Source organism: Triticum urartu, chromosome 5A, assembly GCF_056163025.1.
Source record: "Triticum urartu cultivar PI428250 chromosome 5A, HENAU_Tu73, whole genome shotgun sequence".
Taxonomy (NCBI): Eukaryota; Viridiplantae; Streptophyta; class Magnoliopsida; order Poales; family Poaceae; genus Triticum; species Triticum urartu.
The window spans coordinates 680,555,769-680,627,857 of NC_141877.1; the positions used below are offsets into that span (position 1 = coordinate 680,555,769).

The following is a 72,089-nucleotide window of genomic DNA, read 5'->3' on the forward strand; positions in this document are numbered from 1 at the left end:
ATCCCCAACACCTCCCCCCTGTCCCCCTCCACTCCATTCGCTCCGCCAAAGCCTCCCTCCCCGCTGCGCCGATACGTCGGCGCCGCGGTTCGGCGATCCTCTTGCTCCCACAGTACACTCTCGTAGACTGTCGTCCTCTAGCCGCGCCGCCACCTCTGGCTACGTTCTTGTGGAGGCGCACGGCGGTCAGATTTACACACGCAATACACTTAGGCTAAGTTGACGAGCCTAGCATGTACAGACATGGCCTCGGAACACGGAAGACCGAAAGGTCGAACATGAGTCATATAGTGGATACGATCAACATGAAGATGTTCACCGATGATGACTAGTCCGTCTCACGTGATGATTGGACACGGCCTAGTTGACTCGGATCATGTATCACTTAGATGACTAGAGGGATGTCTATCTAAGTGGGAGTTCATTGAATAATTTGATTAGATGAACTTAATTATCATGAACATAGTCAAAAGGTCTTTGCAAATTATGTCGTAGCTCACGCTTTGGTTCTACTGTTTTAGATATGTTCCTAGAGAAAATTTAGTTGAGAGTTGATAGTAGCAATTATGCGGACTGGGTCCGTAAACTGAGGATTGTCCTCATTGCTGCACAGAAGGATTATGTCCTTAATGCACCGCTCAGTGTGCTGAACCTCGAGCGTCGTCTGTAGATGTTGGGAAACATTTGACATACACATTTTGATGACTACGTGATAGTTCAGTGCGTAATACTAACGGTTTAGAATTGTGGAACCAAAGACGTTTTTTAAACGTCAGAGAACATATGAGATGTTCCAAATATTGAAATTGGAATTTCAGACTAGTGCCCACGTCAAGAGGTATGAGACCTCTGACAAGTTTCTTAAGCCTGCAAACTAAGGGATAAAAACTCAATCGTTGAGCATGTGCTCAGATTGTCTGAGTACTGCAATCGCTTGAATCGAGTGGGAGTTAATCTTCCAGATGAGATAGTGATGGTTCTTCATAGTCACTGCCACCAAGCTATTGGAGCTTCGTGATGAACTATAACATATCAGGGATAGACATGATGATCCTTGAGCAACTCGCGATGTTTGACACCGCGAAAGTAGAAATCAAGTAGGAACATCAATTGTTGATGGTTAAACCACTAGTTTCAAGAAGGGCAAGGGAAAGAAGGGATACTTCATGAAACGGCAAATCAGTTGCTACTCTAGTGAAGAAACCCAAGGTTGAACCCAAACCCGAGACTAAGTGCTTCTGTAATGAGGGGAACGGTCACTGAAGCAGAACTACCCTAGATACTTGGTAGATGAGAAAGGCTGGCAAGGTCAACAGAAGTATTTTGAATATACGTCATATTATTGTGTACTTTACTAGTACTCCTAGTAGCACCAGGGTAATAAATACCGGTTCGGTTGCTAAGCGTTAGTAACTCGAAATAAAAGGCTGCGGAGACTAGCTAAAGGTGAGATGACGATATGTGTTGGAAGTATTTCCAAGGTTGATGTGATCAAACATCGCACGCTCCCTCTACCATCGGGATTGGTGTTAAACCGAAATAATTGTTATTTGGTGTTTGCGTTGAGCATAGACATGATTGAATTATGTTTATCGCCACATGGTTATTCATTTAAGGAGAATAATGGTTACTCTGTTTATTTGAATAATACCTTCAATGGTCTTGCACCTAAAATGAATGATTTATTGAATCTCGATCGTAGTGATACACATGTTCATGCCAAAAGATATAAGATAGTAATGATAGTACCACATACTTGTGGCACTGCCATTTGAGTCATGTTGGTATAAAACGCATGAAGAAGCTCCATATTGATGGATCTTTGGACTCACTCGTTTTTGAAAAGATTGAGACACGCGAACCATGTCTATTGGTAGATATGCATGAAGAAACTCCATACAGATGGATCGTTTGGACTCACTTGATTTTGAATCACTTGAGACATGCAAATCATACCACATGGGCAAGATGACTAAAAGGCCTCGTTTTTTAGTAAGATGGAACAAGAAAGCAACTTGTTGGAAGTAATACATTTTGATGTGTGCAGTCCAATGAGTGCTGAGGCACGCAGTGGATAATGTTATGTTCTTACTTCACAGATGATTTGAGTAGATGCTGAGTATATTTACTTGATGAAACACAAGTCTGAATTATTGAAAGGTTTAAGTAATTTCAGTGTGAAGTTGAAGATCTTCGTGACAATATGATAAAATGTCTATGATATGATCATAGAGATGAATATCTGAGTTACGAGTTTGGCACACAATTAAGACATTGTGGAAATTGTTTCACAACTAATACCGCCTGGACCACCATAGTGTGATGGTGTGTCCGAACATCACAACTACACCCTATTGGATATGGTGCATACCATGATGTCTCTTGTCGAATTACCACTATCGTTTATGGGTTAGGCATTAGAGACAACCACATTCACTTTAAATAGGGCACTACGCAATTCCGTTGAGACGACACCGTATGAACTATGGTTTAGAGAAACCTAAGTTGTTGTTTCTTAAAAGTTTGGGGCTGCGACGCTTATGTGAAAAAGTTTCAGGCTGATAAGCTCGAACCCAAAGAGGATAAATGCATCTTCATAGAATACCCAAAACAGTTGGCTATACCTCCTATTTCAGATTTGGAAGCAAAAGTAATTGTTTCTAGAAACGGGTCCTTTCTCGAGGAAAAGTTTCTCTCGAAAGAATTGAGTGGGAGGATGGTGGAGACTTGATGAGGTAATTGAACCGTCACTTCAACTAGTGTGTAGCAGGGCACAGGAAGTTGTTCCTGTGGCACCTACACCAATTGAAGTGGAAGCTTATGATAGTGATCATGAAACTTCGGATCAAGTCACTACCAAACCTCATAGGTCGACAAGGATGTGTACTACTTCAGAGTGGTACGTAATCCTGTCTTGGAAGTCATCTTGCTAGATAACAATGAACCTACGAGCTATGGAGAAGCGATGGTGGGCCCGGATTCCGACGAATGGCTCGAGGTCATAAAATCCGAGAGAGGATCCATGTATAAAACAAAGTATAGACTTTGAAAGAACTACTTGATGGTCGTAAGGCTATTGGGTGCAGATGGATTTTAAAAGGAAGACGGACAATGATGGTAAGTGTCACCATTAAGAAAGCTCGACTTGTCGTTAAGATGTTTCCCGACAAGTTCAAGGAGTTGACTACGATGAGACTTTCTCACTCGTAGCGATGCTAAGAGTCTGTTGGAATTATCTTAGCGGTTACTACATTATTTATGAAATCTTGCAGATAGGATGTCAAAACATTGTTTCCTCGACGATTTTCTTGAGGAAAGGTTGTATGTGATACAACCAGAAGGTTTTGTCAATCCTGAAAGATGCTGACAAGTATGCAAAGCTCCAGCAATCCTTCTAAGGACTGGAGTAAGCATCTCGGAGTTGGAATGTACACTTTGATGAGATGATCAAAGATTTTGGGTTTATACAAAGTTTATGAGAAACTTGTATTTCCAAAGAAGTGAGTGGGAGCACTATAGAATTTTTGATGAGTATATGTTGTTAACATATTGTTGATCAGAAATGATGTAGAATTTCTGGAAAGCATGCAGGGTTATTTGAAAAGTGTTTTTCAATGGAAAACCTGGATTAAGCTACTTGAACATTGAGCATCAAGATCTATAAGGATAGATCAAAAACGCTTAATATTACTTTCAAATGAATACATACCGTGACAAGATTTTGAAGGAATTCAAAATAGATCAGCAAAGAAGGAGTTCTTGGCTGTGTTACAAGGTGTGAGTATTGAGTAAGACTCAAGACCTGACCACGGCAGAAGAGAGAGAAAGGACGAAGGTCGTCCCCTATGCTTTAGACATAGGCTCTACAACATGCTATGATGTGTACTGCACCTGAAGTGTGCCTTGCCATGAGTTAGTCAAGGGGTACAAGAGTGATCCAGGAATGGATCACATGACAGTGGTCAAACTTATCCTTAGTAACTAGTGGACTAAGGAATTTTCTCGATTATGGAGGTGGTAAAAGAGTACATCGTAAAGGGTTACATCGATGCAAACTTTGACACTAATCCGGATGACTCTGAGTAGTAAACCGGATTCGTATAGTAGAACAGTTATTTGGAATAGCTCCAAGTAGCTCGTGGTAGCTGCATCTACAAGATGACATAGAGATTTGTAAAGCACACATGGATCTGAAAGGTTCAGACTCATTGACTAATAAACCTCTCTCACAAGCAAGATATGAACAAACCCCACGGGTGTTGGATTCATTGCAATCACATAGTGATGTGAACTAGATTATTGACTCTAGTGCAAGTGGGAGACTGTTGGAAATATGCCCTAGAGGCAATAATAAAATGGTTAATATTGTATTTCCTTGTTCATGATAATTGTCTATTGTTCATGCTATAATTGTATTAACTGGAAACCATGATACATGTGTGAATACATAGACCACAACATGTCCCTAGTAAGTCTCTAGTTGACTAGCTCGTTGATCAATACATGGTCATGGTTTCCTGACCATGGACATTGGATGTCATTAATAACGGGATCACATCATTAGGAGAATGATGTGATGGACAAGACTCAATCCTAAGCCTAGCACAAGATCGTATAGTTTGTCTGCTAAAGCTTTTCTAATGTCAAGTATCATTTCCTTAGACCATGAGATTGTGCAACTCCCGGATACCGTAGGAATGCTTTGGGTGTACCAAACGTCACAACGTAACTGGGTGGCTATAAAGGTGCACTACCAGTATCTCGGAATGTGTCTGTTGGGTTGGCACGAATCGAGACTGGGATTTGTCACTCCGTGTAAATGGAGAGGTATCTCTGGGCCCACTCGGTAGGACATCATCATAATGTGCACAATGTGACCAAGGAGTTGATCACGGGATGATGTGTTACGGAACGAGTAAATGGACTTGCCGGTAACGAGATTGAACAAGGTATCGGGATACCGACGATCGAATCTCGGGCAAGTACTATACCGCTAGACAAAGGGAATTGAATACGGGATTGATTGAATCCTCGACATCGTGGTTCATCCGGTGAGATCATCGTGGAACATGTGGGAGCCAACATGGGTATCCAGATCCCGCTGTTGGTTATTGGCCGTGTTGGGGAACGTAGTAATTTCAAAAAAATTCATACGCACACGCAAGATCATGGTGATGCATAGCAACGAGAGGGGAGAGTGTGATCTACGTACCCTTGTAGACCGACAGCGGAAGCGTTAGCACAATGCGGTTGATGTAGTCGTACATCTTCACAGCCCGACCGATCAAGCACCGAAACTACGGCACCTCCGAGTTTTAGCACACGTTCAACTCGATGACGATCCCCGGACTCCGATCCAGCAAAGTGTCGGGGAAGAGTTCCGTCAGCACGACGGCGTGGTGACGATCTTGATGTACTACCGTCGCAGGGCTTCGCCTAAGCTCCGCTACAATATTATCGAGGATTATAGTGGAAGGGGGCACCACACACGGCTAAGAATATGATCACGTGGATCAACTTGTGTGTCTAGGGGTGCCCCCTGCCCCTGTATATAAAGGAGCAAGGGGAGGAGGCCGGCCGGCCCTATAGGCGCGCCAAGGAGGAGTCTATAGGCGCGCCAAGGAGGAGTCCCCAAGGAGCAAGGGGAGGAGGGGGAAGGAAGTGGGGAAGGAGAAGGAAAGGGGGGCGCCGCCCCCCCTCTCCTAGTCCAATTCGGACCAAGGGGGGAGGAGGCGCGCGGCCCACCTTTGGCTGCCCCTCTCTTTCTCCACTAAGGCCCATATGGCCCATTACTTCTCCCGGGGTGGTTCCGGTAACCCTCCGGCTCTCCGGTTTTCTCCAAAATCACCCGGAACACTTCCGGTGTCCAAATATAGCCGTCCAATATATCAATCTTTATGTCTCGACCATTTCGAGACTCCTCGTCATGTCCGTGATCACATCCGGGACTCCGAACTAACTTCGGTACATCAAAACTCATAAACTCATAATATAACTATCATCGAAACCTTAAGCGTGCGGACCCTACGGGTTCGAGAACAATGTAGACATGACCGAGACACGTCTCCGGTCAATAACCAATAGCGGAACCTGGATGCTCATATTGGCTCCTACATATTCTACGAAGATCTTTATCGGCCAGACCGCATAACAACATACGTTGTTCCCTTTGTCATCGGTATGTTACTTGCCCGAGATTCGATCGTCGGTATCTCAATACCTAGTTCAATATCGTTACCGGCAATTCTCTTTACTCGTTTCGTAATACATCATCTTGCAACTAACTCATTAGTTGTAATGCTTGCAAGGCTTATGTGATGTGCATTACCGAGAGGGCCCAGAGATACCTCTCCGACAATCAGAGTGACAAATCCTAATCTCGAAATACGCCAACCCAACATTCACCTTTGGAGACACCTGTAGAGCTCCTTTATAATCACCCAGTTACGTTGTGACGTTTGGTAGCACACAAAGTGTTCCTCCGGTAAACGCGAGTTGCATAATCTCATAGTCATAGGAACATGTATAAGTCATGAAGAAAGCAATAGCAACATACTAAACGATCGGGTGCTAAGCTAATGGAATGGGTCATGTCAATCACATTATTCTCCTAATGATGTGATCCAATTAATCAAATGACAACACATGTCTATGGTTAGGAAACATAACCATCTTCGATTAACGAGCTAGTCAAGTAGAGGCATACTAGTGACGTTTGGTTTGTCTATGTATTCACACAAGTATTATGTTTCCGGATAATACAATTCTAGCATGAATAATAAACATTTATCATGATATAAGGAAATAAAATAATAACATTATTATTGCCTCTAGGGCGTATTTCCTTCAGGCCGGAGAGTTGTCTCGGTCATGTCTGCATGGTTCCCGAACCCGTAGGGTCTACACACTTAAGGTTCGATGACGCTAGGGTTATTAGGAAGACTTGTATGTGATTATCGAATGTTGTTCGGAGTCCCGGATGAGATCCCGGACTTCACGAGGAGTTCCGGAATGGTCCGGAGGTAAAGATTTATATATGGAAAGTTGTCGTTCGGGTTCCAGGAAAAGTTCGGTTTTTTCCGGTATTGTACCGGGAAGCTTCTGGAAGGTTCTGGAGGATTCCGGAGGGGTCCGGAGGTCCGGAAAATGTTCCACCACGTCCAATACAGCAACATGGGCTGTAGGGGGGCGCCCTAACCTTAATGGGCCAAGGGCACCAGCCCCCCCAAGGCCCATGCGCATGGGAGAGGGGAAACCCTAAGGGAGAGGGCCTCCACTTGACTTGGGAGGCACTCCTCCCCCCCTTGGCCGCCGCCCCCAACCCTAGATGGGATCTAGGGGGGCCGGCCCCCTCTCTCCCCACCTATAAATAGTGGAGGGGTGGGAGGGCGGCCACACCCTTGAACCTGGCGCAGTCCCTCCCCTCCAATACCTCTCCTCCTCCGCGTGAGCTTGGCGAAGCCCTGCCGAAGAACTGCCACTCCATCACCACCACGCCGTCATGCTGCTGTTGGACTCTCTTCCTCAACCTCTTCCTCCTCCTTGCTGGATCAAGGCGTGGGAGACGTCTCCGTTCCATACGTGTGTTGAACACGGATGTGCCGTCCATTCGGCGCTAGGATCATCTGTGATTTATCACGACGAGTACGACTCCATCAACCCCGTTCACTTGAACGCTTCCGCTTAGCGATCTACAAGGGTATGTAGATGCACTCCCCTTCCCCTCGTTGCTAGAGTACTCCATAGATTGATCTTGATGATGCGTAGAAAATTTTAAATTTCCGCTACGATCCCCATCAGTTGCTTCTGACCAAACCACTTGCTCATTGGTCTTCGCCGACTGAGGGTTTTATGGAGGTTCATGTTGATCAAGTTTTGAGCAGTATACATATCACAAAGCCACGAGAGCTGGGGGTGCGAGGACACGACGAAGTGCTGGTTTGGGCTTAAGCCTTTTGTTATGAGCATGCATCAAATCCTTTGATGATGGAAGCTTTTATTGTGAGGGATGGTAGTAGGTTAGCATGTGATACGACCATGATACTCTGAAACATAACTATTGAAACCGACGCCTAAGAAGTTGTCAATATCTGGAAACAAAAAGGAGGGGGAGATAAAAAAAACTACTAGCATCCTTCATGAAGTTGATGAAATTGGTAAAGGTTTTCATAGCTTCCAGCTGGTTTACGTTGGAAGGGAAGCTAATGAACGTGCACATATTTTGTGCTATGAGAGCTAGAAGTTAAGCTATCAGATGAACGAAGGCATGCACTCTTCTTTTAGCAAAAATTAATCGTCATGTTAAGCTATCAGATGGACGCCAGCATGACAGTCCATGTAGTTATGCCGTCCTACTCCGGTCCAAGACGTGTCCGATGTACACGAGGCTAGTGAGACAGTAGCTACAAATGTGCTCTTTTTAAAAAAAATAGGGCAACCCGACAAATCCTATTCGCCACCAGCCGGTGGCAAACAGAGGCCGCGACATTCACTGAACATTTTTTTTGACATACAATGCATATACGCTGAACTTAATAAAAACACACATACGGAACAATTTTCTACATATATATGTATATACATATTATTTCCAGTGGTTTTTTTAGCTCCGTAGAAAGCAACATCAGTTTCTTTTTAGGAAAACCGACTAAAGGCCAAAGAGAAAAAAAAACATAAAAAGCGCTCAAGGCAAAGTGGGCTGACGCATTCAAAATTTTCCAAGCCCCAAATGAAAAAAGGAAGGAAGAGAAAGCAAAGCCCAGACATCTCCCTCCCGTATTTCTTTGGGGCCACACTAGCAACGGCCCACAAGCCCAACCGCTTCAGCGCGCACACCCGAGACCATCGACGCCCCGGTAGATCCAGACCGGCGGCGGCGCTTCCACGACTCCGGCGAGGCTGCCACCCCCTGTCTCGCTCTCCCTCCCGCCTCTCCGCTGCCGCTCCGGGGTAGGGCTGCAAACGAGTCGAGCTCGAGCGAGTTGGAGTTGGCTCAACTCAACTTATATGAAAATTCGAGCGAGCTCAAACTAAGTGAAGCTCGTGATCGAGCTATAGAACATGATTCGTGCTCAGCTTGTAATGATCTCGAGTCGATCTCGAGCTAGTTTCGAGCTAAATGAGATGGTAAAAATTATAAACCTATGGATGAAAAACAAAAATATTAAGGTGAATATGTTGGGAACCTTTGCCACAAATATAGGATATTTAACACATAGTCAACCACGTGCCATAATTAGGCCTAAATCTTCTCTGCACTTATTTAAGTTTCCTTGTTCCTTGGTAAATAAAATGGAGAAAAATTATGGACAACATATGTATATGGCATGATTATTTAACATAATGATATTCTGTCGAGCTATCGAGCTAAAATCGAGCGAGGCTCAAGATCGGCTCGTTTCTCCGCCGAGCTACATAAAGTGTTCAAACTCAGCTTATTTCTTTTCGAGTCGATCTCGAGTCGAGTCAAAAAACGAGTCGATCTCGAGCGGTTCACGAGCCTCGAGCTTTTCTTGCAGCCCTACTCCGGGGTGAGGCCACCCCCCTGTCTCGCTCTCCCTCCCGCCTCTCCGCTGCCGCTCCGGGGTGAGGCCACCCCTCCCCCCCCCCCCTCTCTCCCTCTCTATCTTCCGGTAGAAGTTTCATAATAACCTACCGGTTAAAATTCCTGTCTAATGGTGAGTGGTGTGCCTGTTAGGGTTAAGAAACCGGACCATGAGCGTGCCCCCCCCCCCCTCGAATTCTCAGCATTGGACGTTGACTACCGAGCTGGTAGTATTGTATTGCTCCTCTAGCTGTTTTGGGGTGTTTTTGAGGGAGCTTTTTTAGGGTACCCTGTAGTGAATAAGGACCGTCCATCTGCAAAAATCAAACGGCCATGACCGACCTGTACTGCTGTAATCAGGCCAACAACATGGCGAGCAGTATTAGTAGCACTGGTCGTTCTCGACCAACCAGTATACATGTTCTGAGGGCATTCTGAGACTTCTACGATTCACCTCGCACCGACCCACCCCGCCCGTTGTTCTCATCTATGGACTCTGGTAGAGTTCCGGTGGCCACCACCGTGCCTCCTCTTTCTTCTCCAGCCCGCCTTCCCTCGCTCAAGAAGCCCGAGTCTTGTTCCTTCCCCGTGCATGGATCCGGCGCTCGACTGCATGGCGTAGGCCTCGGCCCAGACCGTGCTCTTCTTCTCCAATAGGTCCGACAAGACGGCCATGAGGCGTTGGCTTGCCCTCCTCCCATGGCTAGCTGAGCGCTCGTTTTATCTTGGTTCACAACGGCAGCGAGGAAACCACTTGGCGCCGTTGTCCGTCAATGCGGAGGCTTGCCATGTGCAGAAGTTCGTCGTCCCGTCCATGACGACCAGGCAGGATGGAGGAGGGCGTTGAGGTAGCCGTGGTCGCCAAGTGTTGGTTCCATGTATGTATGTATGTGAGGACAGCATGGCGGCGATGGGAGCAAGCAGGCGATGCCGATTACAAGCTATTACTACGAAATAGGCTGGCATCTTGGCCCATCAACAATCCCGTTTCAACGGTGAGATTTAATTATACTGGTCCGCTCACGCCAAGCAGTATAGGGTATCATAAAAGAGCTCTTTTGAGGTGTAGATTTTTCCTCATCGTTGATTACTTTGGAGCGGATATATATTGGGGTATCTATCCTTGGCAATGGACCAGTGAGTTGTGAGGTGCACATTTTCTGTTCCTGGGGTCTCACTTTTTGGGGTGGCAGGTAGGCTTCGGCCTGCACCGGCATTTTGTTTATTGCTTATATTAGTATGAATACCGGTATGCTTTTTCAGCTGCCCATTGTTAGGTATGTATTATGTTGCACTGGGTGTGTGTAGTCTGGCGCGACATTGCAGGGTGTATCTGTTAAGCTTGGTGAGCGTCGTTAGTTTATTTTTTTTTTCAAAACGGAGGTAAAGATTGCCTCATCTATTAATTAAGCAGAAGAGAATTGCCCAGTTAATTACGGAAAACCGGGCGAAAACTGAAACAACAAGGGCCAAGCCCATCCCAAAGACTAACACACACAGGGCAAAGCCCACCCACGAACAACATCGATGACAACCACGTCGCCCACACGACACGAGGTCCATGCCCTCGAAGCTGCAACTCTCCCGAGGCCGCCGCCTCGACATCCACTGCTCCGTTGCGCCCTGCGCACTCAACCGACACCGCCTTCCGGGGCCGCCGCCCTGACATGCCACCGCTCACCCTCGAGCAGCAACGCCGCACGATACAGCAACCCGCAGCCCACACTGCTCAGGACAACCGCACGCAGACCACGAACGTCGCACCACATCCGGGGCCGCCGCCCCGACATGCCTCCACTCGCCCTCGAGCAGCAACGCCGCACAATACAGCTACCCGCAGCCCATGCTGCACAGGACAACTGCACGCAGACCACGGACGCCGCACCACATCCGGGGCCGCCGCCCCGACGTAAAGTCAGACCGCCCTCTCTGGGTCGCATCGACCAGGCCGACGACCTCGCTACCCACGTAGCACCAAGTCGCCACCGAAACAATGCACAACTGCGACTCTGCCCCATAGAGCCACCGTTGCATCGCTATCCGAGGCCGTCATGGTGTGTTGGCTGATGCTGGTTCTAGTGCAATGTGGGGTTGCGTCGGTGTGCCGGTATTTTTGTCCGGTGCGCTCATGGGTATGGACTTTTTAGTCGTGAATTGGACGTGCATATCATTTTGCTACAATGTACACAAACATGATAAAGAATGGGCCCTGATTGTATCCCCATTGAGGTGTGGAAAGGTCTCGGGGACATAGCGATAGTATGGCTAACCAAGTTTTTCAACCTCATTTTTCAGGCAAACAAGATGCCAGAAGAATGGAGACGGAGTATATTAGTACCAATCTTCAAGAACAAGGGGGATGTTCAGAGTTGTACTAATTACCGTGGAATTAAGCTGATGAGCCATACAATGAAGCTATGGGAGAGAGTCATTGAGCACCGCTTAAGAAGAATGACAAGCGTGACCAAAAATCAGTTTGGTTTCATGCCTGGGAGGTCGACCATGGAAGCCATTTTCTTGGTACGACAACTTATGGAGAGATATAGGGAGCAAAAGAAGGACTTACATATGGTGTTCATTGACTTGGAGAAGGCCTATGATAAGATACCGCGGAATGTCATGTGGTGGGCCTTGGAGAAACACAAAGTCCCAGCAAAGTACATTACCCTCATCAAGGACATGTACGATAATGTTGTGACAAGTGTTCAAACAAGTGATGTCGACACTGATGACTTCCCGACTAAGATAGGACTGCATTAGGGGTCAGCTTTGAGCCCTTATCTTTTTGCATTGGTGATGGATGAGGTCACAAGGGATATACAAGGAGATATCCCATGGTGTATGCTCTTTGCGGATGATGTGGTGCTAGTTGACGATAGTCGGACGGGGGTAAATAGGAAGTTAGAGTTATGGAGACAAACCTTGGAATCGAAAGGGTTTAGGCTTAGTAGAACTAAAACCGAGTACATGAGGTGCGGTTTCAGTATTACTAGGTGTGAGGAGGAGGTTAGACTTGATGGCCAGGTGGTACCTCAGAAGGACACCTTTCGGTATTTGGGGGCAATGCTGCAGGAGGATGGGGGTATTGATGAAGATGTGAACCATCGAATCAAAGCCGGATGGATGAAGTGGCGCCAAGCTTCTGGCATTCTCTGTGACAAGAGAGTGCCACAAAAGCTAAAAGGCAAGTTCTACAGGACGGCGGTTTGATCCGCAATGTTGTATGGCGCTGAGTGTTGGCCGACTAAAAGGCGACATGTTCAACAGTTAGGTGTGGCGGAGATGCGTATGTTGAGATGGATGTGTGGCCACACGAGGAAGGATCGAGTCCGGAATGATGATATATGAGATAGAGTTGGGGTAGCACCAATTGAAGAGAAGCTTGTCCAACATCGTCTGAGATGGTTTGGGCATATCCAGCGCAGGCCTCCAGAAGCTCCGGTGCATAGTGGACGGTTAAAGCGTGCGGAGAATGTCAAGAGAGGGCGGGGTAGACCGAATTTGACATGGGAGGAGTCCGTTAAGAGAGACCTGAAGGATTGGAGTATCACCAAAGAGCTAGCTATGGACAGGGATGCGTGGAAGCTTGCTATCCATGTGCCAGAGCCATGAGTTGGTTGCGAGATCTTATGGGTTTCACCTCTAGCCTACCCCAACTTGTTTGGGACTAAAGGCTTTGTTGTTGTTGTTGTTGTTGTTGTTGTTGTTGTTGGGTTTCGTAGTAATTTCAAAAAAATTCCTACGCACACGCAAGATCATGTGATGCATAGCAACGAGAGGGGGGAGTGTTGTCTACGTACCCACGCAGACCGACTGCGGAAGCGTTGACGCAACGTAGAGGAAGTAGTCGTACGTCTTCACGATCCGACTGATCAAGTACCGAAACTATGGCACCTCCGAGTTCGAGCACACGTTCAGCTCGATGACGATCCCCGGACTACGATCCAGCAAAGTGTCGGGGAAGAGTTCCGTCAACACGACGGCGTGGTGACGATCTTGATGCACTACAGCAGCAGGGCTTCGCCTAAACTCCGCTACAGTATTATTGAGGAATATGGTGGCTGGGGGCACCGCACACGGCTAAGGAATAGATCATGGGGATCAACTTGTGTGTTTCTGGGGTGCCTCTGCCTCAGTATATAAAGTACTATAGGGGGGAGGCTGGCCGGCCATAGGAGGTGCGCCAGGAGAGTCCTACTCCCTCTGGGAGTAGGATCCCCCCCCCCAATCCTAGTTGGAATAGGATTCCTTGAGGGGGAGAAAGAGAGAGAGAGGGGGGGGGCGGCCACCTCTCCTAGTCCTAATAGGACTAGGGGAAGGGGGGAGGCGCACGGCCACCTTGGGCTGCCCCTTTCTCCTTTCCACTAAGGCCCATCAAGGCCCATATGGTTCCTGGGGGGTTCCGGTAACCTTCCCGGTACTCCGGTAAAATCCCGATTTCACCCGGAACACTTCCGATATCCAAACATAGGCTTCCAATATATTAATCTTTACGTCTCGGCCATTTCGAGACTCCTCGTCATGTCCGTGATCACATCCGGGACTCCGAACAACCTTCGGTACATCAAAATGCATAAACTCATAATATAACTGTCATCGTAACCTTAAGCGTGCGGACCCTACGGGTTCGAGAACAATGTAGACATGACCGAGACACGTCTCCGGTCAATAACCAATAGCGGGACCTGGATGCCCATATTGGCTCCTACATATTCTACGAAGATCTTTTATCGGTCAGACCGCATAACAACATACGTTGTTCCCTTTGTCATCGGTATGTTACTTGCCCGAGATTCGATCGTCGGTATCCAATACCTAGTTCAATCTCGTTACCGGCAAGTCTCTTTACTCGTTCTGTAATACATCATCCCGCAACTAACTCATTAGTTGCAATGCTTGCAAGGCTTATGTGATGTGCATTACCGAGAGGGCCCAGAGATACCTCTCCGACAATCGGAGTGACAAAACCTAATCTCGAAATACGCCAACCCAACATGTACCTTTGGAGACACCTGTAGTACTCCTTTATAATCACCCAGTTACGTTGTGACGTTTGGTAGTACCCAAAGTGTTCCTCCGGTAAACGGGAGTTGCATAATCTCATAGTTATAGGAACATGTATAAGTCATGAAGAAAGCAATAGCAACATACTAAACGATCGGGTGCTAAGCTAATGGAATGGGTCATGTCAATCAGATCATTCTCTTAATGATGCGAACCCGTTAATCAAATAACAACTCATTGTTCATGGTTAGGAAACATAACCATCTTTGATTAACGAGCTAGTCAAGTAGAGGCATACTAGTGACACTTTGTTTGTCTATGTATTCACACATGTATTATGTTTCCGGTTAATACAATTCTAGCATGAATAATAAACATTTATCATGATTATAAGGAAATAAATAATAACTTTATTATTGCCTCTAGGGCATATTTCCTTCAGTTGTTGTTATTGTTGTACATAAACAGGATAAAGAATGGCCGTCTCATGGTGTCGTGTTCAGGATAGGGCAAGATAAAAGATCATTCACAGATGGAGTACGATTCAATACAGCGACCACTGTACACAGTGACTCCATTTGCAGTCCCCGGTGCACATTAGTATTTCATCAAGTGGCAAGGCATCACTCAAAACCTGAACCTACCTGAATCGAACGGCACCATAAAAGACCGGCTGATAGAAGGACGGCCACATGACAGTTCAAATCGAACCCGCGAGCAATCAGATCGCAGGAAAAACAATGGGATAGTGAGTTAAATGATGATTCTGCACAATGAGTTCTTCTCTCTAGAAGTAGTCTTTTACAGTGGTTATTGAACCATTAGCTATTGAAATCTTCTAACTGTACAACATACCTTTAGCCGTTTCATGATTTCCGTTACATGTGATGATCCAGGGCCAATAGCTCCCGTGCGACACATTTGAGGTGAATTGGCAAGAGTGCGACGTTGTTCGAGGGAATGGCTGTGGTGCGACAATTTTGAGTAGGTAAATAGCCCACGCACGATATGGCTGTTAAATGTGGTTAAATTGGTCGTCAACCAAGCCCGCCCATTTATGTTAGGACATGTGGGTCCAACTTAATTGTTCATCAAAACAGCTGACCGTGCCCTGCCGCCCGACCGTGCCGGGCCTGCCACTCTGCCCCCCTTCTTCTCCGGTGGCGGCGGATCTTGCGTTCTCGATGGCGACGGCGGAGCCCTCATTCTCAATGGCGGCGGAGCCTTCGTCCTCAGAAAATGGTGAGTGAATTCAAACCCTAGTCGCCCTCCCGTTCCTCTCTCGGACCCGTAGATCTCAGCTCGTTTCCTCTGTTTTCGCTTGCGGAATCGATAGGTTGTGAGGGGAGCCCGTGGGCATACTGAGATGGAGCCGCCAGATTCAACTTCGAATAGGTAATGCGCCTCTCCCCGATCCAATTTTGCATGCAATTAGGGGGTGGCCTCGTCTGTTTCCCCCCCCTTTTTCTCACGGGCTCACACTGTCCGCCACTGACAAAGGGGATGCTGCCGCTCGGACCTTCGAATTGACAGTTAATTTCTTTCCATAAAAGGCAAAATTAGTTGATGGTAGCATACAGAACATTGAGAGAGACACAATTGTTAAATGGGAGGTTGAGTTTATAGAGATTGATCCACAAGTTCTACAGAACATGGGAGAGACGGCCGTGAAGAAATGGGTGGAAAAAATTGGGGAGAATGTTGTTTGGGGTCCAGAGTAAGAAGTATCACTGTTGAGGTTTGATGATTGGAAAGGAGAGTATGTGAGAATAGAAGATGGTGAACAGATTGTTGAAGAAATCGATCGGCAAAACGGCTGGACAAGCAAACGGGCTAATTTTTTTGTTGAGCTCGTTGATCTGAACATTTTTTCGAAGGTTGGATATGTGCCATCACAATTGGCTACGCAGATGGTAGATGATGATTGGGCTACACAGAGGCCATTGATTCCCATGTGTACTGAACTTACAGTAATAGCCGAAGAGGGACAGGTGACTGGAACTGAAACTTAAACTGCAGCAACTGTTGATTGGAATGTAGTTGAATTAGATGAGCCTACTGATTTGGTCATTGCACCAATGCCTGACATTGAGATGGCCAAACTTTTTGGCATTCCAGTTGATGACAGAGATAAGCAGGAGAGGGGTGAATCTAGTTTGCCTGCTAATGCTGATGAAGATGTAGATGGACAGTTGATGGAACAAGCTGCAGATGAAGTAGATGATGCACATGATGATGAGCTGGTGCATGTGTATGACAAAGAAAACTCTGTCATTGAAGTAGGCAAGTTGTTCCCAAGCATGAAGGAGTTTAGGATGTGTTTCAAGACTTATGCAGTGAAACATGAGTTTGATGCCAAGACTGTTTGGACTGATAGAAAGAAGTTTTATGCGAGGTGCAGAGGATTTGATGGTAGTGTGAAGCCTTGCAAGTGGTACATATCTGCTAGACTGCAACCTGATGGAAGTACTGTCAGGGTTAACCAAATCCCCAATCAACATACTTGTATTACAAGTTCACAGAGAGTATCAACCATGACATCACAACTTTGGGCTGCAGAAAAGATCACCCCAATTTTAGCCAAAACACCAAACACTACTGCGAAGAAACTCAAAGTAGACTTGGAAAAGATGTACCCCATTAAACTGAAATATACCACAGTGTGGAAGGCAAAACAAAGGGCAATGAAAAATTTATATGGTGATTGGGCAAATACATTTAGGATGCTTTACAACTTCAAAGCAGAGGTGGAAAAGAGGTCACCTGGCAGTGTTGTGGAGATAGATACAGAGATATCAGCCAAAGGTGAAGTCAAGTTCTCCAAGTTTTTTATGGCTTTGAAGCCTTGCATTGATGGGTTCAAAGCAGGGTGCCGTCCATATTTGAGCATAGACTCATCATTTTTGACAGGCAAGTGGAATGGTCAGTTGGCAGCATGCAATGCTCTAGATGGACACAACTGGATGTTTCCTATTGTTGTTGGCTTGTTTCAGTCAGAAACAGAGGCTTCATGGACATGGTTCATGATCCAGTTGAAAAGATGCCTAGGGCCAGTGTCGCCTTTGGCTATACACACAGATGCATGTAAAGGACTTGAAAATTCAGTGAAAAATGTTTTCCCACATGCTGAGCAGAGGGAGTGCTTCGGTCATTTGTGGATGAATTTGATCAAAAAAAATTCCCTGTGTTTTGATTTGGTGCTTTTTTCCAATTACTATATCTATAACATTTTCCCAATGACCAAGAGGAAGCGAGCAAGTCAGCCCCTTGTTGTTGAACAGTGTTGGCCAACAAAAAAAGCAAGAGTCAATGGCGGTAGAAAGAAGAGAAGTGTGCTTCAGCCTGAGCAGAGTGAAGAAAATCCTGCTGCAGTCAACATTCAGACTGAAGAAACTGCTCTCGAGGTTGAAACTGAACCTGAGCGTGTCGAGGTTCAGACTAAAGAAACTGCTCTCGAGGTTGAAACTGAACCTGAGCGTGTCGAGGTTCAGACTGAAGAAACTGCTCTCGAGGTTGAAACTGAACCTGAGCGTGTCGAGGTTCAGACTGAAGAAACCCATGTTGAGGTACACACCGAAGAAACTGAAACTGCTGTCAACATTGAGACTGAAGACACTGATCACGAGGGTGTTGGCGAGGTGTTGAAAAGACCAGTGAAAAAAACCAAGATGATCAGTGAACTTGTGTGTGTAGTTGAACCAAAAACAAGAAGTGCTAATGCGAAGAAGGGCACGCGACGTGGTAGGAAGAGGTAGAACAGAGAACAGTTTGGAAATTTGGGGCATGTAATAATATTTCTAACTTGGTGCGTACTGGTAGTCACTATGTATCCCGTATTTCTATTCGAACTTGTTTGTTGGTACCTTGTCTAAACCAGCCAAATAAAATTCAAATTTAAATTCAAATTTGGGCTCAAATTTGAATTAGGGATGGGGTATTGATATTTTAATGCTATCTAAAGTACCTCAACTGAAATATGTTTGTTTGCTGATCATTCCGAGCCCTTTTGGTAAGTTGAACTCATAGTCATGAAAAGTGTGTCTCAAATGACCTCCAAAGGTAGGGTAAACGGCCTCATATTTAAGAAAGTTTTTTTGCACCTTATCTAAACCAGACAAATAATTTTTCTACACATCTATTCTACCTATATAGTGTAAATCTAAAGTCTCACTATTTATTGAATTAATTTTCTATTATTTTCTTTTTTTGGAAAAACAAGGTTTAATAGAAAATTATATATAAAACAAGTTTAAAACATGAAAATGAGATAAGTAAGTTAAGATCTTTCTTAGTCAATCCAAAATGAAGTTTTGGTGAGGTTTTCACACTTTTCATTTTCAAAACCCCACCTATACTCTCGGGTGCCCACTACTCTCTCCCTTGAACTCCATACTACATTGTTCGAGGAATGACAATTTTGTGAAGGATTTTTCGCAAAAATGTATGTAAATCATATTTGTATTTTTTTCTCGTTACTATACGACATAATAAGACTATGTGCGCAAGTTTTATATTTTTTTGATTTTTTTTAATTAGTTATGCTCAATCCTAATCAGCCAAAACCCCTCTCAAAACCCCTCAAAACCCCGCACACTACTGGGTCGTCGATCGTTGTGCATGGACGGTTGAGATCAGGCGCTAGGGTTAGCTACAGTATGCATCGATCCGCATGAGACGCCCTGATTGGTTGAATCAGTGTGCATCGATCCGCATGAGACGCGCTGATTGGTTGAATCGGTGGGGTTTGGATCAGCCTTTCTCGTTGGGGCATCAGGACCGTTCATTTGAATCCAACGACAAGAGTTGACGCGGTGCATGGACCAAGCCTACGCAGTGCCATTTCCATCGTTGCATGCGTGCCCGTGCCTACCCGCAGCATGCATGCTCACCCGCAGAACTACGCCCGTGCTTGCATGCATGGCCTCGACGTAGCCCTGCTCCGCCACCCCTATGGACGCAGTAAGCTGTCGCATGCCTACCATTACAACCGATGCATCGTCGCATCAAAGCATGCACCCGACCACAATGCAGCAGCCCGATGAAGACAACCAAAAAGCCAACGCTGCATGGCGTGTTGTACATGGCGTGCTCCTCTTTGAGAACGCAATACTGGCATGGGGTATCGATGTGGGTATCGATGCAGTTCAAACGGCTGCCCGTTACAAGATGGGCAAATGAAGGTGTCTATTATTGTCACGTCTCCCATCGACCGAACGTTGCCCTCTAGCCAGGCCCTAGCAAGATGTGCAAATTAATGGGCTACGGCATGAATGCACGGGCGGCACACGTAGAGAACCCGGGGCAGGCGTTTCCCCTTGACCCACGATGGCACAGACGCGTGCGTGAACCCGTCCCCCTTGACCCGCGACTGGTGGCACAGAAGGATCGCAGCCCGTTTCCCACGCTTGTGTACACACTTTCATGGGGCGCCACCAAACCACGTCGCACTTGGGCTATTTAAGCCGGGCACTATCGTCTTCCTCTCCCTCCTCATCCACACCCCATCCTCTGCCTCCTCTGCCCTCCTTCTTCCTTCTTCTCCATCAAACCCTATCGAGCCCTCGAGCCACCCTGCCACCATGCAGTACAATGGCCCCACCTACCGCTTCCCCCCAACCACGCCGGAAAGGCTCTACCCGGCCGGAGTGTGTGTAGAGAGAACCCTTAGGGTTTGGGCGATCTCGAGGTGGAGGGGCGCAATGGAGTTAACGGAATTCTTCCTTGCGGCCGGCTTCCGCCACCTCCCCCGCGGCTCTCCTCGGATGTACCATCTTGAGGAGGTCAACCACAACGGCGTTGTGGTTGGGCTCCTCGTCACGTTCACTAACCCTTTCGATGCTTTCCATCTCCTCGGGCGAGCGTATTGGGTTGGTTGTGAGTTCATAGCTTTCACAATCTTCACCGACTTCAACGGAATCTTCCCCAACAACGGCGTTATGCACACGCTCCCGTACCCCATCAACAACAGGGAGGGGGAGGAGTGAAGGGCGGCGCCCGGAGGAGCGAGGGCGCCCGAGGAGCGAGGTGGCCCCGGAGGAGGAGGAGGAGAAGAACCCGAAGAACCCGCGTTTGGTGCCCCCCTATCTATCTAGCTTGCTATAGATCTATCGTATTAGTTTTGTTAAGTTGTAATCGTTATGCTACTATTATTAAGTTTTATTAGTACTTTAAGTTGTAAGGCTATCATGGAGTTGTAAGGCTATCGTGGAACTATGGGTTGCAATCGTTATGCTTCTATATAATCGTTGGGTATGCTACTATATATATTGTGTGTTTTGTGCTATTATTTGTGGATTGCTATGGGTTGTTTTTGCTTATTATTCGTGTATTGCTATGGGTTGCTACGGGCCCGGGTTTCTACACCCCAATCACCACACACAACATCTTCAAAATATTGGCCAAACCATGGACATGCAACTAGGAGCCCCATGCAAACCCACTATGGACATGGGTGCAACTAGGAAATGCAAACTAATTTACTTCGGGCACTTCATGCAAGCATGCAACTCATTTAGTTCATGGAACCGTAGACATGCATAAAAACAATTAACATTCAGCTTTAGTTCATCAAAAAATGATCCATCACAAAATTTAGTGCAAGAAAAAGGCAAAATAAAAGGACAAGTAACATTTTATTGGGCCCCATTTTATTTGCCGAAGTTAGAGGTGGGCTAGTGCCCCTACGCGGGTGGGCTGGTCTTGGGCATGGTTATTTTCTCAGGGCCCATTTTCTCACGGCCCAACATCTATTCGGCAGCCCAGTTTTGTTTTTTTACTAGAAACTGAATTTGGGTGTGTACTCTGTTAACTGAAGAACAAAAACAGAGGAAACAGAGCATGAACACTGAATAGGGCCCCTGAGAATATCATTACAATAATTCAAGCAAGTTTTGCTTCACACTAATTCAAATTCATCTAACAAATGGTCCCTGGCTAACTCAAACTACTGGGCACCCCTGAAACTAGTTGACACACTAACTGAAACTCTAAAAAATTCTAGCGATTGATGAACATCAAGTAAAATAAACCCATAGCAATGACACAACCATAAAATGCTCCAGCCATCATATTTGCTTGCTGCTTCAAATCGATCAGATGCTTTAGTTGCTTGCCAATTTTCTTCAATTCACACTTCAGTTCTGCACTGTGCATCATCGGATCGGCTCTGTCCGCCAAATTGGGGGCTTGTTCCACGGCGAGCCGCCCCCCAAAATTGAGCTCTTGGGTTCCGGTTGATCCCTCCAATTTCAACCTTTCAACATAGTCATCGAGCCACTCAAAATGCCCACATTTCTTCAGAACCTGAAAAACAGGGGGCCGGAGGCGCATGAATCCTAGATCCACCACCCAGATCCACCGCCCTAATTCGAGGAAAAAAGAAAGAAATCGGGAGAAATTAGACCATAGGATTGGTCAAGAACACAGATCTAACCTGCCCCGGCTGTGGCTTGCTCAAGCATTTCACAAACTCGCGCCCACGGTTGCCATTTTCTTCCCTCACACAAGTCAAACGCTTCAGAGGCTCCATGCGCGGGCAATCGGGGCATCTTGTCAACGGCAGTGGACCATACTGCGTCCATGATTGGCAGGAGGCCGAAGTCGAGCTAGACATCACTCGCCGGCGGCGCGCTTCATTGCCGGAGCAGAGGAAGAAGGAGGTGGGAAAGGAAAGGGGCAGGGCAAGCAATGGAGGGCGGGGGGGGGGGGGGGGGTGGGGTGTGCTGGCTCGGGCTCGTGGCTGGCTCGGGTCGGGGCACGCTGATGAGCACGGGCATGCTTGCATGGATAAGTTGTGGGTCCCACCCGCATGCGAGTAACTGCTAGGTCCCGCGTGTCATAACTCGAATCGCTAACCCCTCGTGTTTTTCATTTCATGGTTAAACAGAGCCATGTCGCATTGGAGCTATTGTTTGCTTCTAAAACGTCGCATCGCAGCCATTCATTCCAACAACATCGCACTCCTTCCAATTCGCATGAAAAACGTCGCACAGACCGGCTGATAGAAGGACGGCCACATGACAGTTCAAATCGAACCCGCGAGCAATCAGATCGCAGGAAAAACAATGGGATAGTGAGTTAAATGATGATTCTGCACAATGAGTTCTTCTCTCTAGAAGTAGTCTTTTACAGTGGTTATTGAACCATTAGCTATTGAAATCTTCTAACTGTACAACATACCTTTAGCTGTTTCATGATTTCCGTTACATGTGATGATCCAATAGTTACAATTTCCCCTGCACATTTTTAAGTCTAGATCATAATATCTTATTTACGCTTGTTCTCTTATCTGCTACAGCTTGGTCTCTTATCTGCTACAGCCTTAATTTGTAACTTTTTCTAAGGATGCCTTTTCTTTTTATTTTAGGATAAGAGTTTGCTCTTTACTGTACTGCAGAGAGGAGGCAGGCAGAGGCTAACTGCATAAGAAAAAAGTACTCATGGATTATATTTGATCTAATATGTGAACATCTATTTAATGTAGGTGATCACTGAGAAGGTTGGGAAGAGTGATATCCCTAACATTGACAAGAAAAGGTTAGTTCTGCTCAAACACTCCATACTCTTTATGTAGAACGAGAGAGGCGTGTCTGTAGCCATACCGATGTGGTGTGTGTGGCGGCGCATAGAGACAACCTCGTGCCTCTCTTTGTCTAGGTCGCCAGTCACTTGACCAAATGGGCCTCGGCCTCACGGGCCAATAGGGACGGGCCTCTCATACAACACTCTCCCTCAAGAGGGGTGATTGATATCTATCGTTCCCATCTTGTCACAGGCTAAATTGCATTATCTGGTTACCAGTCCTTTAGTCAAGCAATCTGCAATTAATTGCCATGAATTTACATGCTCTATCTTGATAATCCAAGCATCCAACTTTCTTTGATAAAGAATCTGTCTATCTCCACATGTTTGGTCTATCATGTTGAATTGAGTCGTTTGTTATATTAATTTCTGACTTGCTATCACACCATACATTCATGAAGTTGGTCTTCAATATCTTCAGCTCTTCTAATAGATTCCTTGTCCATAAGACATGTTTATATATTCATCCTCTGCAGTTGATTTGGAAACAATATGTTGTTTCCAAATCACCTATGCACTAGATTTTCTCCTACGAAAACACATCAACATCGCAATAATTACTAGCTCATATGGTAGCTGCGGATCTCCGCAGCGAAGTGGCCTGATGGCCGGTGTCGAATGCCGTTGTAAGGCGTCGAGCTCATCACTAGCCGCCGCCGTGTCCAATTATGCAATGGGCTGGCCCCACAGTGTCCAGCGCGAACGCTAGTAGTACACTATTGGCATTTGATTTAACTCCAACATGTTTATCTGTTGTGGAATCAAATATATATATATATATATATATATATATATATATATATATATATCTTTATGGTCTAAAAGTAGTTGATATTTATGCATTAAAATTGTGTTGCATGTCATCATTATTTTCTAATATATGATTTAGACAGGATCAATGGCTGAAGTTATGGTTTTGGCGGTTTCTTGTGTGGGTGGAGCTATCGCGGCAGTAAGTGGAGTCGTTTCAGTCTGGCAATCTTACCTAAGGCATAAAGCTAGACGTGAAAAAGAGGAAATCTGTCGTATCTGCGGAAAACCAGTCAAATTTTGACTATTAGGAGAACACTTTGGAGATCATGGGTATGGAATTGTAGTACAGATGTGTATACATGTTTGTTTTATTTTTCTCACCCTAATAACTCAACGCAATGTAGAGATAAGAAAGAGCTATCAGCAGAAGATGAATACGTTGACATCAATGGTGCTGATACTGCACTGTTTGCATAACATGGTAAGGCCTGATTTAAATCTTCTAAAATCAGTTCTTCAGAGCTTATTTATGGGGAATGCTTCTATGAATATACAATTATGTTTGATAGGTATGTCGATGATTTTGACATTTGTGTCGCAAGCAATACATATGCTTAAGATTTATAGTTTCACTGAAATAATTAATTTGCTACAAGACGCACTGAAACAAAACATGCGTTCTTACAAAGCACATGTGCCAAGGATGCTTGCATGATTATAACTTGTTCATGTCTTGTGTGGCCGCAAGAAATTAAGATTTATCCAATTCAAAAAGTTCTTAGCCACTGTTAGTAATGACATGGTAAAACAATGCTGGGTCAGTGATTAAACTAAAGAAGTAGCAAGCATCGCCAAGGATAATGATGCCACTTGCTTAGCTTTTACGTACTATAAATATGTAAAAGTTTAATGGACAGCGCATGAATGCTGGAATGACTTTGACTAAGGATTGTTGGTAATTCATTATTTTTTACTTAGGTTGTTATTAACCGGACATTGTTGTTGATGCTCACAGGTGGGTGCGACGTGATGGGAGAAAGGGGGTTTTGCCAGTTGTGAAATGGCGAGGCGTCGGTTAGGTCATAACTTTGAATAGCAAGAGGGTTTGAGGATAGTTAAGTTGATGTGGAGAACAAAAGCTTTCCTTTAGTAGTAAAATGCAATTGGGTGACTGGTTACAACAATCGTTCTGTGAGAGTGGTTGCAAGAATTCTTTGCTTTTGTTCGTTCTGCAACTGGTTGCTTGACAATGAACAATTGTTGGTGTGATGTTTCTTGTTGCGCTAGCAGGAAGTTTATTCGACTGATTTTCTCAACTCTGGCTCGCCCCGATTGTTGGTATTGTATTAATTAGTCAAGTGTGTGTATACTTCAACTATTGATCAAGGGCAAATCGCTTTTCCTTTTTTATCATCTGTATAAAACAACCTCTTTCTTTTTTGAATTTATGAATCAAGATCCTAAGGAACGAACAGGGATGCTTGTGTGAGTGCGGCGTTTCAGCGCCCAGGATCATCTGCACCCGTCCAGGAAAAAAATCACAAAAAATTCAAAACAAATTCAAAAAATTCCAATCTTTTTTGCATGGTAGACAATTTATCATGTGAGGTCTGCTCAAAATTTTAGATCATTTGGACTTCTGAACAGTAAACATTTTTATAGACCCCGAATTTGTCTTTTTTGCTGAGAGCTGCTCAGATGTCCAAATGATTTGAAAATTGGAGCGTACCCTCAAATTATCTACCACACACAAAAAAAATGGAGTTTTTCGATTTTTTCTAGTATTTATATTGATTTGTTTTGTAAGGATGGGTGCAGCTGGGATCAGAAGTGGTTTACCCTACTTGTGTGGTCAAATGGAGTTGAATAAGATGTTACTAAACCCAATATGCTATGCTCACATATTGGTTGTAATAACAACTTCGTTATCATGGGACAGCAAAACAAGTAAACAACTTCTTTCTCCACCTTTATACCATATATTACCTCCGTCCCAAAATTCTTGTCTTTTGTTTTGAAGTTCAAACCTCCCCTATTTATTCATAAAAGGCAGGTATCTCCGCCGAGATAATGTTCAGGATACATTCAGGTGGCTCATGTAGCCAAACCTTGCACAGAGTATTTCCTACACCTACCTTAGCTAAGCCATGAGTTGCACCATTTGCTGATCTCCTTACCCAACTCACCTTCCATCTTTGGCGTGACTCCAGTAGGTGTTTGACCTCCGCTATCAGCGGCGACAAGTCCCTGTCCTGGGCTTGTGGCTTTGAATTTTTGCAACAACTTGTTTGCAATCCATCTCGATACACAAGCTATCTATATTCAGTTCCTCCATATTTAGATTTATCTAGACACACCATAGTTATAGACAAATCTAAGACAAATTTTTTGGGACGGAGGGAGTATGATACTCATACTGAACAAAAAGGACCTCCGTAGATACGTGATGGAAAGGATGGCTTGGAAGGTTCTCTAGTAAAAGAAAGAAAGATATAAAACGGATCAATGGCTGCACAAGATGCAGGCAATGCACAATGCAATTGCAGCCTTCTGCAAATCACTGAATCATCTAAAAACAATCTACGAATTCTTGTTAGGGACATATGTGTACATGTATGTACTTGGCTACCAATTGCCTGCCTGCTTTATATGGTTGCTGCTCATTCAAGAAAAGTGGTCCTTGAAATGAGTTGGATGCCATGTTACTTCAGAACCTTATCTTCTTTCTTTACATACAAATTTCAAACAGGGCTGTGTGGCGTTGCTTCATGCGCTATGCTGAAACTGAAACTTGGACTAGTTTAACAAGTCGACTATCAAACACGAGGAAGCATAAATTTATCTCCCTATGACAACCTTGTCCAATGTGGGCAAGAGTAGCGCTTCATCTTTTTCCAAATTATACTATAAAGGCCGAGCTGGCATTCGGAGACTGGCCATACTTCTGATGACTTCACGACCGGATGCGCCTAATAATAAAAGAAAGGAATTAGGGTCCAGCAAGTGCCTCCTTTGCTGATTTCAACTGGGAATCTTTACCTCAAGTATGATACCAACAATGCACACCTGAGGTTAGATAGTCCGAGCATCGAGTGGATATACAGAACAAACCCCTGCCGCATCTATTTAGAAAACCACCAGGTAAGAGATGAGTGCCCCTTGTAGCTTGAGTGGTATCACGGACTGTAACGAAAGTACGACATGTCGCAGCAGCAACTCTCAGGGACAGTGGCAACGCAAATAAGGGCTAAAGTGATATCACTCATATACCAACCGCCAGTAAGAAACTAGGATCTGTCTCGTTCATGTTTAACAGCTGTTTCTTCTTTAGGCAAGCCCATTTTGCAGTTACCTGATTTTGCAGCCTCAAAGAGTATGCTCTGCACAGCTCAAAGGTTTCATGGAGAAAAACAGGTGCCCTTACTAGCATGTGCTGCCGCTTTATTGATTTTCTGTCAAAAGTTATCTGTCAGAGAGCATACGCCATGAAATACAATTCTGCCATATTAGTTTGAGAAGGGCATCTACAGTCAGGAAGATTCAAAAATAAATTTAGCCCAGTTTGAAAGATGCATGTACTAGTCAAGACTATGAAACTCTTAGTTTGGGAATGCATTTCCATTATATTCACAAAAAACAACCAATTTTAAGTAGCCAACAAGCATGTAAGTAATTTGAATCTTGAATCTAGGTAGGTACCAGTGCCATCAGGTGAAAGCTTGCACCTTTACTGTCATAAGCATAACATCTTTCATGAGAGGGAGGATAACTTAGGAAGGTAACATACATAAAGGCAACCAAAGTGACTGTGACAGCAAATGGAAGTTATTTCTTTCTAAGAAAATGTAGCTTGGAAGTTATTTCTTTCTAAGAAAATGTAGCTTTCTCTTAGGCAGGGGTTACATCACATGCAACTGCCATGGCCCCTGCCAATTTAAAAAGCTAGTGCAACCATTCTAGAACATATGAAGGTTACTTGTCTACTAGTCTGATTGCCAATAGAGTTGGAAACTCTGAAATAAAATGGCCACAAGCACACACCAGATATACAGTAAAGCACAACACGAAGGAGCATGATAGAGATATTTAAGTTCAATGAAATTATCTGCAGTTCAATAAATAAAAACAAAACAATCACTTGTACGTCACGGCAGGCAGCACAAACCTGTTTGACAACAACATCCATTATTGCAGAATCAACAGAAAATAATGTATCCGATCGCCCCATTGATGACATGCTTATGGAGCAACTGCTAATGCAAACTTGCAAAGATTGATGTAATATCATCAGGGATCGACGTAGGAAAGAGGAACGATTTTGTAAGAACTAACAAGTAACAAAAGAAAAGAAAAATATATGGGTGTCGAGTGCCCGCATTTACACAGATAAAAAATATGAAAATAGTTATACATATACATTGTATAAATATATAAATGGCAGTAATTTTCGGTGTGCCCAAATTTCTCATTTGTAATCCGTACAAAAATAACATAAGGACACCAAACACTATCACTATCCTATAATAACTATGTGCATATCAATTTCTCTTTTTTGTATATATTACAAATGGATATTTTTTACCCGAAAATTCAAAACTACTCACACATTTACATAATCAAGATACATGTATAATTCTTTTCATAATTTTTGGAAGTGTAAACAAGAGTTTTTGTCAACGGGTTCATGAGGTCCATGTGCACAAAACCAGCACTCAACAACACTTTCAAAAATATACTACCTTAAAAAACATTCTTTTTAAGTATTCTTCAAAAAATGTTTGGCCTCTTGATCAACTTGCTTGGGTGACAACGAGAGACTCCAGAACCCCGCACAAGACGTGTTCACCATTGGCGATCGTCAGACGCCTCATTAATGAAGTTGTGGATGCTGCCGGAGTCTAACAAGGCAATGAGTTTGCACTCTCTGACGGTGAGGAGGGACACCGGAAGCTGACCAGCGGTTGGGTATTCATCCCTAAAGTCATCCTCATCAGCGACCTCAATGTAAAAGAGCTACGGGCAGTGATGCCTGTGAGTTGGTTGGGCTAGGCCAACAACCTGGGACATGACCGATGCCAAGTGCTCACAGGAGACTGTCCCGTCCATTGCATCCTCGAGTGTGGCTGGCTTGAGCAACTCAACCTGCATTTTGAGAGGTTCCACAATACCGTTGGTGTAGATATTGCGCCCTTCATCATTGGGGATGTACTCGTGCGTGAGGAGCTCAAGCAAGTGTTTGGTGTAGTCAGCCACCATGTCAGTATGGCAAAGGGAGATGAGTTCTCTAAAGGGATTGGCACACGAGGGCAGGGGATGAGAAATTGAGATTATTCTAGCTTGCCTTTATTGATCAACTAGGGATATATATCCCAGTTACAACTTGGTGGCTAAGAAAGGATTAAGGATACAAACTCCTAACAGATTTGAAGATAGTGGGGAAAACCTTATACGGAACAAAAAAAACATTTCCACATCCTCTTTCCTAACGGCTGTTAGTACATTCTCCTACTGCAGTTGCCTTGGGTCTCCTACGATAGTAAGTGAGCTCCCACCTAACATCATCCCTGGGTTCTTTGTCTCAGTGTTGGTGGGCGGTGATTGTGCCGTGTGAACAAGGTGATATCAAAAGCAAGGAGACATGAATGCAGATCACCCAGAGCAAACATGCATTAACGAGTATTTGTGATGATCATTCCATGCAAACATGAATTATAATGATGGGTGAAAATCGACATATAGTAATAAAATAAAAATAATTTTTCCACATCTTATAATGTACTCTTACAGCTAACTTGGGGGGAAGATCCATGTTGACCAGCAGGAATCGATGTTTCTTTCTACCGGGAGGCATTGAGTTTGGGATTTTATGTTGAACACCTCACCGGTATCGATAAAATAAATAGCATCCTCCTCTATCCCTCCAGATGCAGAAACAGACTTGCTGAAGCGTTTACTGATGAAAAGTGCCTGGTCACCTAGCCTAGCTGACACCGGCAACCAGGCGCGTTCACTTAAATCTGCCTCGAAAACCTCCAGCTTACGAGTAAATTTGCTATAACAACATTTAGGCCATTGCAATTGCCGCTTCACCATGATTAGCTTTCCACACGACTCAAGCAAGTACCAAAATGTGGCGAGGTTATCGTTGGGTGCGTAAGGCAACTCGTCACAGAGGATGCCATGAATGATCATGTTGTCTCCAGTCCTTAAGTCATACAAGTTGCGCTGGTGCCGCCCCTTTTTGTGCTCATTATGGTCTTGGGCCTCATCTACGTCGCTCTCAACATTGGGATCGGCATCACCTGATCTGATGTGGTGCTTGATATTGGTAACCATGGGTATACCATTGGCACTAAAGCTTATATTGAAGGAGAAGAGGTCCTCCGCCATGGAGATCCCGTAGAGTCTGTTTCCAACGAGCACGATGTCAATGATGTCAACGAAGGGGGTTGTTTGTGGCCTTGGTAGCCACACACCCTTCCCCGGCCGGATTAAGATGATTGGATAATTCCAGTTGTTGGTCATGATAACGACGAGCTGGTCATCAGGGGGCGACCAAATGAGCACCTTCCGGATCTGAAATAACTTGGAACTATTACCAACGATGGCATCCAGCTCTGGCAGTGACACAACTTCTGTAGAGAAAGGATTGTGCAAGAAGTAGGTATGAATTTTTCTCTGATCGTCAGTGTAGTCGAGGGCGAGCCAGCTATCCGTGGAGCCAATGCACCGCAAGTTGTCGGGGAAGGAGGGGTTGCTATTCCGGCGTCTGAATGCGATGCACTCCTGATCGTCATCGGCAGACCTAGGAGGAGAATCATCCGGTGTACATCAGATCGAAATTTTACATATGTAAGCTGGAATTAGCCATGGAGATGGGAAAAATTACCGGTTTCGTCTGCACCCTCCAGGGCGAGTGCGGGCGCGCCCGTGCTTATTGTAGAAGCCGCCAGGTAGCGCAATCCAAGGTGTCCGCCGCTGCGGCGAACGGCGGCACACCGCGTGGATCCAATTCCATGGACGCCGCGGCGGAGGCGGGGAGAAAACTGATTGCCAGGAAAGAATTACCGCTTGTATCCACGGCAGCTGCGGCGGCGGAGAGGGAGCCGATGAGCGCCAGCGACGGCACACCGCTTGGAAGCGGGCGCGATCTGCCAGGTTAGGGAGGCCGGCCATCACGAGACCTAGGAGCTCATCTGGGAGCTCCGACCACGGCGAGGAAGATGGCTGGGAAGCAACGGAGTGCCAGCTGGAACAGCAAACCTCATGGAGCACGGCGGCGAAGAGACCCAAGAGGTCGTCGGACTCGGACCACGGCGGCGGCGATGCCATTGACGCTGCTTGTTTACTTTTTTTTTCTGAGGGAAATATCTGGATCGTGATTAGACTAGTGAGTAACTTCAGCAGTAACTTCGAGTCAAACTCAGCAAATTTGTCTATATGACAATGAGTTAATGAAGAGAGAGATAGTTCTATTAACTTAGCTAGTTATTGTAACATCACATCTCTCGATGCAATATGAGTTTATAACCTAATAAATGAAGCTTTGCATGACACCACACCTAAGTTACTACCTACTATGAAGGTTTTGTACGACTAATAACTCCCTACAGAAAGTGGACACATGTGGTAAACAATTCAAAAAAAAGGTACGTGAGGCATCCCAACGCCCATTCTCAAACCTCCCGCATAAGTCCGGACCGCGTGTTGTGTTATCCGAGCAGGCTTGTATCAGTTCATCTGGACTGTACTACAACTCATTAAGCATCCCGTGGACCTATGACAAGAGCTTGAGCATGCGCCATCGAAAACGCGGTGAATTCACTCCTACTTGAGATAGACTAGTAGTTGTCAAATCAAATAGTATTGCGTCGCCCGCTGCACGCCCTGCTGAACACGTCTCCTCGCATCCATTAAACGCCTCCGTTAAACCCGCATGCAAACCGAGAAACCTACTTCGGCCACACGTCTGTTCATGAGCGCGCCGGAATTAAACGCAACGCCGGCCGAGCTCCTCCCGTCCGTCCTCAGTTTAAACGAGTTCAGACGCCAGCCAAGCTCCTACCGTCCGCCCTATTTAAACGAGGCCAGACAGCGGGCAAGAATCGCACCCCTCCGCTGCTCCCCCATCTCCTCCTTCACCATTTTCTCCACTCTTTTGATGGCTTCCGAGAAGCCGTTCTCCGGCATACTACCCGGCTGGGTGGCCCGACGAGCCCGCCGGATACGAGCGAGGCCGCTCGGTGCTTCACCTACCTCGCCTGGCCCGATGGAGCCAGTTGCCGCCCCAAGCTGGCGCGTGGTTCAGCAACTCGCCGCTCCAGTTCAGCTCGATGAGGAGTGGCGAGTTGCTCCACGCCGGCACGGCGGTGAGCGCGGCGGCACAGGCGTCATCGCTGCCGCGTCGTACCACGCCACCAGTGTTTACGGTCGCGCCTCCCGTGTCTGCGGTGGCCACGCCTCCCGTGTCTGTGGGCGCGCCTCCCGTGCCTGTGGCAGAGCCATGCAGGTAGAGACAGAAGCCGGGTGCGCGGAGAGCGACGAGTTGGTGGCCAGCTTCTTCGTGCCTGTCGCCATAATCGAGGAGAAGTAGAACACGGGAGGCCGTCGCCGCTTGGGTCCCATGAAGGCCACCGCCAAGGCGACGACTGCATATACAGGTGGTTTCTTGGGTCCTTCGTCTCTTGCGAGGACCTTCGCCGACCCCGCAAGTGTCTACCGGACATGAGGAAGACAAAGGGATCCGCGGACGACCATTTAGATTAGGTATTAATTATACCATGAGAGCCGGATTAGCACCGCTTAGTTCATGTAAATGTAATGAAATCCGCCATGTTTATATGAAGATCCAGCTTTTTTATACGAAATCCTTCATGCTTATATGAAATCAGTCCGTGTTTGCACGAATTTCCTCTGGTTGGTTAGAGTTGTGAAAATGTATGCCGCTGGCGTTGGATGTCGTCCTCCGGGAAGCAAGCGGGAGGAAATTTGCCGGTTGCCATTGGAGAACAATAGAGTCACATCCAATCCATTTGAGTTAATTGCGTGTATGATTCTCCCTCTATAAAAAGTTAATTACATCCTTAATCTTGTATTCTAAGTATTCTGTGGGTTTCACTGTCAGTACAGTGTACATAACTTGCAGGCTAGCTACATATTCGTACAGAAAGTTAAAAAGAAACAAATCCATCATTAATCTTATATTCTAAGTACTCTATGGGTTCCACTGTCAGTACAGTAGCGAAAGAAGTATATATTAAAAAAATATAAAAAACTAAAGTTTAGGACATAATTCGAACTCAGATCATCGCGTTGCGAGCATTCGGCCCGGACCAGTACACCAGATGTTCGTTGTGGACGATGCAAGAGATATATCTCTATAGCAATGTGCCCGTCCGTTTTAACGGATCCAAAGTAGAATAATACATATTCACAAAAACAGTTTAGTTTTGATATACATATCACTAAAAATATCTTATGTTTCACTTCAAATATATTCTTTGAGCTGTTTTGATGAGGTAAAGGAGGAATGTGGTTCGTTTCAAGATACTAAGGGGTTTTGTGTAAACTGGAGCAAAGAAGTGGGAATTGTTGCAGAAAGGCCACAACTTACATCACAGTCGTTAGATACAGATATAATGGTCAGAAATGGCGGATGGCAGACACACCATCATCACCAACGAAGTTTTTTATAGTAGTAGAGATATGGATATGAATGGAACTTGGATACTACCTCACCAAAACGTGTTATGTGTCATTAGGTACGAAGACGAACGCCACCTAGCAGCTATGGAACATCCCATAGGCATCGGAGAAGGACCCCAAGGACTCAAGGAAGGAGAAGGCGCCCATCAAGACAAAGACAACATGTCTGAGGCAACCCCGTGTGCACGGGCCTCCCCGACCTCGTGCCCACGGGCTTCCCAGAAACCATGTGTAACCGAGACCCGTACCCCCGTACGCACGGGCATGTACCGTGCCCACAGGACCCTCGTGCGCACGTGCCTCACTTACCCCCTGCGCATGGCCCTCCCAGGTTTGGCCGAGGGTTTCCTGTCTTGCCTCCCAAGTCGTCCCCTACCTCCCTTTAGCTATATATTCCGTGTCTAAGTCATTTTTTAGGGTTAGCAAAGTATATGTGAGATATTGATAGAGCTTTGCTCCTTCTACCACTCCTCTTGGAGATCAAGACCTCCTAGGAGAAGATCCCAAGTGGATATCAAGACATCCTCTTGGAGAAGAATATCACCAAGACCTCACCTCCTTAGGAGTGGGAAGAACCTTACATTTGTGCTTGTTTTCTTGGATTGTTCTTGTATTCTTGTAGATCTCAACTATGTTATTCTAGTGGATGTGTGATTGGGTTTTGTTTGAGTGAATTTCCTCTTTGTGTTCTTGTGTTCATCCCTTTACCCCTTCCAAATGTGAAAAGATCTTCACTTTGGGTTTCACCCTACAACATCTTGGTATCATGAGCCATGGTTGATTCACATCTTGGAGTCCCTACCCCCATATTCTAGTCTAATTTTGTTGCGTTTTGTCCCAACTCGAAAATCCCCGCAAAAATAACCCCAATTTTTACTTGCAATTTATTGGATCTTGTGAGATTTTTTGATTTGGTCCACGAATTTCATGTTTGACAAGTGGATCTACCCCTTACCACCATTCCCTAGCCATCCCACCGTTGAATTTGGTTGAATTTTGGAGATTACCCACGGATCTGGGCGTGTTCTTGCGCAGTCAGAACACCCCGTGCGCACGGGCCATCGGGGCCCGTGCCCACGGGACCCCATGCACATGGGTCCAACTTACCCCGTGCGCACGACCCCTCCTGTACAGTTTGGCAACATACCATTTTGCCATCTTACCACCGCCATTTGTCTTCCACACTACATCTTGTTGGTGTTTGAGATTTTTGGTTGCGATGCATCATGTCCTAAGGTGTTTCGGCTACTTAGGGATGGTTTGACTTCGACATCACCGCCACTCATCATCGCCATCAACATCATCTGTTTCATCTTCATACTAACCGTAAGCAAGGATGGTAACCTCAACGACATCTTGTACTCAGACCTTGCCATTACATTGATAGCCTCGAGCCATTTTGCATCACTTACCTATCAAGACTAGCGAGTTGAGAATTGTCGGGCCACGCTTTTTGTGCACCTTTAGTGATAAGCCTATCCCACATAGCTACATTTAGCTTGCAATCATCTTGATATCATACTTGTGCCATAAGTCTATCCCGTGCATATCATTCTTGTTGTCTCATATTCCGGCTCACGCATCAAGCATCGTGGCATAGTGGAAAAAAATAAACAAAGAGCTTGTAAGCAATAGCATTGAGCCATTTGTATAGTTCCATCTTCATGGTACATACATACATAAGCATACTTGGGATTGTAGATGACACTTTCTTTCTTAGGTTGGTGCACAAGCATATCTAGCCCATTTGAGCAATTGAGCTAGCGTCTCTCTAGTATCCGTACAACAAGAGCATTTTTCGTGGTTACACATTTTGAGCTCATTCCTTAGTTGGGTGGATCCCACTTATTCTCCGTGTGTGTGTTCCTTGTGATACCTTGTGGGTTTGATCTATTTGTCTTACTTGCAATTTGTGCATCTTTTCAACATTATCAATATCTTGGCTAACACTTGCTTGAATTTTGTGCCACTCATCCTAACCAAGACACTCCATAAGCCTTTACTTGTAGGTGTGAGAAAACAAAACCCAGTACCAATTCTCCTATTATAGCATTCCGTTGAGTGATACATCCCCAATCTTCAGAAAAAGGTAACTTTGGTATTGTTCTCTCATTTTTTTTACTCACCACCACTTGGTTGTGATGGATAGACCAATCACTTCGGCGAACCCACTCTTCGAGGATCACGATGAAGAACGTGACTACGTCACCAAAAATCACTTCTTCGTCGCACAATGAGCTCTCCATCAAGAAAGTGAAGCTTTGAGAGATCACATCGAGCAACTCGCCATCGACCTACGCCAATCGGAAGTAAGACACCGGGACTATCTTCAGGCCAAGCCCAACACTCAAATGGAGGAATTTCGCAACATGACCGTGAGCCGCGCATCCTCCACAACTTCTTCGTCAAGACGACACTCTTCGGCCTACTCTTCTTCCGAAGCAAGTCCTCCTTGAGCCTGCTCACCATGAGAGACCCTAGAACATAGAGGCTTCGGGGGAGGACGAGAAGACTCACAGGGGCCCCACAAGCCACCTGGGCGTGCTTCATAGTATATATATCTCTAACATAGTGTGTGTATCTCTACCTGTTTCCTTAAATATGTTGGTAGGGTTGCTAAGTGCATGGTCTTAGAAATATCTTGATTGCCTTTAAAATGAAATTTCAAGATTGTGGTATCTAGTTTATAATTAGGTCTACGTAAATTAAAAACATAGTACGTTAAGTATTTACGAGACGCTGGCACTGATACATTAGTTTGTTGCTTCATCGTTTCTGCTGGGTTGAATGTATCTGACATGTTAAAATGGATTTAATAATTCCTTGATACATGTATGCAGTTACACCAAATGATGCAATTAAAGCAGCCAAAAACACACTTGCGACCCAAGTTAATTCAAGGGGTTCGCTCTATAGTTTTCGGCCGTAGGTAAGATAGGTTTTTGTACAACTTATAAGTTGGTGAATAAGACCACCATGTTGACTGTAGCTAAGGTTAGTGTATAGTGAGTACGGTGTAGTACTAAAGTTGTTAATAATGTTATCTGAATGTTTCCAACGCAGGAGTCGAGTCAAACTTTTTCTCAAATTCGAGAACAATATCGAAATATGTAAAAATTTGAAAATCAAGAACAATTTTGAAATTCATGAATAAATTTTCAAACTTGTGAGCATTTTCTAAATTCATGAACATATTTTCAAATTCCCGAACATTTTTCGAACTCATGAACAATTTTTTAAATTAGTGAGTTTTGACTGAAATCCAGTTTTTTGAAATAATAGTTCTAATTTTTTTTGAAATCACAAACATTGTTTTGAAGTTTGTGAACATATTTTTAAATCCAAGATTTGTTTTTAAATTCATGACCTTTTTTAAAGTATGAAAATGTTTTTGAAAATAATATTTCGGAATCTTTGGTATGATTTTTAAATTTGCGAACATTTTTTGAATTTGTTAATAGTCCCTAAATTGGTGAACATTTTTTGGATTTGTGATTTTATAAAAATTAGGAACATTGCTTTCGAATTTTTTTTTGAGACAAACATTGCTTTAGATCAAATTGTTTTCAAAATCCCAAACACTATTTCAAATTTGTCCCCCTTAGTGGCCTGGCCCAAAGTGTGTGTGGGGTGTGCGTTTGTGCTGCCTTGTGCCGCCCTACGCGTGAAATAGGAGTTCCGCTATCTCCTCCCTACCTACGTGCTAAATAGGATCTGCCTACATAGGTCTCGCGGAGTTTCATCGCTTTAGAGTTGCGGCGTGACGCGAGAAACAACGACCTGTCGCCTCAAGCGGCTGAGAAAATGGCCCGGCCCAGCGTGAGAGGCTGCAGGCCTTAAATTGTTATTTTCTTCTGTTTTTCCACATTATTCTTTTCCTTTTTAACTTTCTTTTTAATTTTTATTTATACTTCGAAAACTCATAAACAAAAAGTAATTTACATAGAATATAGAAAAAAAGTCAAACATCCATTTCAAAAGTGTTGAACCTGTACACAAAAATGTATGATGTGTATGAACTAAAGTAGACTTCAAAACATAAATTCAAATGTTAATCATGTTATTGGTTTGATCATGTTATGCTTGTGAGAGAGGTTTCAGTCAACGGGTCTGCAGCATTCAGATCCGTATGTACTTTGCAAATTTCTATGTCATCTTATAGATGCAACTACTACGCTATATTTGGAGCCATTTCAAATAACTGTTCTACTTGGAGCTATTCTAAATTGTTGCTCCATTATACGTATCCGGTATCTCTACTCAGAGCTATCCGGATAGGTGTTAAGCTTGCCTCGACGTAACTCTTTACGTCGAACTCTTTATCACCTCCATAACCGAGAAACATATCCTTATTCCTCTAAGGATAATTTAGACCGCTATCTGGTGATCTACTCCTAGATCACCTTTGTACCCTCTTGCCAAATATGTGGCAAGGCACACATCAGGTGTGGTACTCAGCATGGCATACCGTATGGAGCCTATGACAAAAGCATAGGGAACGACCTTCGTCCTTCCTCTTTCTTCTGCCGTGGTCGAGCTTTAAGTCTTAATTTCATACCTTACAACTCAGGCAAGAACTCCTTCTTTGACTGATCCATCTTGAACACCTTCAAGATCATGTCAAGGTATGTGCTCATTTGAAAGTACCATTAAGCGTTTTGATCTATCCTTATAGATTTTGATGCTCAATGTTCAAGTAGCTTAATCCAGGCTTTCCATTCAAAAACACTTTCCAAATAACCCTATATGCTTTCCAGAAATTCTACGTCATTTCTGATCAACAATATGTCAGCAACATATACTCATCAGAAATTCTATAGTGCTCCCACTCACTTCTTTGGAAATACAAGTTTCTCATAAACTTTGTATACACCCAAAAACTTTGATCATCTCATCAAAGCATACATTCCAACTCCGAGATGCTTACTCCAGTCCTTAGAAGGATTGCTGGAGCTTTGCATACTTGTTAGCATCTTTCAGGATTGACAAAACCTTCCGGTTGTATCACATACAACCTTTCCTCAAGAAAATCATCGAGGAAACAATGTTTTGACATCCTATCTGCAAGATTTCATAAATAATGCAGTAATCGCTAATATAATTCCAACAGACTCTTAGCATCGCTACGAGTGGGAAAGTCTCATCGTAGTCGACTCCTTGAACTTGTCTGAAAACATCTTAACGAAAAGTCAAGCTTTCTTAATGGTGATACTTACCATCATTGTCTGTCTTCCTTTTAAAATCCATATGTACCTAACAGCCTTACGACCATCAAGTAGTTCTTCCAAAGTCTACACTTTGTTTTCATATATGGATCCTCTCTCGGATTATATGGCCTCGAGCCATTTTGGAATCCAGGCCCACCATCGCTTCTCCATAGCTCGTAGGTTCATTGTTGTCTAGCAACATGACTTCCAAGACAGGATTACATACCATTCTGAAGTAGTACGCATCCTTGTCATCCCACGAGGTTTGGTAGTGACTTGATTTGAAGTTTCATGATCACTATCATAAGCTTCCACTTCAATTGGTGTAGGTGCCGCAGGAACAACTCCCTGTGCCCTGCCACACACTAGTTGAAGAGACGGTTCAATAACCTCATCAAGTCTCCACCATCCTCCCACTCAATTCTTTCGAGAGAAACTTTTCCTCGGGAAAGGACCCGATTCTAGAAACAATCCCTTATTGCTTTCGGATCTGAGACAGGAAGTACACCCAACTGTTTTGGGTGTCCTAGGAAGATGCATTTATCCGCTTTGGGTTCGAGCTTGTCAGCCTGAAACTTTTCACATCAGCGTCGCAGCCCCAAACCTTTTAACAAATGATAGCTTAGGTTTCTCTAAACCATAGTTCATATGGTGTCATCTCATCGGAATTACGTGGTGCCCTATTTAAAGTGAATGTGGTTGTCTCTAATGCCTAACCCATAAACTATCGTGGTAATTCGATAAGAGACATCATGGTATGCATCATATCCAATAGGGTGCAGTTATGATGTTCGGACACACCATCACACTATGGTGTTTCAGGCTGTATTAGTTATGAAACAATTTCCACAATGTCTTAATTCTGTGCCAAACTCGTAATTCAGATATTCATCTCTATGATCATATCATAGATATTTTATCCTCTTGTCACGACGATCTCTCACCTTCACCCTGAAATCACTTGAACCTTTCAATAATTTAGACTCGTGATTCATCAAGTAAATATACTCAACATCTACTCAAATCATCTGTGAAGTAAGAACATAACGATATCCACTTCACGCCTCAGCACTCATTGGACTGCACACATCAAAATGTATTACCTCCAACAAGTTGCTTTCTAGTTCCATTTTACTGAAAACGAGGCTTTCAATCATCTTGCCCATCTGGTATGATTTGCATGTCTCAAGTGATTCAAAATCAAGTGAGTCCAAATGTTCCATTTGCATGGAGTTTCTTCATGCATATACACCAATAGACATGGTTCGCATGTCTCAAACTTTTCAAAACCGAGTGAGCCCAAAGATCCATCAACATGGAGCTTCTTCATGCGTTTTATACCGATATGACTTACGTGGCAGTGCCACAAGTAGGTGGTACTATCATTACTATCTTATATCTTTTGGCATGAACATGTGTATCACTACGATCGAGATTCAATAAACCATTCATTTTAGGTGCAAGACCATTGAAGGTATTATTCAAATAAACAGAGTAACCATTATTCTCCTTAAATGAATAACCGTATTGCGATAGACATAATCCAATCATGTCTATGCTCAATGCAAACACCAATCTTGATGGTAGAGGGAGCGTGCGATGCTTGATCACATCAAACTAGGGAAAAACTTCCAACACATATCGCCAGCCCACCTTTAGCTAGTCTCCGTTTACTCCGCAGCCTTTTATTTCGAGTTTACTAACACTTAGCAACCGAACCGGTATCCAATACCATGGTGCTACTAGGAGTACTAATAAAGTACACATTAACACAATGTATATCCAATATACTTCTATCGACCTTGCCAGCCTTCTCATCTACCAAGTATCTAGGGTAATTCTGCTCTAGTGGTTGTTCCCCTTATTACAGAAGCACTTAGTCTCGGGTTTGGGTTCAACCTTGGGTTTCTTCACTAAAGCAGCAGCTGATTTGCCATTTCATGAAGTATCCCTTCTTGCCCTTGCCCTTCTTGAAACTAGTGGTTCAACCATCAACAATTGATGCTCCTTCTTGATTTCTACTTTTGTGGTGTCAAACATCGCGAATATCTCAAGGATCATCATATATGTCCCTGATATATTATAGTTCAACACGAAGCTCTAGCAGCTTGGTGGTAATGAGTTCGGAGAAACATCACTATCTCATCTGGAAGATCAACTCCCACTCGATTCAAATGATTGTTGTACTCAGACAATCTGAGCACAAGCTCAACAATTGAGCTTTTCTCCCTTAGTTTGCAGGCTAAGAAAATCGTCGGAGGTCTTATACCTCTTGACGTGGGCACGAGCCTGAAATCCCAATTTCAGCCCTCGAAACATCTCATATGTTTCGCGACGTTTCAAAACGTCTTCGGTGCCTCAACTCTAAACCGTTTAACTGAACTATCACGTAGTTATCAAAATGTGTATGTCAGATGTTCGCAACATCCACAGACGACGTTCGAGGTTCAGCACACTGAGCGGTGCATTAAGGACACAAGCCTTCTATGAAGCAATGAGGACAATCCTCAGTTTACGGACCTAGTCCGCATAATTGCTACTATCAACTTTCAACTAAATTTTCTCCAGGAACATATCTTAACAGTAGAACTGAAGCGCGAGCCATGACATAATTTGCGAAGACCTTTGACTATGTTCAGGATAATTAAGTTCATCTTATGAACTCCCACTCAAATAGACATCCCTCTAGTCATCTAAGTGATTACATGATCCGAGTCAACTAGGCCGTGTCCGATCATCACGTGAGACGGACTAGTCAACGTCGGTGAACATCTTCATGTTGATCGTATCTTCTATACGACTCATGTTCGACCTTTCGGTCTTCTGTGTTCCGAGGCCATGTCTGTACATGCTAGGCTCGTCAAGTCAACCTAAGTGTTTTCATGTGTAAATCTGTCTTACACCCGTTGTATGTGAACGTTGGAATCTATCACACCCGATCATCACGTGGTGCTTCGAAACAACGAACTGTCGCAACGGTGCACAGTTAGGGGGAACACTTTCTTGAAATTATTATGAGGGATCATCTTATTTACTACCGTCGTTCTAAGTAAACAAGATGCAAAAACATGATAAACATCACATGCAATCAAATAATAGTGACATGATATGGCCAATATCATATAGCTCCTTTGATCTCCATCTTGGGGCTCCATGATCATCTTGTCACCGGCATGACACCATGATCTCCATCATCATGATCTCCATCATCGTGTCTCCATGAAGTTGCTCGCCAACTATTACTTCTATTACTATGGCTAACACGTTTAGCAATAAAGTAAAGTAATTTACATGGCGTTTCTCAATGACACGCAGGTCATACAAAAAATAAAGACAACTCCTATGGCTCCTGCCGGTTGTCATACTCATCGACATGCAAGTCGTGATTCCTATTACAAGAACATGATCTCATACATCACATATATATCATTCATCACATCCTTTGGCCATATCACATCACAAAACACTTGCTGCAAAAACAAGTTAGACGTCCTCCAATTGTTGTTGCAAGTTTTTACGTGGCTGCTATAGGTTTCTAGCAAGAACGTTTCTTACCTACGCCAAAACCACAACGTGAATTGCCAATTTCTATTTACCCTTCATAAGGACCCTGTTCATCGAATCCGATCCGACTAAAGTGGGAGAGACAGACACCCGCCAGCCACCTTATGCAACTAGTGCATGTCAGTCGGTGGAACCGGTCTCATGTAAGCGTACGTGTAAGGTTGGTCCGGACCGCTTCATCCCACGATGCCGCCGAATCAAGATAAGACTAGTAACGGCAAGATAATTGACAATATCGACGCCCACAACTACTTTGTGTTCTACTCGTGCATAGTAACTACGCATAGACCTAGCTCATGATGCCACTGTTGGGGAACGTAACAGAAATTCAAAATTTTCTACGCATCACCAAGATCAATCTAGGGAGTAATGTAGCAACGAGGGGAAGGAGAGTGCATCTACATACCCTTGTAGATCGCTAAGCGGAAGCGTTCAAGTGAACGGGGTTGATGGAGTCGTACTCGTCGTGATCCAAATCACCATGATCCTAGTGCCGAACGGACGGCACCTCCGTGTTCAACACACGTACAGCCCGGTGACGTCTCCTACGCCTTGATCCAGCAAGGGGAGAAGGAGAGGTTGGGGAAGACTCCATCCAGCAGCAACACGATGGCGTGGTGGTGGTGGAGGAGCGTGGTACTCCAGCAGGGCTTCGCCAAGCACTGCAAGAGACGAGGAGGGAGAGGGGTAGGGCTGCGCCAAGAAGGAGATTGAATCGTCTCTATGGCAGCCCAAAACCTCGAGTATATATAGGGGGAGGGGAGGGGCTGCGCCCCCACCTAGGTTTCCACCCCTAGGGGTGGCGGCCAGCCCTAGATCCCATCTAGGGGGCGGCCAAGGGGGAGAGAGGGGGGCGCACCACTAGGTGGGCCTTAGGCCCATCTGAGCCTAGGGTTTGCCCCCTTCCACTCTCCCTTGCACCTTGGGCCTTGGTGGGGGGCGCACCAGCCCACCAGCGGCTGGTCCCCTCCAACACTTGGCCCATGCAGCCCTCCGGGGCTGGTGGCCCCACCTGGTGGACCACCGGGACCCTCCCGGTGGTCCCGGTACATTACCGATAAAACCCACAACTTTTCCGGCGACCAAAACAGGACTTCCCATATATAAATCTTTACCTCCGGACCATTCCGGAACTCCTCGTGACGTCCGGGATCTCATCCGGGACTCCGAATAACATTCGGTAACCACGTATATCTATTCCCTATAACCCTAGCGTCATCGAACCTTAAGTGTGTAGACCTTACGGGTTCGGGAAACATGCAGACATGACCGAGACACCTCTCCGGTCAATAACCAACAGCGGGATCTGGATACCCATGTTGGCTCCCACATGCTCCATGATGATCTCATCGGATGAACCACGATGTCAAGGACTTAATCAATCCCGTATACAATTCCCTTTGTCTAGTGGTACGATACTTGCCCGAGATTCGATCGTCGGTATCCCGATACCTTGTTCAATCTCGTTACCGGCAAGTCTCTTTACTCGTTCCATAACACATCATCCCGTGATCAACTCCTTGATCACATTGTGCACATTATGATGATGTCCTACCGAGTGGGCCTAGAGATACCTCTCCATTTACACGGAGTGACAAATCCCAGTCTCGATTCATGCCAACCCAACAGACACTTTCGGAGATACCTGTAGTGTACCTTTATAGCCACCCAGTTATGTTGTGACGTTTGGCACACCCAAAGCACTCCTACGGTATCCGGGAGTTGCACAATCTCATGGTCTAAGGAAATGATACTTGACATTAGAAAAGCTTTAGCATACGAACTACATGATCTTGTGCTAGGCTTAGGATTGGGTCTTGTCCATCACATCATTCTCCTAATGATGTGATTCCGTTATCAACGACATCCAATGTCCATGGTCAGGAAACCGTAACCATCTATTGATCAACGAGCTAGTCAACTAGAGGCTTACTAGGGACATGGTGTTGTCTATGTATCCACACATGTATCTGAGTTTCCTATCAATACAATTCTAGCATGGATAATAAACGATTATCATGAACAAGGAAATATAATAATAACCAATTTATTATTGCCTCTAGGGCATATTTCCAACAGTTATCCACCGGGTTAGAATAATGACCCGGTGGTGTGACAAAACTTTGAGGCGGAGTCTGACCCCTACGAGGCGGGTCTTGCAACTAGAGCTAAGCCGCCCCTCTGGGATCTGGTGCACCTTCGGCTCAGGCTGCCTCCTGTGGAGTAACCTGTCCTGTTCTAGGGGAGTTGAAGAGATTTCGGCCCTCATACTACAAGGGAAAACGGGACTGATACCTTCTCTGGAGAACAGCTTCCGAAGCACTTTGATCCAAACTTAGACGGAGAGCCTCAGCTTTCAGACGCTCCGACTCAGCTGCCATCCTAGCCTGAACAGCATCCATATCCTCCTGGGCCTTCTGCATCTGCTCCTTCACCTTGGCAATCTCCGCATTGCGTTCCGCCTGATTTGCGGCGGTTACTTAAGTCGCCATCAGGGTGGATAGCTCATTCATTAACTCCATCATGATTTGAGCCAGCGGCCTGGCGGCTCTTGATGTTGATGGATCAGTCGCCGCTGCAGCCCCAGCCATGGTGCTGTTCTGAACCGGCGCAGTGCCAGCCATGAAGATGGCGACCTGGCTGGGCGGCTCACAGGGGTTTGAAATACTGTCACTGTCGGCAAAGCCCCCAAGCCCGCCGTCTTGAAGCTGATAGATTGATTATGACTCTCCCGTTGAAGACTCATCCTCTGAGCACACAAGGGTCTCTCCTCCTGAGGTGGAGTCATCAGCAAGTTACGTACCTTGCATGAAGCTGACGAAGACGTGCTTCCGGCCGGGTCGGACCCGGGCGGGTAACGTGCGTCGGGCCGACTCGATGATGTCACCGCAGTTGTTCGGCTCAGGCGCAGATTCACCAATCTTGCCAATGAAGACGTCCATCTTGCCGAAGGGAACCCGGTAGCCGTACTCAACTGAGTCGGCCTTGGGACCCCAGCCGGCATCGTCGATGTAGAGCTTGCCGCGGCGACTCTTGGTCATTGCACTGATGGCATATCCCTCGATCCCATGGAAAGAGCCCTTCAAGAACTCATAACTACCGTGCGCAGGCCCCATGGTGGGCGCCAACTGTCGTGGATTTGTCACGGCAGATGTCCTAGTGTGAGGATTTAGACGTGAGGCCATCGCTTAGATGATTGCTCGAAGGGGTTGATCGGGAACGAGAGACACAAGATTACCCAGGTTTGGCCCCTCGCGATCGAGGTAAAAGCCTACGTCCTGCTTTGGTGTTGTATTGATTGGGGATCGTTTACAAGGGAGCGGATACGCTTGACCTAGTACTCGATCAATTGTTTCTTGCCCTAAGCCGCTGCCGGGTCTCGCCTTTATATACACAAGTCGAGACCTCGGGGATTACAGGACTCCGAGTCGGGTTAAACTAGTAACCAACTCTATCTCTTATATGTTACGAGCCGCCTTAGGCAAACAATCCATGGCGGCTTAACCCTCCGGGTTACACATTGTCCACAGGCTTGTAATCCACCTTTTGGCCCGTCTCCTAAGTCGTCTTGCGGCCCATCCAAGTCGTGGGCCATCTTCAAGGACCAACTCTTAAGCCGCCAACATCTTGACCCGGCCCTAGCCTGGGCGGGTTATATAGCGGGGTTATATCCCCGACAGATGGTGTGTTAGTGAACAGCCAGTTTCTTTCTGGTCACCCGATCGGCGAATAAGAACTAGTCTGCATTTATCCAGGGTATGTTCATCTATATTTATACCCAATATGAAAAGGAGATCCAATACATCTCACCCATCCAAGCACGTCTATCAAATGGTCTATGTTGCTCCAGTATTTAGCGCTAAACTTGTTTAGCTTGTAATTAATATCATAACTAATATCAACTTGTGTGCAAACCATGTAATTATATCCTACCTAATATTAATTGCAATCAATATCTTTCCTAATATTAACGTGTAATGCAATTAATACGTTTTATAATATAACCTTGTAATTATATTCTACATAATATCAACGTGAAATCAATATCATTCCTAATATTAATGTGCAATGCAATGAATATCTTTTTTGATATAACGTGCATTGCACACGGTTACTAGTACTAGAAAGTGTAGTCATGGCCCATCAAGTTCTATACTCTATGCATTCCTCTCATGAGAAAGGACTTGTTCTCAATTAATCTTGACTACAAAAAAGCTTTTGACAATGTAAGCCTAGAATACCTGGCCAAGCTTCTTCAAATTTCAAGTTTTGGTGAGAAATGGACTTATTAAGTTCACTGAATTAGTCATGATGCCTATTTTCGTAGAAGGTAATAATGTGGAAGAAAAAAAACTTTGAATAGGGGTCCCCTTTCTCCCCTCCTTTTAATCTAGTCGCCAATATATTATCTAAGGCACTCATGACCAAATTCAAGGGTTATGTCCTGATGTCTCCCTTGGAGGCATCCTATGCCTCTATTATGCATATGATACAATCATTTTCTTAGGAAACAACCTAGAAATATAACAATGTCTTAAGTGGGCGCTTCAGGTGTCCGATGGCATTAGATACCCCAAAAACCTACTTCGTGATTTATCACACATGTTTTCGCCACTGCCATTTCACATTCCGAAGCGATCTTTGTTTCCAGCCCTGATCTGGCACCGGAGGGGGAATCTTCATCTTCAACCGGTACATCAACCCTTACTACTCCCATGGTAATGCGAGAGTAGTCCACCTTCAAGGCTGGGGTTTTGTGGTAGTAGCTATGTATCGGTATTGATGATTTGGCTAGCTGTATGAAGTACCCCTCGTGCATTCATGGATCAAATATTGTTCATGTTATGTTCTTTTAAAAAAAAGGAATATATTATTATTGCAAAGGTACCAATGACACCCAGCCTCTGCACCAACAAGATATCTCAAAGACATCCGGGATGCACAGAACCCAAAAAACAAAAAAAGGGGAAAAACAAAGGCCTCGCCATAGTGATCAATTCCTCTCAGTAGCAGCACACAACCAGATCTAGGAGGACCGATCATGTAGAACGTTGTCGTGATGTGATAAGAGCACTAGGACCACCACCACACCGCTGCCTCTACCATGCCGATTCCATCGGCGCCACAGCGGAGGACACCGGCCCGCGTCACCGGCTGAAGACGGGCGCCCTATCGGGCGGATCCCGATCCACCGCCACCCTCTCGCATGCATGATCTGCTACCTCGAAGCCCGTCGTGCGCCGCCACCGTGGGGATCCGATGCCGCATCACTGCGACCCTCGCCATCGCGCTATCCCGGCCCATGCGCGCTGCCCCGTGGCAGAGGCCTTGCGCAAGAAGACGAAATTCCCCGCCGCCACCGCCGCCGGCCAGGCTTTGTCTGGCCGCGTCCTCTGGCGGCGGCGAGGGATGAGGGAGGGAGAGGAGGGTGCTGGCGGCGCCCTCCCCGTCGCCCACGTGAGCGACATGGGAGGGTCCGATCCTAAAATTGGGGGGGGGGGGGGGGGAGTGAGTGAGTCTGGTATTATCATTCCAACTGCTGTTATCTGGTGAATCATGCTGTGTTCCTAGATTTTGGGAGTTCATGAGATTACATGATCCATACGTATATAACCTCTGGAGACACTCGATGAGACACGTGACTACGTGAGGTTGAAAGCTTGCAGATCACCATGCTAGAGATTGGTTGCTTGTCAATTTTCATTGCCTATCTCAGAAGAAGTTGCCAAATGTCGGCAACTTTTGATTTTGCCAAATGTTGGCTAGCCAAATATTGGCAATACCAAATATTGGTAGCAAACCAATTATGCTTGCAAGTGCTGAGATTCATCTTCTTGATGATCAGCGACATCACTGATGCATTGTAATTCCAGATGTGGTTCTCTCCAAAGCAGAACAAGTTTGGTACCTTAAGTTGTGTTTGCCCTGCAACTGTAAGTTTGGAACAATATCTGCTACTATGATAACTATCGCCAGAAAGGATATTTCTATTGTTGTTATGACTAAGATGGTTTTTGGACTGCTGAGTGCAACTTAACAGCAAACTCAGATATAATACTTGAAATTGATGATACATATACTAGTTCATGTGCTGATCTCGATTGTTTCCGCATGCGGTGTAGTTTGCAACAAGTTATTCTGCGGCCTTCAGTTGATTATAAGCACATGTAGATGTATATATTTCATAAATCCTGCACTATTTTACAGGTAATATGCTCAAGAACAGAGTTGGGATGACAAATCCACGACTAAGAGTAACACACAAGCACTAACAAAGTCCATTCTCCTTCATTAGTGTACGTACAACATACTGCCTCTCGTTTCCCTTCGATCCTCCTATATGTATGTTGTCTATCTGCAGTTCTGCGTCGCGTACAAAAGACAAAGAATATATCCTCAAACAACTCATAAAAAGGAAACAAACTGCTCCTGCTGCCGCCATCGCTGCGGCGCAGCAGGTTCAGTACACTGTATATGTAGAGCTATTGTATCACTGTATCCAACTCTGTCTTTTCAGCATCATCTCTGTAGCTCATGGAAGAAGAAGAAGAAGAAGCGCACCTCTCGGTCGCGACAATGTCCACCGTCCAAACCGGACCATGTAAACGTACTCCCGAACCAGACAATGTAAGCGAACTCATCACCCCTTCTTGCACCTGGACTACAATCACCGGTGTACACCGATCAATAAATTAAAAGGCGTTGTATCGATGAGCTGTGAGCCTTGGATGTTAATCCCGGGCTGCCTTGTTCCTCCATGCAGCAATGGGCTTCGGAAGACTGTCGAAGAGCGGCTTCGGAAGGCTGTCCAGGAGCAGGATCGGGAGAGGCACCGCGAAGGCGTCTGGTTTCAGGTTCCACTTGCTCAGCCACACGGAAGCAATGTTGTTGTCTGAGTCCTGGAACTCAGGGGTGCTGGACGATTTCCTGACGGCGAGCAGCCCATCGCCATACGAAGGCACGAACCCTGCCGCGATGAGATCCTGCTGGCTGTTATTCATGTCTGGCCGACTTCCCGACTTTGGCCTCAGCGCCAAGCCTTCCCCGGTCCTCGGCAACAGGGCACCGCCATTGTCCTCCCTCATCGTTGTCAGCTCGAGATCGGCTTTCTGGCGCCGCCTTATATGCTTTTCAGCGTCATCCGTCGCCCAGCCGGCATCCCCGTTTACACCAGGGAAGCCGGTTGATATGCTTCTCGCTTTCCTGTGCTGGCCTGCAGGTTGGTTAAGATTCAGAAATCAGCAGACAGCAGAGGAATTGCTAATCATCATCCAAGCAAACAGGGGATGGTTCCTTTTACCTTTGACAGACGTCGCCATTTCGGTGCCTTCGTCTGTCAGGTCCCGCTTGGGAGGTGGCGTGAGACCGTAGTATCCCTGCAACAGGCTCATGGACGGCGAAACCGTGCTGCGCGGCGGTTTCTGGAACGGGTCCAAGGCAGCGGCATTTTTGGGAGGCCGGCGCGTAGTCCATTCCCTGAAACAAATCTTAATTGTTATATCCCAGGCAGAGCATGAAGTGTACCGGCCAGCAAGGAAGTCCACCACCGATCTTCTTCAGATCCATGTGTACCAGCAGAGAAGTCAGCACTCACATGGTGTGATCATTAAACAAGAAACACCAACTAGGGAAGTACTACAGTATGAATGTGTACCAAGAATCTCATACTGTGTAGTATACAATAAAATTCAGCTGGAGATAAAATACACTTGCTACAGAAATCCTACTTGCGGTCTGTCGGTGCCGCCATGATTATGTTTTTGTATTGTAACTATGTGCGAGTCCAAGCAGGACATGTGTGGTGTGGGCAGTGGGCGGTGAGTGCAACTGTGCGGGCATGTGGAGTGTGATACACCTGTCATGCGTCCACTCCACAGGCTAGATCCCAATTTCTTCCTTTGCGCGTTGGCTCTCTCTGGTTGTTCCCACCACCACCGTGCGGCACTTGCAACCGAGTGGGCGTAGACCGGCCGGCCCCTTTGGAAGGTTCAGAAAAAGCAGAGCACATTTGGCATTCGCCACTTGCCACTACCAAAAGGTGTCGATGTCAATGTAGGTGTGCATCCCTGTCGACGGTCAACAGTGACTTCGAGTGGCCGAACCTGCCTACCTCGCTGGATTTTGACCTGCTTCTTTGCCGCAGATCATGGTGGGACATTGCCAAATTCTAACATGAGAAAAGGGGAATAGTCGGTGGCAAATCTGAAGAAATTTTCTCCTGGAACTGGTCAGGATTCAGAACGAGTCGCCCGGCCGTGGGTTCAGACGAGACAGGGGAGTGAGACGGAGGAATTAGGTGAGGCTCCATCTGCCAAGTGGAAAGTGGTAATCTGGCGGGCGTAATCCATCCATCTTCCGGCTGGAAACTGTATAATCTAATCGAGGAAAGGGGAAAAGGGGGAAGGGAAGGGGGTACCTTGCGGCGGCGGCGGCGGCCGGGGAGGAGGAGGGAGGGGAATGTTGGGCGGGCGGGTGGCGGCCGGGGAGCGGGATCCGCAGCGTCTTGTGCGCGAACATCTGCAGGTCGGCGGTGAGGCCGTTCACCCGCTTCACGTCAGCCACCTGCGAACCAAATCGATGAACGGATGAGCGTTTCGATCGGAAAAGAAATCGCGTGCGTGCGTTGAATGAATGAATTGATTGAGATTACCTCGACGCCGTACTTGATGGCGACGCCGGCGAGCGTGTCGAAGCGGCAGACGCGGTGCAGGATGTAGCGGCCGCAGGAGGAGATGGGCGGCGGCGTGGGCGACTGCTCTACCGCCTCGTCCTCCGCCGGCATCGCGGCGGCGCCCCAGCGGTCGCCGCCTCGGCCGAGGACGATGGTGTCGTCGTCGGCGTCGTCCTCCTCCCGGCGGGGAAGGGGGAAGGGGAAGGGCGCCGCGTGGACGCCCATGGCTCGCTCGCTCCGTGGCCCTCGCCCGATCCGGCGCCTATTATTGGGGGGTGGCGCGCGTCGTCGGTGGCGAGCCTGCCGCGGGAGGCGAGGCGAGGCGAGACGAGACGAATGGGGGCGCCGGGGGAATGGGAAACAAATAAAGCGCGAGCGGCGCGGCGCGGGCATCCCCCCAGCTGGAGTGTTGTCACTCCGGTTCGATTCCATTCGGGTCGCTTCGCTTGGGTCACAGGTTGGTTCGGGTGCACGCACGCGCAAGCGATGAGACGACCCGGCCACCCAAGGCCCACCTCGTGGCTCGTGGCGTCGCGTGATGGTGTCGCCTTCCACGCGTCTCGCCTTTTTTTTAAACACGGTACGCATGCGCATATGCACTCTCTCTATGAACGTACATATGCACGCGATGCCTTTGTAATCATTTTTGAAAGATTGGACCGACAAATCATCTTGGTTGTTGATGGAAATGCCTCTTCCTATTGAACGCACCGCTGGAAGGATGTCATGTTTGGTACTTGAACTCTGGTGGGCAAGAAATATCGCTGTTCTCTAGGGACATCTCTAGCTGATCCCCTAAAATTTAACAAAATAATAAATCCCTTAATGCTCCACTAATTTTTGGTCGTTTCTAGCCGATCTCCTAAACTTAACGGAGTAAAATTCACTTAGATCAAGTTCAAAGCAATTTAATCGAAAAGTATCATGCATTCAAACATAAACATACATAGTTTTACACAACCGAACATAAAACATAAATTTAAACTAAACTTAAGCAACTAAACTACTTTCGGTCGATGTGGAGGCTGAGTCAATCCTTCCTCGTCAGGTACGGTGTGCCGCGAGCCGGGTCCGGGGCGGTGCCGTTGTCGGGGAAGACACTCCTTCACTCGTCGACGTCGATCTCTTCATCCTCGCCGCCTTCGACCTCATCGTTGGAGAAGAGCAAGATAACCTCACCACCCTCCGCATCGGCAAAGATCATCCGCTCCGCCTCCACAAGCTCCGGGTACTGCCAACGGAGCTCTTTCATGTAGGCCTCGAGGCGCTCCCTCATCTCGCAGTCCTCCGGCGCCATAACCGAGGTCACCCCTCCCACCTTCATCGGGACAAGGTGGACTGGACGTGTGCCGAAGCGGAAATTAAGCCGAGCCATCGCGACATGGTAGGGGATCGCCTAGATCAAACATTTTTTTTGGCGAGAAATAGTAGAGTAAAAAACTAAATTTACTCCATTAAGTTGATGCAGGGATCGGTTAGAAATACTCTAAACCATCCAAACATAGATTGGTTTGCGCGTCTCACCATGTTATGGCTATGGCTAGGTCCAACACGGCACGGGCACCACCCTCAATCAAAAAGAAAAGCACGCCACGGGCAGGAGCCGGCGATGGACGCGAGTGCGGCCGGGAGGGAGGAAGCAACGTGTTATTTTGCTCTTGTTTCCCGGAAGCGGCGGTCGTATGATGAGGACGCGCGCGCAGGCGTCTTTTTCGGCTTGGTCAAGCAAGCAAGCGAGCGAGCACTCGAACGCCATTCCGGCGAGCGTCCGTCCTTACTTTGGGCGGGGTGTGTTTTTTCCTTTGGCTTTGGAGCGTGCGTGCGTGAGCGGCGGGCGCATGGTGGTCGCAGCGGCAGGGCTACGCGTGTCGGCGCTCCGTTCGCCGTCTCGATCGGTCAGTGCTGTGGGCCCCACGTGCGTACGTACGATTTGGTCCGGGGCATGTGACCTGTTCCTTTCCTCGATGCGCCTCCGACGCTGACTCACATTGCCCGACCGTCGGTGCATCACTCGCCACCCCCCATCATCTCCTATCCTAGCTAGCTTTCCGGTGGTAGTCTGCACTCCGGCGAGCTCGCCGGAAAGCAACTGGACTCAGATCATCTGCAACCGGAGCCTTCATGTCCATCCCCAAGGTCTATCCGACAAAAAAGAGTTACCCAATCAGACCTGACAAATCAGCCACAAGCACTACACTGACCGACACTCACCATACTTGGCTCATACAAAAAAGGCTATTGACCGGCACTCATCATACTCAGCCCATACAAAAAGCGGTTGGGCTTCTCATAAAAGAAAAGGAGTCAAATCCCGTCCAAATCATCAAGACTTTACCTAAATCGGGCAAGGAGGCCTCTAACTTCCGGGCTAACAATATATTAAGTAGCCCTCTTCCGTTGCTCTTGTAGGCCGTGTATGACTTTGGATGGCGATGGTCCCAAAAGAAAACTTGTTCAGCTTAAAACAATGAAGAATCCACCAGACCTTTTTCTTTCCAGGTCGCCTTGAGATTGAATTCGGACACGCAAATTCCAGTTTTCGGGGCGCAACGCATGCAAACTCTATTTTATCCGGAACTTCCTAGTTCGGAATATATAAAGTAGCTCACTTTGATGCCTTGTACAAGTCGCATAGGATCTCCGATCGTGATGACGTCAAAAAAGAAATTGTTTAGCTCGACACAGTGAACAATTGCCCTTTGAGGCTTTGAGGCATGTTCCATTAGAGGTCATCTTGGGGGAGCAAATGGGCCTGCAAAATGGTAAATAATATCCCGGGGCAAACTTCACCAGCACGTTGTTTTGGCTCCCGAGGTTGCATACGATCTCGATGAAGATGAACCAAACATCGAAGTTGTTCGTTTCGATGATACAAAGATATAACATGTTAAAAACCTTTTCATTTTAGCCCCCCCCCCCCTGTTTATCGGCAAAGTTTGCGTGCAGAAAAATACATAGTTTTTCTACTTCTCGAATGCTAAACTAGAACATGGGTTTACATGTGTTCCATTTTATAGAACCAAAACCTATGAAACTGTACCCTAAAAAAAGAATCATGTGGAACCTTTTCGCAAATGCAAGTTTCTTTTGGCAATTTTGTACCACGTGTTGCTATTCGACATTGGTTAGAGTTCAGGCCAAGTTCAGAATAATCGGAAAATGTCACAAAAAAACTAGAGGGTAGAATTTCTATGAAAAAAAAATCATGATTTGTTGTCATTTGTAACAAAGGAATTAATATCCTAATATTATTAGTTCTTCTGGAATGGTGCAACCAATATAAGTTTCTGATGAATACAAAGTGCGTGCATATAGAGTTGATAAGAGCTCATCATATATATTGAATAAAGATATATGACGTGACATGATAACAACTTTGTACACCAAACTAAGATAAACATAATGAACTTAAGAAACAATTTTGCACACAATATAAATAAAATACTTGAGCATCATAAGTTCACACACCCACAAACATAGTACGGAAAGATACCATAGATAATAGAGCTTTCGAAGCCTTATAAGATACTAATAAGAGAGTGGCTTGAAAAAAAATCAGCAATTACCCATATAATGACCCAGGAAAATATTATTGAACTCGTCCATCTCCTCCTTTGGCATCCAAATACCAAACAGACTTTGTGCAGTTTGAGGATTTTTTCCACAAGAAGAAACAAGACTAGTGTTGTTTGAGGAATATTTCCACCTCGACGTTAGTCGAATGTGACAAAAAAATCCATGCAGATCATGCTTTATTCCCATGAGTGCGAGTACCGAGTGAGGAATCATCCATAGTCCAACGCCACAAAGTAGTCCGGATACAATAGTGGGTGCTATCTGCTAACTAGTGACGGGGCTAGACAGAAAGTTTAGGGGGCAAATGGCAAAACATAGAGACTTGAGGGGGTCAAATGAAAATTTTGTTCTCATCTAAGCCCTCTAAAAATACTTCCTTCACCATTTTCCTAAGGCTGGGGGGGGGGGGGGGGGGGGGACAGCCCCCTCATAAGCACACATAGCTCTGGCACTGGTGCTAACTCCTTGGCATTTGCACCGTCCATGTTGTCCCACACACCTAACAATAGGCTCTCGATGAACATGTCAATGGAAAACCTGGAGTCGGCGTACAAAGGGATCACCATGGCCATCGGCAGCGAGAAGAACCTCGCAAAATGTGAGCTCAAAAGGTCTCTGCCCACGTTGACAGTGATGGCAGCTACAAAACGAACGACGATAAGGCTGACACAATATCCAGAAGATGGCGGGGGTGATGATGCAGCCCATGGTTGTGCCGATTAGCTGGCTCACGACCATTGACCGTGATGATGTCAGTGTCATGTAACCTATCTTGGCATTCTGCATCACTTCTCCAGACATCTTGACTACGCTGAAGATGATGGTATAGGTGGCCAGACCATCAATAACACCATCATCCCTTGCTCCCGACCAAGCCCCACAGCCAGGATTACAAGTTTCCTGTATGTTGATGCGATGGAGAAGTCTGTGTGGCTAAAAGCATGCAAATAGCAGAACGCTAGCACTGTTACGCAATTTCAGGTCCGCTAACACTAGCGTTTCCGATCCATATGTGCCAACCAAGCCCAACCGAAGAGCAGCACAGACATATGAGAGGCCTTAGGCCACTCACCCCAAAAAACAAGCCTAATAGGAGGGGACACTCCCCCCCCCCCCCCCTCCCCCACAACCGATGTGGGACTAAACCCAACAATTTTTCCCCTTCACACATCGGGCATCATTGGCTCACTAACACCAATGTTTTCAGCCTACCAACCATGACCGACAACCTGTGAGTCCATCAAGATTTATACCTTATTTGGACTCTGATATCAATTGTTGGCTTCGGTCCGGTCTGTACAACTTTGCCTAGACGAGTGCTTTCCGTTGAGGACATACACGTACACAAGCTTGCTTCTGATGCGTTTTAGCTAGCCGATGCTTTTGGCCAACTCACGTACGTATCAACTAGCAGCAAGGCTAGCTAGCAAGCTATCAGGTGGATGTATTCCGCCGAGGTCAATCGATGAACCAGAAAAATAGGCACGCATGAGAGCACACGAGAACACAACGGGCGACTTGATGACAGGCGGTCCTATGTGTTCATTGTTTTTTCTATCTGGTATCTCTATTCCTAATGGAACAGTTGGTAGTCTCCGTCGGTTAATTTTCGTCCCACCACTTTCGTCCGGGTTTTTTCGTAGGTTAACCTTCGTAGATTTTTTTCGTCGTTTTTTTCGTCTGGTTTATTTTTGTCTCACCTTCTATTATTATATCCTCACGGTGATTTTTTTCACTCTCTCATTAAAAATTTTCTTAACATTTGCAAACTTTCCTAACCATGCATGTCACAAACGGGCAGGTATTGATATCATGTTACAAACAATAAAATCCATTTTCATGGAAATCAATTCAAATCCTAATTTCCTAACACATTGGTTCTTACCTTTTCTAATCTCTACTCAGTTGGTAGGCATGTCACAAACAGGTAGGTATTGATATCACGTTACAAACAATAAAACCATTTTCATGGAAATCAATTCAAATCCTAACTTTCCTAACACGTTGATTCTTACCTTTTCTGATTTCTACTCAGTTGGTAGGTGGTATCTTTGCTTCCTACTCCCAAACCTCGATCGCACAATCCCCGAGGATTCCCCACAATTCTGCACGCACAAAAGAAACAAGCAAGAAAAACCAGCGTGACTGAAACCTACGAACCTATGTCCCTCTTCCTCTGTTGGAAATATGCCCTAGAAGCAATAATAAATTAGTTATTATTATATTTCCTTGTTCATGATAATCGTTTATTATCCATGCTAGAATTGTATTGATAGGAAACTCAGATACATGTGTGGATACATAGACAACACCATGTCCCTAGTAAGCCTCTAGTTGACTAGCTCGTTGATCAATAGATGGTTACGGTTTCCTGACCATGGACATTGGATGTCATTGATAACGGGATCACATCATTAAGAGAATGATGTGATGGACAAAGAACCAATCCTAAGCCTAGCACAAGATCATGTAGTTCGTATGCTAAAGCTTTTCTAATGTCAAGTATCATTTCCTTAGACCATGAGATTGTGCAACTCCCGGATACCGTAGGAGTGCTTTGGGTGTGCCAAACGTCACAACGTAACTGGGTGGCTATAAAGGTACACTACAGGTATCTCTGAAAGTGTCTGTTGGGTTGGCACGAATCGAGACTGGGATTTGTCACTCCGTGTAAACGGAGAGGTATCTCTGGGCCCACTCGGTAGGACATCATCATAATGTGCACAATGTGATCAAGGAGTTGATCACGGGATGATGTGTTACGAAACGAGTAAAGAGACTTGCCGGTAACGAGATTGAACAAGGTATCGGGATACCGGCGATCGAATCTCGGGCAAGTATCGTACCGCTAGACAAAGGGAATTGTATACGGGATTGATTAAGTCCTTGACATTGTGGTTCATCCAATGATATCATCGTGGAACATGTGGGAGACAACATGGGTATCCAGATCCCGCTGTTGGTTATTGACCGAAGAGTCATCTCGGTCATGTCTGCATGTCTCCCGAACCCGTAGGGTCTACACACTTAAGGTTCGGTGACGCTAGGGTTATAGAGATATTAGTATGTGGTAACCCGAAAGTTGTTTGGAGTCCCGGATGAGATTCCGGACGTCACGAGGAGTTTCGGAATGGTCCGGAGGTAAAGATTTATATATGGGAAGTCTTGTTTTGGTCGCCGGAAAAGTTTCACGCATTATCGGTATTGTACCGGGAGTGCCGAAAGGGGTCCGGGGTCCACCAAGGGGGTCCACCTGCCCCGGGGGGCCACATGGGCTGTAGGGGTGTGCGCCTTGGCCTATATGGGCCAAGGGCACCAGCCCCAAGAGGCCCATGCGCCAAGAGATAAGGGAAAGGAAGAGTCCTAAAAGGGGAAGGCACCTCCTAGGTGCCTTGGGGAGGAGGGACTCCTCCCTGGCCGCACCCTTCCTTGGAGGAAGGGCCAAGGCTGCGCCCCCCCTCTCCCTTGGCCCTATATATAGTGGGGGAAAGGGAGGGCAGCCGCACCTAAGCCCTGGCGCCTCCCTCTCCCTCCCATGACACATCTTCCTCCTCCCGCAGCGCTTGGCGAAGCCCTGTTGGAATCCCGCTACTTCCACCACCACGCCGTCGTGCTGCTGGATCTCCATCAACCTCTCCTCCCCCCTTGCTGGATCAAGAAGGAGGAGACGTCGCTGCTCCGTACGTGTGTTGAACACGGAGGTGCCGTTCGTTCGGCACTAAGATCATCGGTGATTTGGATCACGACGAGTATGACTCCATCAACCCCGTTCTCTTGAACGCTTCCGCACGCGATCTACAAGGGTATGTAGATCCACTCCTCCCTCGTTGCTAGATGACTCCATAGATAGATCTTGGTGACACGTAGGAAAATTTTGAATTTATGCTACGTTCCCTACAGTGGCATCATGAGCTAGGTCTATGCGTAGTTTCTATGCACGTGTAGAACACAAAGTAGTTGTGGGCGTTGATTTTGTTCAATATGCTTACCGTTACTAGTCCAATATTGATTCGGTGGCATTGTGGGATGAAGCGGCCCGGACCGACCTTACACGTACTCTTACGTGAGACTGGTTCCACCGACTGACATGCACTAGTTGCATAAGGTGGCTAGCGGGTGTCTGTCTCTCCCACTTTAGTCGGATCGGATTCGATGAAAAGGGTCCTTATGAAGGGTAAATAGCAATTGGCATATCACATTGTGGTTTTTGCATAGGTAAGAAACGTTCTTGCTAGAAACCCATAGCAGCCACGTAAAACATGCAAACAACAATTAGAGGACGTCTAACTTGTTTTTGCAGGGTATGCTATGTGATGTGATATGACCAAAGGATGTGATGAATGATATATGTGATGTGTGAGATGATCATGTTCTTGTAATAGGAATCACGACTTGCATGTCGATGAGTATGACAACCGGCAGGAGCCATAGGAGTTGTCTTAATTTATTTATGACCTGCGTGTCAACATAAACGTCATGTAATTACTTTACTTTATTGCTAACCGTTAGCTGTAGTAGTAGAAGTAATAGTTGGCGAGGCAACTTCATGGAGACACGATGATGGAGATCATGGTGTCATGCCGGTGACGATGATGATCATGGAGCCCCGAAGATGAAGATCAAAAGGAGCAATATGATATTGGCCATATCATGTCACTATTTGATTGCATGTGATGTTTATCATGTTTATACATCTTATTTGCTTAGAACGACGGTAGTAAATAAGATGATCCCTCACTAAAATTTCAAGAAGGTGTTCCCCCTAACTGTGCACCGTTGCGAAAGTTCGTCGTTTCGAAGCACCACGTGATGATCGGGTGTGCTAGATTCTTACGTTCGAATACAACGGGTGTTGACGAGCCTAGCATGTACAGACATGGCCTCGGAACACATGCGAAACACTTAGGTTAACTTGACGAGCCTAGCAAGTACAGACATGGCCTCGGAACACAAGAGACCGAAAGGTCGAGCATGAGTCGTATAGAAGATACGATCAACATGAAGATGTTCACCAATGTTGACTAGTCCGTCTCACGTGATGATCGGACACGGCCTAGTTGACTCGGATCATGTAATCACTTAGATGACTAGAGGGATGTCTATCTGAGTGGGAGTTCATAAGATGAACTTAATTATCCTGAACATAGTCAAAAGGTCTTCGCAAATTATGTCGTAGCTCGCGCTTCAGTTCTACTGTTTAGATATGTTCCTAGAGAAAATTTAGTTGAAAGTTGATAGTAGTAATTATGCGGACTAGGTCCGTAAACTGAGGTTTGTCCTCATTGCTTCATAGAAGGCTTATGTCCTTAATGCACCGCCCAGTGTGCTGAACCTCGAACGTTGTCTATGGATGTTGCGAACATCTGACATACACATTTTGATAACTACGTGATAGTTCAGTTAAACGGCTTAGAGTTGAGGCACCGAAGACGTTTTGAAACGTCGCGAAACATATGAGATGTTTTGAGGGCTGAAATTGGGATTTCAGGCTCGTGCCCACGTCAAGAGGTATAAGACCTCCGACGATTTTCTTAGCCTGCAAACTAAGGGAGAAAAGCTCAATTGTTAAACTTGTGCTCAGATTGTCTGAGTACAACAATCGCTTGAATCGAGTGGGAGTTGATCTTCCAGATGAAATAGTGATGGTTCTCCGAAGTCATTACCACCAAGCTGCTTGAGCTTCGTGATGAACTATAATATATCAGGGACATATATGATGATCCTTGAGATATTCGCGATGTTTGACACCACAAAAGTAGAGATCAAGAAGGAGCATCAATTGTTGATGGTTGGTGAAATCACTAGTTTCAAGAAGGGCAAGGGCAAAAAGGGATGCTTCATGAAACGGCAAATCAGCTGCTACTCTAGTGAAGAAACCCAAGGTTGAACCCAAACCCGAGACTAAGTGCTTCTGTAATAAAGGGAACAGCCACTGGAGCAGAATTACCCTAGATACTTGGTAGATAAGAAGGCTGGCAAGGTCGATAGAAGCATATTGGATGTATTATGTTAATGTGTACTTTACTAGTACTCCTAGTAGCACCAGGGTATTAGATACCGGTTAGTTTGCTAAGTGTTAGTAACTCGAAATAAAAGCTACGAAATAAACGGAGACTAGCTAAAGGTGAGATGACGATATGTGTTGGAAGTATTTCCAAGGTTGATCAAATATCGTACGCTCCCTCTACCATCGAGATTGGTGTTTGCGTTGAGCATAGACATGATTGGATTATGTCTATCGCAATACGGTTATTCATTTAAAGAGAATAATGGTTACTCTGTTTATTTGAATAATACCTTCAATGGTCTTACACCTGAAATGAATGGTTTATTGAATCTCGATCGTAGTGATACACATGTTCATGCCAAAAGATAGTAATAGTACCACCTACTTGTGGCACTGCCACGTAAGTCATATCGGTATAAAACGCATGAAGAAGCTCCATGTTGATGGATCTTTGGGCTCACTTGTTTTGAAAGGTTTGAGACATGCGAACCATGTCTATTGATGTATATGCATGAAGAAACTCCATGGAAATGGACCGTTTGGACTCACTTGATTTTGAATCACTTGAGACATGCAAATCATATCACATGGGCAAGATGACTGAAAGCCTCGTTTTCAGTAAAATGGAACTAGAAAGCAACTTGTTGGAAGTAATACATTTTGATGTGTGCAATCCAATGAGTGCTGAGGCATGTAGTGGATATCGTTATGTTCTTACTTCACAGATGATTTGAGTAGATGTTGACTATATTTACTTGATGAATCACGAGTCTGAATTATTGAAAGGTTCAAGTAATTTCAGGGTGAAGTTGAAAGATCGTCGTGACAAGAGGATAAAATATCTATGATATGATCATAGAGATGAATATCTGAATTACGAGTTTGGCAAAGAATTAAGACATTGTGGAAATTGTTTCACAACTAATACAGCCTGGAACACCGTAGTGTGATGGTGTGTCCGAACATCATAACTGCACCCTATTGGATATGATGCATACCATGATGTCTCTTATCGAATTACCACGATAGTTTATGGGTTAGGCATTAGAGACAACCACATTCACTTTAAATAGGGCACCATGTAATTCCGATGAGATGACACCATATGAACTATGGTTTAGAGAAACCTAAGCTGTCATTTCTTAAAAGTTTGGGGCTGCGACGCTTATGTGAAAAAGTTTCAGGCTAATAAGCTCGAACCCAAAGCGGATAAATGCATCTTCATAGGACACCCAAAACAGTTGGGTATACCTCCTGTCTCAGATTCGAAAGCAATAAGGGATTGTTTCTAGAATCGGGTCCTTTCTCGAGGAAAAGTTTCTCTCAAAAGAATTGAGTGGGAGGATGGTGGAGACTTGATGAGGTTATTGAACCGTCTCTTCAACTAGTGTGTGGCAGAGCACAGGGAGTTGTTCCTGTGGCACCTACACCAATTGAAGTGGAAGCTTATGATAGTGATCATGAAACTTCAGATCAAGTCACTACCAAACCTCGTGGGATGACAAGGATGCATACTACTTCAGAGTGGTACGTAATCCTGTCTTGGAAGTCATGTTGCTAGACAACAATGAACCTACGAGCTATGGAGAAGCGATGGTGGGCCCGGATTCCGATAAATGGCTTGAGGCCATAAAATCCGAGAGAGGATCCATGTATGAAAACAAAGTGTAGACTTTGGCAGAACGGCTCGATGGTCGTAATGCTATTGAGTACAGATGGATTTAAAAAGGAAGACGGACAATGATGGTAGGTATCACCATTAAGAAAGCTCGACTTGTCGTTAAGATGTTTTCCGACAAGTTCAAGGAGTTGACTGCGATGAGACTTTCTCACTCGTAGCGATGCTAAGAGTCTGTTGGAATTATATTAGCAATTACTGCATTATTTGTGAAATCTTGCAGATAGGACGCCAAAAACCATTGTTTCCTCGACGATTTTTGAGGAAAGGTTGTATGTGATACAACCGGAAGGTTTTGTTAATCCTGAAAGATGCTAATAAGTATGCAAAGCTCCAGCAATCCTTCTAAGGACTGGAGTAAGCATCTCGGAGTTGGAATGTATGCTTTGATAAGATGATCAAAGTTTTGGGTGTATACAAAGTTTATGAGAAACTTGTATTTCCAAAGAAGTGAGTGGGAGCACTATAGAATTTCTGATAAATATATGTTGACATATTGTTGATCAGAAATGACGTAGAATTTCTGGAAAGCATATAGGGTTATTTGGAAAGTATTTTTCAATGGAAAGCCTGGATTAAGCTACTTGAACATTGAGCATCAAGATCTATAAGGATAGATCAAAATTCTTAATGGTACTTTCAAATGAGCACATACCTTGACATGATCTTGAAGGTGTTCAAGATGGAGCAGTCAAAGAAGGAGTTCTTGCCTGAGTTGTAAGGTATGAAGTTAAGACTTAAAGCTCGACCACGGCAGAAGAAAGAGGAAGGACGAAGGTCGTCCCCTATGCTTTTGTCATAGGCTCTATACGGTATGCCATGCTATGTACCGCACCTGATGTGTGCCTTGCCACATATCTGGAAAGAGGGTACAAAGGTAATCTAGGAGTAGATCACCAGATAGCGGTCTAAATTATCCTTAGAGGAATAAGGATATGTTTCTCGGTTATGGAGGTGATAAAGAGTTCGACGTAAAGAGTTACGTCGATGCAACCTTAACACCTATCCGGATATCTCTGAGTAGAGATACCGGATACGTATAATGGAGCAACAATTTAGAATAGCTCCAAGTAGAACAGTTATTTGAAATGGCTCCAAATATAGCGTAGTAGCTGCATCTACAAGATGACATAGAGATTTGCGAAGTACATACGGATCTGAAAGATTCAGACCCGTTGACTATAACATCTCTCACAAGCATAACATGTTCAAACCCAGAACTCATCGAGTGTTAATCACATGGTAATGCGAACTAGATTATTGACTCTAGTAAACTCTTTGGGTGTTAGTCACATGGGGATGTGACCTTGAGTGTTAATCACATATCGATGTGAACTGGATTATTGACTCTAGTGCAAGTGGGAGACTGTTGGAAATATGCCCTAGAGGCAATAATAAATTAGTTATTATTATATTTCCTTTTTCATGATAATCGTTTATTATCCATGCTAGAATTGTATTGATAGGAAACTCAGATACATGTGTGGATACATAGACAACACCATGTCCCTAGTAAGCCTCTAGTTGACTAGCTCGTTGATCAATAGATGGTTACGGTTTCCTGACCATGGACATTGGATGTCATTGATAACGGGATCACATCATGTAGGATCGAAAGTATGTCTAGAGGGGGGTGATTAGACTACTTAACCAAATAAAAACTTAACCTTTTCCCAATTTTAGTTCTTGGCAGATTTTTGCTATTTTAGGACAAGTCAAGCAATCATCACACAATTCAAGCAAGCATGCAAAGAGTATATTGGCAGTGGAAAGTAAAGCATGCAACTTGCAAGAATATAAAGGGGAGGGTTTGGAGAATTCAAACACTATTGGAGACACGGATGTTTTTCCCGTGGTTCGGATAGGTGGTGCTATCCTACCTCCACGTTGATGGAGACTTCAACCCACGAAGGGTAACGGTTGCGCGAGTCCACACAGGGCTCCACCCAAGGGCAACGGTTGCGCGAGTCCACGAAGGGCTCCACCCACGAAGGGTCCACGAAGAAGCAACCACCCACAAAGGGTCCACGAAGAAGCAACCTTGTCTATCCCACCATGGCCATCGCCCACGAAGGACTTGCCTCACTAGCGGTAGATCTTCACGAAGTAGGCGATCTCCTTGCCCTTACAAACTCCTTGGTTCAACTCCACAATCTTGTCGGAGGCTCCCAAGTGACACCTAGCCAATCTAGGAGACACCACTCTCCAAGAAGTAACAAATGGTGTGTAGGTAATGAACTCCTTGCTCTTGTGCTTCAAATGATAGTCTCCCCAACACTCAACTCTCTCTCATAGGATTTGGATTTGGTGGAAAGAAGATTTGAGTGGAAAGCAACTTGGGAAGGCTAGAGATCAAGATTCATATGGTAGGAATGGAATGTCTTGGTCTCAACACATAAGTAGGTGGTTCTCTCTCAGAACAAATGAGTTGGAATGATGTGTGTGTTCTGATGGCTCTCTCTTAGAATGAGAAAGAGGTGGAGGGGTATATATAGCCTCCACACAAAATCCAACCGTTACACAATTTTCCAATCTCGGTGGGACCGAATCAATAAACTCGGTCTGACCGAAAATGTAAACCTAGTGACCGTTAGGAATTTCGGTGGGACTGACATGCAACTTGGTAGGACCGATTCGGTTAGGGTTTGGGCATAACGTAATCTCGGTGAGACCGATTACACAAACTCGGTGAGACCGAGTTTGGTAATTAGCTAACCAGAGAGTTGGTCAGGCAAACTCGGTGGGACCGATTTGCTCTTTCGGTGGGACCGAGTGGAACTCGGTGAGACCGAAAAGTTACAAAGGGGAAACACTGAGTTTACATTGCAATCTCGGTGGGACCGATTCGCTCTTTCGGTGGGACCGAAAAGTTACGAAAGGGAAACAGAGAGTTTGCAACCCCATCTCGGTGGGACCGAGATCCTTATCGGTAAGACCGAATTGCTAGGGTTTGGCAGTGGCTAATGACAAGTGAAACTCGGTGGCGCCGGATAGGAAGAATCGGTAGGACCGAGTTTGACTTAGAGTTTAGGTCATATGTGGACATGGGAAAGTAGTTGAGGATTTTGGAGCATATCATTAAGCACATGAAGCAAGAGGCTCATTAAGCAACACCTCATCCCTCCTTAATAGTATTGGCTTTTCCTATGGACTCAATGTGATCTTGGATCACTAAAATATAAAGTGAAGAGTCTTGAGCTTTTGAGCTTGAGCCAATCCTTTGTCCTTAGCATTTTGAGGGTTCCACTTTCATATCCATGCCATGCCAATCATTGGGCTTTCCTGAAATAATCATCTTGGAATAGCATTAGCTCAATGAGCTATATGTTGTTATGAATTACCAAAACCACCTAGGGATAGTTGCACTTTCACATCATTAAGAGAATGATGTGATGGACAAAGACCCAATCCTAAGCCTAGCACAAGATCATGTAGTTCGTATGCTAAAGCTTTTCTAATGTCAAGTATCATTTCCTTAGACCATGAGATTGTGCAACTCCCGGATACCGTAGGAGTGCTTTGGGTGTGCCAAACGTCACAACGTAACTGGGTGGCTATAAAGGTACACTACAGGTATCTCTGAAAGTGTCTGTTGGGTTGGCACGAATCGAGACTGGGATTTGTCACTCCGTGTAAACGGAGAGGTATCTCTGGGCCCACTCGGTAGGTCATCATTATAATGTGCACAATGTGATCAAGGAGTTGATCACGGGATGATGTGTTACGAAACGAGTAAAGAGACTTGCCGGTAACGAGATTGAACAAGGTATCGGGATACCGGCGATCGAATCTCGGGCAAGTATCGTACCGCTAGACAAAGGGAATTGTATACGGGATTGATTAAGTCCTTGAAATTGTGGTTCATCCAATGAGATCATCATGGAACATGTGGGAGACAACATGGGTATCCAGATCCCGCTGTTGGTTATTGACCGAAGAGTCATCTCGGTCATGTCTGCATGTCTCCCGAACCCGTAGGGTCTACACACTTAAGGTTCGGTGACGCTAGGGTTATAGAGATATTAGTATGCGGTAACCCAAAAGTTGTTTGGAGTCCCGGATGAGATCCCGGACGTCACGAGGAGTTCCGGAATGGTCCGGAGGTAAAGATTTATATATGGGAAGTCTTGTTTTGGTCGCCGGAAAAGTTTCACGCATTATCGGTATTGTACCGGGAGTGCCGAAAGGGGTCCGGGGTCCACCAAGGTGGTCCACCTGCCCCGGAGGGCCACATGGGCTGTAGGGGTGTGCGCCTTGGCCTATATGGGCCAAGGGCACCAGCCGTAAGAGGCCCATGCGCCAAGAGATAAGGGAAAGGAAGAGTCCTAAAAGGGGAAGGCACCTCCTAGGTGCCTTGGGGAGGAGGGACTCCTCCCTGGCCGCACCCTTCCTTGGAGGAAGGGCCAAGGCTGCGCCCCCCTCTCCCTTGGCCCTATATATAGTGGGGGAAAGGGAGGGCAGCCGCACCTAAGCCCTGGCGCCTCCCTCTCCCTCCCATGACACATCTCCCTCCTCCCGCAGCGCTTGGCGAAGCCCTGTTGGAATCCCGCTACTTCCACCACCACGCCGTCGTGCTGCTGGATCTCCATCAACCTCTCCTCCCCCCTTGCTGGATCAAGAAGGAGGAGACGTCGCTGCTCCGTACGTGTGTTGAACGCGGAGGTGCCGTTCGTTCGGCGCTAGGATAATCGGTGATTTGGATCACGACGAGTACGACTCCATCAACCCCGTTCTCTTGAACGCTTCCGCGCGCGATCTACAAGGGTATGTAGATCCACTCCTCCCTCGTTGCTAGATGAATCCATAGATAGATCTTGGTGACACGTAGGAAAAATTTGAATTTATGCTACGTTCCCTACAGTGGCATCATGAGCTAGGTCTATGCGTAGTTTCTATGCACGAGTAGAACACAAAGTAGTTGTGGGCGTTGATTTTGTTTAATATGCTTACCGTTACTAGTCCAATCTTGATTCGGTGGCATTGCGGGATGAAGCGGCCCGGACCGACCTTACACGTACTCTTACGTGAGACTGGTTCCACCGACTGACATGCACTAGTTGCATAAGGTGGCTAGCGGTTGTCTATCTCTCCCACTTTAGTCGGATCGGATTCGATGAAAAGGGTCCTTATGAAGGGTAAATAGCAATTGGCATATCACGTTGTGGTTTTTGCGTAGGTAAGAAACGTTCTTGCTAGAAACCCATAGCAACCACGTAAAACATGCAAACAACAATTAGAGGACGTCTAACTTGTTTTTGCAGGGTATGCTATGTGATGTGATATGGCCAAAGGATGTGATGAATGATATATGTGATGTATGAGATGATCATGTTCTTGTAATAGGAATCACGACTTGCATGTCGATGAGTATGACAACCGGCAGGAGCCATAGGAGTTGTCTTAATTTATTTATGACCTGCGTGTCGACATAAACATCATGTAATTACTTTACTTTATTGCTAACCGTTAGCTGTAGTAGTAGAAGTAATAGTTGGCGAGGCAACTTCATGGAGACACGATGATGGAGATCATGATGATGGAGATCATGGTGTCATGCCGGTGACGATGATGATCATGGAGCCCCGAAGATGAAGATCAAAAGGAGCAATATGATATTGGCCATATCATGTCACTATTTGATTGCATGTGATGTTTATCATGTTTATACATCTTATTTGCTTAGAACGACGGTAGTAAATAAGATGATCCCTCACTAAAATTTCAAGAAGGTGTTCCCCCTAACTGTGCACCGTTGCGAAAGTTCGCCGTTTCGAAGCACCACGTGATGATCGGGTGTGATAGATTCTTACGTTCGAATACAACGGGTGTTGACGAGCCTAGCATGTACAGACATGGCCTCGGAACACATGCGAAACACTTAGGTTAACTTGATGAGCCTAGCATGTACAGACATGGCCTCGGAACACAAGAGACCGAAAGGTCGAGCATGAGTCGTATAGAAGATACGATCAACACGAAGATGTTCACCGATGTTGACTAGTCCGTCTCACGTGATGATCGGACACGGCCTAGTTGACTCGGATCATGTAATCACTTAGATGACTAGAGGGATGTCTATCTGAGTGGGAGTTCATAAGATGAACTTAATTATCCTGAACATAGTCGAAAGGTCTTCGCAAATTATGTCGTAGCTCGCGCTTCAGTTCTACTGTTTAGATATGTTCCTAGAGAAAATTTAGTTGAAAGTTGATAGTAGTAATTATGCGGACTAGGTCCGTAAACTGAGGTTTGTCCTCATTGCTTCATAGAAGGCTTATGTCCTTAATGCACCGCCCATTGTGCTGAACCTCGAACGTTGTCTATGGATGTTGCGAACATCTGACATACACATTTTGATAACTACGTGATAGTTCAGTTAAACGGCTTAGAGTTGAGGCACCGAAGACGTTTTGAAACGTCGCGAAACATATGAGATGTTTCGAGGGCTGAAATTGGGATTTCAGGCTCGTGCCCACGTCAAGAGGTATAAGACCTCCGACGATTTTCTTAGCCTGCAAACTAAGGGAGAAAAGCTCAATTGTTGAACTTGTGCTCAGATTGTCTGAGTACAACAATCGCTTGAATCGAGTGGGAGTTGATCTTCCAGATGAAATAGTGATGGTTCTCCGAAGTCATTACCACCAAGCTGCTTGAGCTTCGTGATGAACTATAATATATCAGGGACATATATGATGATCCTTGAGATATTCGCGATGTTTGACACCACAAAAGTAGAGATCAAGAAGGAGCATCAATTATTGATGGTTGGTGAAACCACTAGTTTCAAGAAGGGCAAGGGCAAAAAGGGATGCTTCATGAAACGGCAAATCAGTTGCTGCTCTAGTGAAGAAACCCAAGGTTGAACCCAAACCCGAGACTAAGTGCTTCTGTAATAAAGGGAACAGCCACTGGAGCAGAATTACCCTAGATACTTGGTAGATAAGAAGGCTGGCAAGGTCGATAGAAGCATATTGGATGTATTATGTTAATGTGTACTTTACTAGTACTCCTAGTAGCACCAGGGTATTAGATACCGGTTAGTTTGCTAAGTGTTAGTAACTCGAAATAAAAGCTACGAAATAAACGGAGACTAGCTAAAGGTGAGATGACGATATGTGTTGGAAGTATTTCCAAGGTTGATCAAATATCGTACGCTCCCTCTACCATCGAGATTGGTGTTTGCGTTGAGCATAGACATGATTGGATTATGTCTATCGCAATACGGTTATTCATTTAAAGAGAATAATGGTTACTCTGTTTATTTGAATAATACCTTCAATGGTCTTACACCTGAAATGAATGGTTTATTGAATCTCGATCGTAGTGATACACATGTTCATGCCAAAAGATAGTAATAGTACCACCTACTTGTGGCACTGCCACGTAAGTCATATCGGTATAAAACGCATGAAGAAGCTCCATGTTGATGGATCTTTGGGCTCACTTGTTTTGAAAGGTTTGAGACATGCGAACCATGTCTATTGGTGTATATGCATGAAGAAACTCTATGCAAATGGACCGTTTGGACTCACTTGATTTTGAATCACTTGAGACATGCAAATCATATCACATGGGCAAGATGACTGAAAGCCTCGTTTTCAGTAAAATGGAACTAGAAAGCAACTTGTTGGAAGTAATACATTTTGATGTGTGCAATCCAATGAGTGCTGAGGCATGTAGTGGATATCGTTATGTTCTTACTTCACAGATGATTTGAGTAGATGTTGACTATATTTACTTGATGAATCACGAGTCTGAATTATTGAAAGGTTCAAGTAATTTCAGGGTGAAGTTGAAAGATCGTCGTGACAAGAGGATAAAATATCTATGATATGATCATAGAGATGAATATCTGAATTACGAGTTTGGCACAGAATTAAGACATTGTGGAAATTGTTTCATAACTAATACAGCCTGGAACACCGTAGTGTGATGGTGTGTCCGAACATCATAACTGCACCCTATTGGATATGATGCATACCATGATGTCTCTTATCGAATTACCACGATAGTTTATGGGTTAGGCATTAGAGACAACCACATTCACTTTAAATAGGGCACCATGTAATTCCGATGAGATGACACCATATGAACTATGGTTTAGAGAAACCTAAGCTGTCATTTCTTAAAAGTTTGGGGATGCGACGCTTATGTGAAAAAGTTTCAGGCTGATAAGCTCGAACCCAAAGCGGATAAATGCATCTTCATAGGACACCCAAAACAGTTGGGTATACCTCCTGTCTCAGATTCGAAAGCAATAAGGGATTGTTTCTAGAATCGGGTCCTTTCTCGAGGAAAAGTTTCTCTCAAAAGAATTGAGTGGGAGGATGGTGGAGACTTGATGAGGTTATTGAACCGTCTCTTCAACTAGTGTGTGGCAGAGCACAGGGAGTTGTTCCCGTGGCACCTACACCAATTGAAGTGGAAGCTTATGATAGTGATCATGAAACTTCAGATCAAGTCACTACCAAACCTCGTGGGTTGACAAGGATGCATACTACTTCAGAGTGGTACGTAATCCTATCTTGGAAGTCATGTTGCTAGACAACAATGAACCTACGAGCTATGGAGAAGCGATGGTGGGCCCGGATTCCGATAAATGGCTCGAGGCCATAAAATCCGAGAGAGGATCCATGTATGAAAACAAAGTGTAGACTTTGGCAGAACGGCTCGATGGTCGTAATGCTATTGAGTACAGATGGATTTTAAAAGGAAGACGGACAATGATGGTAGGTATCACCATTAAGAAAGCTCGACTTGTCGTTAAGATGTTTTCCGACAAGTTCAAGGAGTTGACTGCGATGAGACTTTCTCACTCGTAGCGATGCTAAGAGTCTGTTGGAATTATATTAGCAATTACTGCATTATTTGTGAAATCTTGCAGATAGGATGCCAAAAACCATTGTTTCCTTGACGATTTTTGAGGAAAGGTTGTATGTGATACAACCGGAAGGTTTTGTTAATCCTGAAAGATGCTAATAAGTATGCAAAGCTCCAGCAATCCTTCTAAGGACTGGAGTAAGCATCTCGGAGTTGGAATATATGCTTTGATAAGATGATCAAAGTTTTGGGTGTATACAAAGTTTATGAGAAACTTGTATTTCCAAAGAAGTGAGTGGGAGCACTATAGAATTTCTGATAAATATATGTTGACATATTGTTGATCAGAAATGACGTAGAATTTCTGGAAAGCATATAGGGTTATTTGGAAAGTATTTTTCAATGGAAAGCCTGGATTAAGCTACTTGAACATTGAGCATCAAGATCTATAAGGATAGATCAAAATTCTTAATGGTACTTTCAAATGAGCACATACCTTGACATGATCTTGAAGGTGTTCAAGATGGACCAGTCAAAGAAGGAGTTCTTGCCTGAGTTGTAAGGTATGAAGTTAAGACTTAAAGCTCGACCATAGCAGAAGAAAGAGGAAGGACGAAGGTCGTCCCCTATGCTTTTGTCATAGGCTCTATACGGTATGCCATGCTGAGTACCGCACCTGATGTGTGCCCTGCCACATATCTGGCAAGAGGGTACAAAAGTAATCTAGGAGTAGATCACCAGATAGCGGTCTAAATTATCCTTAGAGGAATAAGGATATGTTTCTCGGTTATGTAGGTGATAAAGAGTTCGACGTAAAGAGTTACGTCGATGCAAGCTTAACACCTATCCGGATAGCTCTGAGTAGAGATACCGGATACGTATAATGGAGCAACAATTTAGAATAGCTCCAAGTAGAACAGTTATTTGAAATGGCTCCAAATATAGCATAGTAGCTGCATCTACAAGATGACATAGAGATT

The 72,089-nt window shown here is 45.3% G+C and overlaps 3 protein-coding genes across 3 annotated transcripts; all 3 read right to left on the reverse strand.

Annotated features, from left to right (window-relative positions):
• Positions 1 to 21,397: 21,397 nt before the first annotated feature.
• On the reverse strand, positions 21,398 to 22,234 carry LOC147974101 (uncharacterized). The gene is made up of 2 exons (XM_087525177.1): positions 21,981 to 22,234; positions 21,398 to 21,850 (listed from the first exon to the last, which is right to left on the reverse strand). Exons 1-2 carry the CDS (start codon positions 22,158 to 22,160, stop codon positions 21,545 to 21,547), a joined length of 486 nt encoding a protein of 161 aa, XP_087381303.1. The 5' UTR covers positions 22,161 to 22,234; the 3' UTR covers positions 21,398 to 21,544.
• Positions 22,235 to 29,662: 7,428 nt separating this feature from the next.
• Positions 29,663 to 31,213, reverse strand: LOC125508743 (uncharacterized). Its single transcript, XM_048673531.2, has 2 exons — positions 30,771 to 31,213; positions 29,663 to 30,686 (listed from the first exon to the last, which is right to left on the reverse strand). The coding sequence occupies exons 1-2, from the start codon at positions 31,211 to 31,213 to the stop codon at positions 29,669 to 29,671; spliced, it is 1,461 nt and encodes a 486-aa protein (XP_048529488.1). The 3' UTR covers positions 29,663 to 29,668.
• A 17,399-nt stretch (positions 31,214 to 48,612) lies between these two features.
• On the reverse strand, positions 48,613 to 51,416 carry LOC125511561 (uncharacterized). The gene is made up of 4 exons (XM_048676968.2): positions 51,008 to 51,416; positions 50,774 to 50,919; positions 49,658 to 49,833; positions 48,613 to 49,570 (listed from the first exon to the last, which is right to left on the reverse strand). The coding sequence occupies exons 1-4, from the start codon at positions 51,251 to 51,253 to the stop codon at positions 49,089 to 49,091; spliced, it is 1,050 nt and encodes a 349-aa protein (XP_048532925.1). The 5' UTR covers positions 51,254 to 51,416; the 3' UTR covers positions 48,613 to 49,088.
• Between the last annotated feature and the right edge of the window lie 20,673 nt (positions 51,417 to 72,089).

Bases quoted from the DNA above. Each gene is read 5' to 3' on its own strand.
- LOC125508743 (XM_048673531.2), bottom strand. From the start codon at position 31,213: ATGGCATCGCCGCCGCCGTGGTCCGAGTCCGACGACCTCTTGGGTCTC. The intron at 30,687-30,770 runs GTAATTTTTCCC...TTCTCCTCCTAG, and splicing joins GGAGGGTGCAGACGAAACCG to GTCTGCCGATGACGATCAGG.
- LOC125511561 (XM_048676968.2), bottom strand. From the start codon at position 51,253: ATGGGCGTCCACGCGGCGCCCTTCCCCTTCCCCCTTCCCCGCCGGGAG. The intron at 49,834-50,773 runs GTACCCCCTTCC...GATTTGTTTCAG, and splicing joins GCCGCCGCCGCCGCCGCAAG to GGAATGGACTACGCGCCGGC. The intron at 49,571-49,657 runs GTAAAAGGAACC...ACCAACCTGCAG, and splicing joins AATGGCGACGTCTGTCAAAG to GCCAGCACAGGAAAGCGAGA.
- LOC147974101 (XM_087525177.1), bottom strand. From the start codon at position 22,160: ATGTCTAGCTCGACTTCGGCCTCCTGCCAATCATGGACGCAGTATGGT. The intron at 21,851-21,980 runs GTTAGATCTGTG...CCTGTTTTTCAG, and splicing joins GCAAGCCACAGCCGGGGCAG to GTTCTGAAGAAATGTGGGCA.